Source organism: Mesitornis unicolor, unplaced genomic scaffold (assembly GCF_000695765.1).
Source record: "Mesitornis unicolor isolate BGI_N332 unplaced genomic scaffold, ASM69576v1 scaffold25655, whole genome shotgun sequence".
NCBI lineage: Eukaryota > Metazoa > Chordata > Aves > Mesitornithiformes > Mesitornithidae > Mesitornis > Mesitornis unicolor.
Window position 1 is genome coordinate 1 of NW_010183863.1, and position 52635 is coordinate 52635.

Below are 52635 nucleotides of genomic sequence, written 5' to 3' on the forward strand. Positions count from 1 at the left end.
GGCCTGGTCTCTCCGCGGGGCTCTGTCGGCCCCGCAGAGGCAGCCGGGGTTGGCCTCACCGCCCCGCGGTGCCAGCCCGCTGTCGGTTTCCTGCTTTGGTTCTGGTCCTTGTGAAAAAAAGTCACAGGCCGTAAGGCATGGGTGGTTAATGCAGGAGCCGCTTCTGGCCGAGAAATGTCAAGTTTCTGCTGGTAATTAGGAGCAGAAGGGCAGTGTCATGCCGTGTCTGCCGTCCTGTTAACACCCCTTTCCCTAAGCATGTGCTGCAGCCGCTGCTGGACCGGGTGCTGGGCGAGGTAGACCTTGGATCAGGTCCTGTCCTGCCATCTTTCCTGCTATTAACTGTGGTTTTGTTAACGGGAGTGTTGTATGCTGGGTGTTTTGCAGAAAAGCTGAAGAGTATCTGCGGCTGTCCCAGGTGAAATGCACAGGATTCATGGCTCAAATGACAGCAACAAGCAGCGCTGTGATGTGCCTGGACCTAGCAGCTAGTTACATGAAACAACCAGTTGACAAAGTAAGATACAGTGCATGGCTTGGCAGGCTGCTGCATTCTCCATAGGTCCACTAAAATCATTGTTCTGTGTGATGTTTGTTGGGAGGAGGAAGGGTATAAGAATAACTGACAGTACTATAGAGCCAGTGTGCTGCTAAACATGGAGTTAGAGCTTTCGCTGCTCAGAGTTTGAAACAGGGTAAATTGAGATCAGTGGCACAGTCACTTCACAAGTTGAGCTTGCTTTGCTATAATTTCAGCTCTTTTAGTAACAAATAAACTACCAGCAGGGATGTTGAATTTAAGATCTCCCTTTTTACTGTGGGAGAGAAGCAGTGGCTCTAAGGAATCCCTCTCTATAGTCTGTAGTGGTACCTGTAAACATACATCTATAGAGCTGCCTGGTAACTGGCTGCCAAAATAATATCTGATATAAAGTTGCATCCTGATTGTCCATTCACAGACAGGAGAATTTAGTTTTGTGAGTAACAGGAAAGTATTGCTCACCTGTTAAGGTTCCCCAGATCCTGGTTACCTTTGTTTTTATCCCTGTTGTGATAAAAGAGCCATGCCATATTATATGGAAAAGACAAACATGACTTCCAGTGAAATGGTCTACAAATTACACTGCTTTAAAATATGTGGTGTCACTAGGTGGTTAATCTTTCTGTGTGCAGTCAAAACCTATATCATTCATTGCACAAGTTTGTTTAATATAGCAATTGAACTTTAATTTAAAGTGTTGTCTAGTTTCTTCCTAATCTACTTGGGTAGCCTGAATAAGATGTTGGGAAGGAATCTTGCTGATTCTTGGGATTTGTCTTTGTCTTTGTCTTCTTGAAAGAGCTGTTTTATTAAACTCTCCGGTTTGAACAAGATGACCTACCAGAGCTCCATGAAATCTTTGGAGTGTTTGCTAGAGGTGAACCCCAGACTGGGAATGCGAGACTTGGCTGTGCAATTCTGCTGCACGGAGGCAGTGAACACTGCTTCAAAAATACTACAGAGGTAAGGAAGCTCTTGTGATCACACTGGTAACCCCTAGTAAGAGTCTCTGTTCATTAGGTGTGTAAAGAGTTTGATGGTTGGAAGGGCCAGGTATCTCCCACTAACTGGAGGGGTGAGGTGAGTTCTTAGCACTGAAAATCCAACCATTTATCCAGGCCTCTGTTTAGGATATGTGTTAGAAAGACTTAGCCTGTGAATCTCAGTAAGTCATTGTCCGAGTTCCTGTTCTTTAACTTTTAAAAAGATAGGACTCCCTGTATTTGTCCATAGCATCACACTGTTTAACTGCTGATCATGTCACAGTTGAGAAGTAGTGCTCAGTAGAAACAAATCCTCCCTTCTGGAGAAGTAGATCTCTTAAAATGCACATTACTTTACCTATAAAAACAATAGGTAGAGCACTTCAATGGAAATTCAACAGATTTCACTAAAATTGTGCACTCTGTAACATCTACTTTAACAAGAACGATCACTGAAGGGTTCTGTTCTGGAGTGCTGTCACCCTGATCGCACATGTTTAAATGCTGTTAGGGGTTTAGAGTATCCTGAGTTGCAGGTCAGTGAACAGAGGCTGTGTACGCTTATTGGTGCTTAATACAAACTAAAAAAAAAATAGCCTGGAGACGGGTGGACAATAAAAAATTGAATTATTTAGTGGTGCACATCTGTCATGTCATTTTCTATATTGAAGTCATTATCTATCTAATGTACGTATTAGAGGAATCAGAGAAACTATAATTCTATCCTCTATTATGGAATGGACTTACACAAAGCATCTCACTGTAGCTTTTAGATGTAATGTAGAGATAAAATTGTTGTGTGGGTGGGGAGCACAAGAGTTAGATTTTACTGTCATGCCGTGATCCAGATCCCTTATTTAAAATACCTTTAATTCAAAAAGAGGAGGTGATTTCTCCCTTGTCTTGCTTGCTCTTCTCAGCCAGTAGCAGCTGTTTCTGCTTGACTGGGTTGCAAAGGACCAAGGGATCCAACAGGAGACTTGATCAGCTGCCGAGTACCACGTGACAAATTAATTTCAACAGCTTCATTTGAGGCAAATGCACTATACAATAATGCCTCCTCTTGTTGTTCTTTAGGTATGAATCCAGCCTCTCTGAAGCACAGCAAATGGACCTTGATTTCTCAAAGCCACTTTTTATAACAGCTGCACTATTCACTGCATGCAGGTAAGTATAGCTTGAGGGATTGTTTACGGGCTTAAATGCCTAGTGAGACACCAAACTTCTGTACATCAAATACACAGAAAAGGATCTTGAGTTACTTATCCAAAAATAAATGAAATCTGTCTTCCCTGGTGTGTAACTGGATGCTGTGGGTAATTCCATTAAGACATATTCATAGCAGTGGCTGAAGAACTCCTGTTAGTGTTTTGTATTTCACCCTCCTTCCTCTCAGCCTACCCAGCCCTTAGTAACATTTTCAGATTTAGTGGGAATTTAGCTGGGCACAGAACAAAAAGTTGCATGTCTCAAGGTGCAAGAATGGCTGCTAATTTACTTTTGAGCACCGAAAAGCAGCCATTCCGAAGGGAGATAAAGCCCTAAGCCCTACGCCATCACATCCTAAGGGTGCTCTGACTTTTAGGAGATGGATCCAATAGCTGTGGGCATGCATCAGCTTGGAGGATGGGTGTCAGGAATACCTGACTCAGCCAACCCTTTGTAAGGCTTTGCTTGCGTGCAAGTATCTTCGTCTCTCAGTATTATGCCTTGTAACAATCTTATGAAGCAATTCAGGTGCTGTATAGTTGCAGAGCTCTGGACAAATTCTTGACACATGGGGGCCCATTCAGCTTTTTGCAGTAGTAAGATTTTTTTCCTGATTTCCTCAAAATCTGAAAAGTACTTTTTCCTAATAGAATTTCCTTACATAACTTGTCCTAACCCTGAGTTTCAATTCCTGAGCTGTATTGACTGAGTAGGGTAAGGGTCTAGTTTTTAAGCATATTTGTTTGAGTGAGACAAGGATTAGATAGGACAAAAACTGAGGCCTACCTTCTTCATTTTCACTGGCAGTGTAGGTACAGTAGATGTCACCTCACCTGAGTGATAGTTCCTGGAGTGTTGCTTTGTCGAGAGATAATTGAACTTTCTCTTGTAGGTGTTTAAAGCTAAAAGTGGACAAAACTAAAATGTTGGTTACATCTGGGGTGAAAAAGGCAATATTTGACCGTCTGTGCAACCAACTGGAGAAAATCAGTCAGCAACTCAGCAGTAAGTTTTTGGCTTTATACCTGTAAGACAGCATACCCATCACCACAGTGCCCCATCCATTTCCACTGGTGATTTCATTCTGATCACTTTCAGCTGTTCCCTTCCAGTCAAGCCTGCCCATCCATTCCAACACATTTCCTGCAGTCCAGTTCCCAGTCACAGTCATTGCTTCTGGGGAGGTCACAACAGCTTAGCACGTGGCAAGGCAAAAAAGATAAAATTTTCCTCTCTTCTCAAACGCTCACTGCTCCTTGCTGCAATTTATTCCCTCCTTCTCCCATACTACCTGGCCTGTCTTAGATTTCTCCTTGCTTGCTTTCTGCATCTTGTTAACATGGCAACAGGACACACAAATTAACATAAACATCTTGCTACCTCTCTCTCTTTGATTGACTCACTTCTGTGTTTTCCTTTCCCCCACTGCAGGATTAACAAGTGCTTTTCTGGTAGTAATTCAGCCATTACCTGACACCATCCCTTCACAGACAGTGGGCAGACATGAGGAATCTTTCTTGCCTGTTGTTGAACCTGCAGCTCTCTCCACTCCTTTGTGTGGAGGAGGAAGATTCAAATACAGTGCACACGTTTCTGTCCTTATATCTCTGCTCCTTCCTGCTTACCTCCTTTATCCTTTCATTCTTACTCTCCCAATGACAGTAGCCCTGGCTTCACCCTGCCTTCACATTTCGTATCCTGAAGTTTTCTGAAATGTGCTGCCCAACCCAAAATCTGCTGCTCTTCCCCTGGGTGTGAACCTTCCAGTAGAGCAGTGCCCTGTAAAAAAAACAAACCCAAAACCTTATCCCACCACTAAAGCAGCTAAAGGCAGCTGGGAGTTTATCAGTTCAGAGAAGCACATTCATCTGTATACATGGACAGTCTCCCACACATTGTGGGCATCTATAATAAAAGGCGTGGAAATGGGGTATAAGGGGCAGAAATAATTGGTAATCCTGTCTGAGTAATTAAGAAGAGTAGCAGTGTGGTTTTGGGTTATGAACATGGTGGAGCATTGTGGTTACAAATGCAGCAGCAGTGCTGGTTAAAGCAGCCAACCAGTCAGTGCAGCCCTCGAAATGTGCTGGCACATCTGCACGTACAGCTTGAGCATCAGCTGGACCAGGGAACTGCTCTGACACAGATGATACTTTTGGAAGGTGACATTGCTGTCAATGAATTGCGTGTAGAACACCACCCTTTGGGCCTCAAACACCATTCAGAAGTAAAGCAACTTTTTTTTTTATTTAGAAGAAGATGTTCCGCAGGCTGCAGAGACACCTGAAAGCTTGCAGACCGACCTGAAGCACTGTGAGAGGGAAGATGGTAAGCTGTGTTAGCTGTAAACTAAAATCACCTCACCAGAGCAGTCCTGAGCGTTACTGCTGCTTAATGCTATTTTATCATATACATTTTGTCAAGTTGGAAAGGATCCATAAGGATCATAAAGTCCCAACTCGCTCCTCGCAGGACTACCCAAAACTAAACCATATGACTAAAAATGTCATCCAGACACTCCTTGAACTGACAGGCTTCATGCTGTGACAACTTCCCTGGGGAACCTCTTCTTCCCTCTCAGTGAAGAGCCTTTTCCTAATGTCCTACCTGAACTTCTCCTGGCACAGCTTCATTCCATTTCTTCATGTCCTGTATTTTCATTGTATAATATGCCACAATATTCAGTTCACAGCAGCTTACTCTGTTCTGCAAACTACTGGCTAATGAAAGAACAAAGGGAACCTGGCAAGATACGGTGTTTATACTGAGTATTGCCAGTAGAATTAAGGACAACTCTTCCATTCAGACAGAGGGGAAGAGGTGACTGTTCTGGCTGGTGAGGGGAGCAGCAAACCACAGGATGAGAAAACACAGTGACAGACCCTGTGCTTGTGTCTACATTTGCTCACTGCCATAATTGTTCCCATAGTTATTACTCATGATGGCCTGTCATGGCCTTTCTTCTCTCGTAGGAGCTGAGGATGATGAGGAGGTGCCAAGTAAACGGGCAAAGGCTGAAACAAAGCAAGACTATGAGGAATGGAAAAAGAAAATCCTGGAAAAAGCTGCTAAGGCACAAGAAACGAGTAAGGGTACTGTCTCTGTAGTGCCACCTAGTAACATCACTGCTGCTTGCTCATAATTTTAACTGTCCCTCTGCTCTAACAAGAGTTCCAGTAGCAAGAGCTGCAGTAGCAGATGACTGCCTGGTAGCCAGCTAATTTTATTTATGAGCTAGTTTTAAAGTATTTAAGAATGTTATTTTTAGTAAATTGTAGGTGAGTTGAGGCAATTTTACAAGAGCCCTGTCTGACTACTTGCTAGGCTGGTACCTGAGTAGCAATGGCATCAGGTGGTAGAATAACTTCCTTTTTCCTGCTGCAAGAAGCAGGTAACATTCTAATGCTGTGTTAACTGTAAATAAGTTAAAGTTCCAGCCTGTAAGTAGTCAGTGAAAGAAGAGGGAGGGAACAAACAGTGCCTTGTTAAACCACAAAACCAGCAGAAGAATTATGACTAATAATTTTTTATAATTTTTTAATACTGTTGAAATGTTGTTTAGTCACTGCATTGGACTTATTTTTATGATCTATGTGGGACTGAAGTTTCTTGTGCTTGTAAGAGGTTCCAAATATTCCAAGAAACAATAAAGATATTGGAAGGAAAAGCTTTGTATTATGACATCAGGTTCTTGGCACTTGTCATGGGGAACAAGGATCTTGTCTGGGTAATACAGGTTTTTTGCATCTCGCAGCGATGAACTTCAGGAAAAGGAGAGTGCCCTCCCCTGTAGGTCTCAGAGGCAGCTTCTGTGGTCCTACACATCCCTCCCAGCTACTCAAACTACAATTTGTGTTAACTACTTTTTGAAGGAAAATCGCAACTTTGAGCAGTACAGGGCTGGTGCAACCACAGTAAAACCAACCCAAGTCTTCTGCCCATTTCTCGCATGTTTTCCGCTGGGGACATGCAAAGAAAAGTTAACTTTCATAAACCCTCATTTCAGAACCACCCAGAAAACCCCAAGTGTCCATGTGAAACAAGGTAAATTATCTCACATCTGAGCATTCAGATGTGAAACACTGCCCCCATCTGAGCTTCTCAACAGCATTGAGTGGCCAAATGCCTCACTGCTGTGCATACTCCCTGCTCATCTGGGTGATGCTGATGGCATCAGGACTACGGCAGTCGGTATCGTCATCTGCTTTAGAGATCGGTGTATGGGGCCCGTTCTTTTAGTCATACTGTTCCTTTTAGGTTTTTTTGAAGACCCCAAAGCAAAAGACACATGACAAGGTGAACCATCCCATAAGGCTGCAGAGGTGGATTTCACTGAACTGCAGAACCATGTGATGGCTGCTGAATCTAAAGGGATTTCTCTTAGGAAAGAAATGGTAATCCTGCTGGGCAGGTGCACTTTCTCTTTGTAGAAAATGGTAAGGAAACATGTGCATGACAGCACAGAGCATCTGTGTATTGCCCTCTTACAAAAACAGGAAGCAGCACACAGTAACGGGAAAATAAAAACTTTCCATTTTCCATTCACATCTCCATCTCCCAATGCATAAAAAAGGCAATCACTTGAAGCCAACTTTAATTAGCAAGAGCTAATTGCATTCCAGATGAGTTCTGAAATACAACAGTAGCTATTGGGGAATGGAATCTAAACAAATGCCTGATGTGCAGAGAAAATAATGGCTGTTTAACCCACATTGAGTAAGAGTTGTAAGAAAATGTCTGCCATTTAAAGTCTGATCTAATATGTAGCAGAGGGTCCTCAGGATGGGAGAGAATCCAATCCAGCCTTATACATTAGCATCTGTTAACACCTACTCAGATGCTTTCCAGTTTGTTTGGGGAAAGTGGGTGGGAAGGTTAAACCAAAACCAAGGAATAGGCTGTTCCACTCTACTGGAATTTATTAGTATGAATTCAGAAATATACAGACCAATGCACATAAGCACATTCAGCATGCAGAACCACTGTGGAAGGAAAACACGAACAAACGTGGGCCTTCACAGAAGGTGATACATTGTCAAGATTCTTTCACTTGATTTTAATAATTCCTCTGTCTCAATTCTGGAAATGCTGCACAAGTCCAGAATTCAGGACTACGCAAAGTGAGAAGCACTGGAGTGGAAAAGATAACTAGACTAGAGTGGACAGATAACTAACCAGTCTTACAAACCTCTTCATTAGCAAACAACACTTTTGCTAATTCGAGAGATGTGAAAGTCCATAAAGTTAAAAGGAACTTTACACTGGTTTGATGCCTTTGCTGAAAAGCCAGTTTTAGTAGTAGTAGTTTCTGTTTTTCCTAAAAGCCCATCCAGCTCACACCGAGTTTCACAGAATCTAGAACAAGAATGAAGGGTGACCACAGGTTTAATAAATAATGTTGTACTTTTAGCTGAGAGACTGTAAGTATCTCCAACTGTTTATACATCAAAAAAAGTTTTCAATCCAAAATAAGTTAGTATTGTGAAGAAAACATTTAATGTTCAAAAGCAAAGTGAGAGGGAAAGGGCTTCAATCTCCTAACTGGGCTAAAGGCAGAGTCTGACAATCCACCGTTTCCCTGCCACTGAACAGCAGTAAGGACCTATTTTGCATATCACATCGTATCAGCTGCTCAGACTTCATTAAAATTGTCAGAGAGAAAAAAAAAAATCCTCAAACTAAAACTTACAAAATTAAGGGCTGCAGTCGGATCCAATAAGTAGCACTTAGAAATTTTAAATACATATGAAACAACATCTGGAAATCTCTTCTGGACAACGTGAGATCTTTTTGCATTGACCCACAGTTGTTAGGTGATTTGTATTTGTGGCAGTTTCACCTACGTCCTTCCAAAAGTTCAATCAATTCAGCTCAATTCAACTCACCGTAAGAAAAAAGCAGCAATGGACCAACTGCTTAAGTTGCTTCAAACCAGGATTCCTCGTCTTTCCTGACTACGCAGTGACTACTTTTTAAAGGAGAGAATAGAATTTTAAAAAACAATGAACCAAAACCATTCAATTCTGAGCAGCTGCACTGAATCATCATCATGTATGGAAGAAAAAAAATTAATCTTTTTGGAAAAATTATAGAATAAAAATATGTCTGATAGCTTTTGCTCTAAGTAACAAACGCCCATGGGAAAAATTGTGCTGCTGTTGTGGCAGTGCTCTAAAATTGATGACACATCAGTTGTGAAGAAAGTCTTCAGAGAGCCCATGAGAAACCAGGTATGAGAAACCAGGAAACTGTCAAGCGTTTTCTGGTGTAAACACACCAACAATACTCTGCAGAATCAAGGCCTTCAGCAAGAAGTCAGCCCCAGTAACAGCCACGTTTTTCCATCACTACGTACAGTATAGAAAAACTTATAAAAACAAACAAGGTCGTTTCTGCTTTTAGAAAGTATTTCAGTGCCTCGGCCTTGAGGCACTTTGGAACCTTAGCTCTAACACACATAATATTTGAAGATAGACCCAAAAATTTATGTTATAAAACAAAGGGATAGAAATTATTGAAGATACTGAGTCCTTCCATGGCTTCATGTCCATCTCCAAGAGTGGCGGATGCTTCACACAAGTTCATGCAAGCTTGACAGACATACTCTGAAATCTCTTCAGCCTGTTGGCAGCAGCCACCACATAAAAATGTTTCTGTGAATAAAAGAGAACAGCCCAAGTGTGAGTGCAACTGAGGTAAAGGACCTTTTCTGTTGGTTTTTCTTCTTAGTAAATCCATTTACCTCTAGTGATCCCCACCCTGTGTGGAGTGCAGTGCAGAACAGCTTTGTACTGGGGAACCACTGATGAGTGCAGGACAGACTGCGGGTACTCTGAACTTCAGCATTATTATGAGTTGTGTAGTGATACATCTTAAGATTAAGTACTTTTTAAAATGCAAGTGCAGAACTCTGTGACCAAACAGCTGGAGTGCAGGAGTAGAAAGAGTGCAAGCCTCTGGTTTAACTCCTTGGCAATAAATTACAGCTCTCCAGTGACAAAAGAACAGGAAATGCTCCGCACAGTTCTCCTCACATTTCCACAGGCTTATTTGTAACAAGATCACCTTTCAAAATCAGCCTCTCGGGATTGATTATCTACAATCCAATAGAGACTCCAATAGAAATGCTTATCTAGCACTTCATATAAAATTTAGTTCTGAAGAAGCATGGGGTTATTAGAAAGGTCCTGAAGAGTTCTCTGGATGGGTTTAAGCCTCATTTTTTCTCTCTCCCAGACTTCTACTGTCTGCAACAGGAGGCACAAAACTGCCTTAGGTTGTATCCCTACTCCATAGTGGCAACAGAACAGTGCAACTGTTGTCAATGGAAAAAAAATCTCTCCAACGTGAAGAGAAAGAACATTTAATATAAGCTAAGAAGCACCTGAAGTCTCTTTACTTGTAAAGAAAAAAAAATTAGAACTTCTAAACAGCAATCAGAATAAGTAAAACTTGAAACCAAACTTGCTAAGACTAGAAGCAATATCATTCTGGAGCAGAAAAAACCCCTTAATTTACAACTGAAAATAGACTTCACAAATTCATAGTAACAAGAAAGAAGCCTGTGGGCAAAAGTGAGCCAATATATAAAGAAGGAGGGAATGGCTCTGCCTGTGTTGAGCTGATTTTCCCTTTGGAAGTAGATTTACCAGGCTTTGTCTATTTACCTTCCATTTTCTGTGAGCCATGTAACTCTGCAGCAACAGCTGGGACTTCAGGCGAAGCTTGAACTTCTTGGCTTTGGCAGGCAGATTGTTCAACCACTCATGCTTCAGACACTGTGTTGCGCTCATCCGGCAGCTGCGGGAGAGGAGATCTGTCAGGGAAATCCAGCTACACCACACTGCCATTTTCTCAGTGCCCTGTGCTCCTCAATATTATTGGTAAAGAAACGGCCTTAAATGAACAAACACAAGTGCACAGAGATGCTTCCCAAGATGCTGCTCAGGATCCCAGTGCACAGGATCCTAATGGCATCCTGCACTCCCCAGTGTAAGGGGTGAGTGGTGTGGAAAGTGGTGGGTCTGCAGTGGGTTGACTGAGCTGTGGTTAAATTCTGTACTTTGCTCTTCAGGTTTTGGCTGTGATTTGTTTTTTTTTCTCTGAAGCAGCAGCTGTACAGGTTCATCAGTTTATGCATCATTTTGTTAAGTGAATGCAGAACTTTGCTAAGAGAATTGGTGCATACAGAAAAATAATATTTGTGGTGTTAACTGTCTGTCCTGACAGTGCAGGCTTATTCTCTGCCTCATGCTTAAAAAGCACAATTATCTGTTCACCCTAAACTTGGATCAAGTTAAGCATATGGTATATCCTGACATTCAACAATGGGCCCAAATGTGCCTATCCAAAAAGCCTGGAGAAATATATGGTAATAGAGGAAATCTTGAGAGAGAGGCGATGAGAAAAAAAGTTTAATTTGCTTTTTTTCCAAAACAGAAGCCTGTGCCTAACTCCTGAGCTTTGTCTGAGCTGACACTGAGAAGATGATGAGAAGACTCCTGCCAGCTCACACCTGATTTCAGTGGTCAGGGGAGGTGGGTACAGGTCTTGCACAAGGCCAGAGCTGCTGTCCCAGCACGGCAAGGGTGCGTGGTCTGCAGGAGAGCAAAGGCTGTCCATAGACCTTGTGAACAACTGGGCCAACTGATCGCTGGTCTCTGCAGCTCACTGACAATGCTCTTCTCCTGCAGAGTCTTCTCATTCACATCTTCTAACCAGACTTTGCATGGTGCCCCTCTGGACCACCTATTCCCATTGCACAGAAAAACGGAAGACTCCAAAGCAAAGTTTACAGCCTCAGAGCAAATCATCATCACAGTCTGAGAAAAAGCCCCTTTGTTGTTTCCTGCTGGCAATATGCTAAAGTTCAGTTTATTCTTAGCTTTTCATATGACTATTGTTCAAAATGTAATTAGTACTAGAACTGATTTGTCTGATTTGGGTAATGATCTGGAAGTTGTTAATATTCTAAGCACTCCTTTGAATTCCCCTCGAACACACAATCTGTTTCACGGTATGCATCGTTTCCTGTTTTGATTAGTTCTGTATCACCACTCAGCAAGAGAAAAATTTTTACCCAACGCGATAGCCATGGTCTGACATCAATATCATCCTCATTCCCTCCTGTTGTTTCATACATGCCATCACATTTTAATTCAGTGGAGCCAAGACTGAGAAGCCACATGCAGAGTTAAGTCCCAAACACTCCTTAATATCTACCAAATGCACGTAGACCACTTTAGAAGAGAACAATGCACATTTGCACAGCTGCAGCTCCCATTTATCCTCCATGGCATTCAAGAGACATTTTTGCAATTTGTGTCAGGGCTTGTGAGAATCCAAAGTAACAACAGAAACAGCTTTTGCTCAGGGAAGGAATACTAAAGACAGATTCCTACACAGCAAATTCTTCCAGATTTCCTCTGTTCTGCCTGTATTGATGCTACTGTGAAAAGCAACTTTCTTCAGTCAAGGCACATAGACATTTTCCTTTTAAATAGGGACTTCTGAATCACTGAGCCCAGCAAGCACAGATACAGCATACAAAAATGTCACGTAGTAAGTTATCATCGTTGGCTGCAATCCAAACAGTTGGCTATGAGGAACTTAATGATATTAGGTGCTTCTGTCCTCACAATCAAAGATGTACCTTTTCTCCTTCACAAGCAATCTGGAAATAAAGTCTTTCGCTTCCTCCGATAGCTGTTCAAATGCTTCTGCATCAAAATCCCAGCTGCAATTGACCACATAATTCATTGTCTCTGCATCAGTTTCTCCCAGGAATGGGGACAGGCCACTAAGTCTTAAAAAAAAAAGAATAGGAAGATGAGTAGCTATTATATGTAAGTTGTGTTTTTCCTTCTACAAATCCTCTGCTTTATAACTGTAGATAAATTATGGAGAGGAAAGACTCTCAGCTATGAGGAGGCTGCACTTCTTAATCCCTGCCAAGGTAAGCCAGCAGTTTGGAGCAGTAAAGCACTGTACTGTTAGGGTTACTCTGCAGCAGTTCACTCAGCCACATCGGGGAGCACCGTTGATACCCAAGGAAATTAATCCAGTGGGGATCTAGGTACAGACTTCAGTGCTCTCCCTGCTAGCAAAGCTAGGGGGACTCAAGAGCTTTCCTAAATCAAGGCCCATATCCACATCTGGCTTGAATTAAACTGAATTGTGAACAATGGCACACTTTTTTCAACTAGTCTCTAAGCCCGGATTTATTGCTTCAGTCATTTATTACTTCATTCAGTTGGGTTTTGGCTAACATACAAATCTAAACCAGAAATGTATCCAGTTCACAGAAAGCATCTATGAAAGATTCTGGGATGCAAAGTCAGCTTACCAGAAGGCAGACTTTGGACAGACATGGCTGCGACCCAGATACCAGAGAAAAGTCTTACCCCTACTTGTGACATGACATTTTTTGTGGCCTGACAACCAACATCAATTCCTCGGTGCACACCAAGTCCGAGCTACTAAAATGATCAGAATGCAAATTTGAAAATTAATTCAAGTCTTCAAGAATGCAATCAAAATGAAAATTCTGACATGCTTTGGGCAACTTTTCAGAGTAAAAAAAAGGCCTGACCCATTTTACCTCGTTAAATGAGGCAGTAAGGGAGAACAACATTTAAATATTTATCAAAAGGATTATTTGTTTAGGAATTTCATATGCACAGTGAGGTGCCTTTGCATTAAAGGCTGAGGTTTTTAACAGAGTGAATTAGGAGGAGTCACAACCAGATGTTCCCAGGGGGTGCTGCACTCCCGGCTCTGCAGACACCCTCCACTGACGTGCTCCCGCAGAGCCTTTGGTGCCATGGCACGGGGTTACTCACAACATATACGTGATGACGCCTACACTCCACATGTCTGTTGGGAAGGAAACAAAGTCATAGTTCACCACTTCAGGAGCCAAGAACTCCGGAGTTCCAAAATTAACCTTCAGTTTCTCACGAGGTTTGTACCTGGACCAGAAAGAGAGAGACATCACTGCTGAGCGCAGGCTGGGGAACACATTTGTACAAACCAAGGCATTGTGAGCATGACAGAGCGAGCATATCGGACTTACTGGGCAATTAAGACAACACTAAAGTCTTCAAAACTCTTTAGCACAATTCTTCCCAATTAAAAAACATCTCAATGTATCCATTTCTGTTTTCATAAAACACTTCTAAAATAAAAAAGTCCTTGGACAGATATTTACATACACACATGTAGGTACATGTATACATGATCATACCAGATTTTGGCTTAACAAAAAGCCTCTAAAGGGTTTAGAAAAGAAACAGAGAAATGTTGGTGTTTTACTGCTATTCTAACAGGAGTCGTTCCTTTTTATTCTTGAGGAATTCACTCATGCTCCCACAGCTTTCCTTTAACAAACTCATGCGAGCAAAGTATAGAAATGGAGAAAAGTCCCTGTTTCTCTGAGGGTTTCCCATTTCACATGGGATGGCTCAGACATGTTTGTTCTTTCCCCCCCTCAATCACGTTATTTATGTAAAGAGTTTAGCAGATAATTTCCACAACTTGAACCTGCACAACAAAACCCAGCAGTAAGGAAGTCTCTGAGAGACTTCCTAGAGTCCCTAGAGTAACAGCTCTACTTGGGGAATAATTTTGCGATAATTAGAACAGCAGTATAGCTTTACCCAACAGAAACGTTATTTGGAAAAAGTAATTAGATAATTAATGCACACAGCAGAAAACTCATGTCTGCAGCAGCAAACTGCTTAGCTCATGCACGTAGCAGAATTACTTTAGAGCCAACAAAATACATTTAAAAAAGCCCAAGAACTACCAAAAATATGTCAGAGTGTTGTGGGTTTGTATTTTTTTATGTAAATTCATAACTGAACTCTCTTACCTCCTTGCTAATCCAAAGTCAATTATTTTAATCTGGTTTCCTGTGCGACTTACACATAGGATGTTTTCAGGCTACAGAAGAAAAGAGGGTATTTTGAGTTAAATGTATGACTGAGAGACAGATCTAGCAAAAGGGTATAAAAATCTCAGATTTTAATAATAATTTTTATAATACTTTTCCTTCTATTCCTATCATGGGAGAGAAGGATTTGACTGGCATACTGAGCTAGTGAAAGGTTTGGGTTTGGACCTCCCTTAAAGAAGTTTAACTTCTGTTCCTGTACAACAATATTCCTATATTTCACCACAGATGACAACGTGATTTTGAAATGGAAAGGCTCCCCTGTGTAAAACAGTAGTGTCAGTCTGATGTCAGTCAGACTTACCCACTGGTTTTACTCCTTAAGTATAAAAGTAACTCCACAAAAAGCCACAAGAAACATGTCAAATGGATCCTTTGGTTTGCCCACAGAGGTAAAGATTTGTTTTTTTCAATAAGAATATTTTTCAAGGTGGGGACAGAGCAGATGATGGTGTCCAAACTTATTATAACTGTAGAACTGTCTATAGGCCAACCAGGTCTAACATCATTTGTGTAAGGTGCTGTATAAACAAGCAGGAAAAAAAATCAGTTGGTTTTTCTGTTGAAAAAGATCAGTTATTAAGGTGCTGTTAGGAAAACATTGTCATTTTACTGCAGTTCAGTTCCAGGTAGAAAAAAGTACAAACAAGAGGAGGAAGACTGAATGGGTATTTGAACACAGTTACAAGGGGACAGGGGAATATGGAGGGGAGACTGCAGGCATTTCTAGCCAGAGAGGGGTTTTTTATTAATGACAAAAGGGCATTGCTTAATTCCACACAGAATGAAAAGCTTCTGATTTAAGAGAGGCAAAAGCACAGAATAATCCTGTTCATTTCACTCTTCTAAGCAAACTACCAAACAGACATTGAAAAAAGGTAATGAATCTCTAGAGCTCCATTCATGTGGCTGCTGAATTAAGTCTACTCCTTTATGAAGTAAGTCCATGAATTGAGAAATTACTCTTGTAATTAGAGACACTGTGGTGGTCCAACCCATAGCATCACTAAAGAGCAGAGAGTATGAACTACTGACCTTCAGATCTAAATGAAGAATATAATGCTGGTGCAAGTAGTGGACTCCTTCACAAATCTGTTTGGTAAATAGGATCGCATCCAACTCGGTTAGACTGTAGTTTTCATCTGTGATCCGGTCAAATAATTCACCACCATCAAGACTAAAAATTTTGACACAGAAAAATGTTAAAAACCCTAAATTTCATCATTAGTTCAATTTATTTGCAAGTTGGGAACTTAGGTTCTCTAAATTAGCAAGATCCTTTCCAACTCAAACCATCCTATAATCACATCCAATATAAAGCGTATCAGTAGTCTCAATAACATCAAGAGACTTATTTCTGAGTGTGAAATTAAGCATCAATCTAAACTCAAAAATGGAAGTTGTCACGAACATTTGAGGGAATATATGTCAAACCCGAATCCACATGACCTGGTGATCAATGGGGATGTGGAAAACTTACAGGGATTACCAAAGTATCTAATATTTGCTCATGTTACTAGTCTAGAGGTAAACACTTCAGGTATTAATTTCAATACATACATTTTTAATGTCTTATATTTATATATGCTATGTCATTTTGTATTTTTTTCCCTTCATGTTAACAATTAGTTCCGTAGCAGAAACTCAGTTTTTAGGTTTAGATTGGATACTAGGAAAATTTTTTCACCAGAATGGTTGTCAAGCACTGGAACAGGCTGCCCAGGGAAGTGGTGGAGTCACCATCCCTGGAGATACTTAAAAGATGTGCAGAAGTGGCACACAGGCACGTGGTTTAGTGCTGGACTTGGCAGTGCTTGGTCAACGGTTGGGCTCGATCTTAAAGGTCTTTCCAACTCAAGCGATTCCATGATTCCATTACAAAAGGTCATGTTTTTGTAAAGCAGTATGCCACTACACAGAAAAGGCAGCAGGTGTACATCATGAAATCTCCCTTTTGTGAATTCCATATTTGATCTAGATCAAAATTCTTATTTAGTTTCAAATATGAGATTTTATTTACCCACGCTTGTATGCAATTCGGTAGCTAGGGACAACGTTGGAGCATGTAAGTTAAACTTAAATGAAACATGAACTATAGTGAAGTTCTGTTCATTAACAACCTTGTCGTTTGGTTCATACTCTTGAAGACAACTGCCTTTCTTAACATTTGTTGAAACTGTAATCTTGCCAAATATATAATTTTGAACCTGAAGAAATTACCTTTAAAACATGCTTTTTTTTCCTTCTAAAAGTGAAATCAACTGTCTTTTAGGCTGGGAAACCACCCAAGTCTTCTTCACACCTCAGAGTTATCATTCCCTATTTCCTTTAGTGACCTGAGAAAACTCAAACAACTGACAATTCCTGAGATCATTTAAACTTACTATTCCATGATCAGAGTGATGTTATTTTTTGCTTCAAAAGCATCATAAAGCTGGATCAGATTCACATGATTTATATGGTTCATGACATTAATTTCATTTTTCACTTCCTCCTGAAAAAAACCAAATTAGCAAAAAATGAGGAATGTATAATTCCAATATATTCAAATACAATTCTTTGTAAAACCCAGTAACAGTTATACAACAGGTCTCATGTGGACAGAAGGTTTAATTACAAACACGGGAGATGACAAATAGTCATATAAAGTCCAAGCTGCTACTTACTAAGATAGATTTTACATATTAGATACTACTCAAGGACAAGTTGCCTCTATGGGCTGAGTCAGGGAAGTAGCGTTAAGGTGCTTGCAACAGGGCCAGGTTCAGAGCGTGCTCGCTTGGGTTCACAGCAACATAATTACCCGCTCTTTTGCTCCTTTCACTTTTATGATTTTGGCTGCCAGGTTGAGACCAGTTGATATTTCCGTGCACTTGTGAACTTGCCCAAAACGCCCCCTGTTGATACCAAACAAAAGATGGGAAACCGGCTTAACAGAGTTCACCACAACAGCTTTTCATACAACTATTCTTATCGTTGATTAAAAATAGCCCAGTACAAAATGAACAGAATCAGGTGGCCAGCAGCATGAATCTCCTCTTTCTCGCAGCTTATGAAGGATTAGTTTTATCTTTCCAGCCAGTTGTCCAATGCTTATGTTAAAATATTATGCCCCCTTCATATTACTACATTTCACTGCGGTATGATGACCTGCTGATATTCTTTTTTGGTTCTGTAACTGTACCCGCTTGCTGTCCTTCAGTGATGCCTTAGTGGGTATATTAACAAGGATATTTCTGTCCTGATCTCATAACTTTTTAAATGACTATAAGAACAGTAACCATAGCCACTCCACAGTCTGCATTTCTTGCATGTTGTAAATTCTCCCCCGTGTCGCCCAGATACATTAATGCCTCTTGGGATGACTTTTAAACACCATCTTCTCCGCTATTGCATCATCAGGCTTATACTTATTAAGCCGTATTTGTACTCGGCTCAACCTGTAAATCAAACCTTCTTGTCAGATAAGTAAGGATAGGAGAATACAAAGGCTGAAGCAGCTGCAGACTTCCTGTGAGTGAAAACTAAATGTAAGGTCAAAATAATTATAACTTCTCCTTTTGTTTTCTTTAATATGCAGTTCAGCACAGAAGAAGATTTTGGAAGCTGCCTGACCCAACGGGCTTTGCTGATTTTGCTGAATGCCCTGAATCTGTCTGTCTGAAAGTTACAGGTTTTTCTCATGACACCAGCCGTGGCCAGGATTATTAGAGCAAATGTAAAAACCAGTCATCCAAGCTCACAGTCAGGCATCTGAAAATGGAACTGGGGCAGAAACCAGTCACCTAAGGGACATTTTTCCCCACACACCCCAAAATCAACAGAAGGTTTATACAAAGAGCCCAGGAACTATGATAGCCCAAAAGGTCTCGAATGAACCTGCTCACTCTCGCTGCAGTGGGCTTGTATGGGCCTCACCCACACACACCTTGGAGTCATCTGAAGACATCTCTAGCTCTCCAGCTACCTGCACTTCTCCATGCCTCAGCCACCACCAGCACTACAGAATTAAGGACAGGGACACTTACCCCCCCAGTACTTCATGACGACACACGGAGTAGGATGTTGTCACCTCTGTTTGCTTGACACTCACCATGCGATGTTCGAAAGGAGCCGGAGGAGAAGGGCTGTCATCTGAAGAGGAGACAAGCTGGTCAGTGAGATGTTTCTGCACACATCACTCCCTCACACCAGTGATTTCAACCCACAGGACATGCACATCACCTTGTTGTGTTTGCTAAGTGTAATGAGAAGTCTCAACTGCCTTCCATGCTCCCAGTACCCACAGCTCCACAAAACCACACTGTGTGCACCTTCAGCATTGCTGCTCCTCAAGGGATGAACTCAGTTTTCTCAGACAGGCATTGCCAGGACCACAAACGCGCACACACAGCTTCTCCCATGCCACAGCCCTTCATGCTTCTGTGGCTGTGGGGCTCTAAGGGAGAAACACCGGGGGGCAACACAAACACCCAGACAAGCCAATCTCTTATTGATGCCAATAAACTGCTCACACAAATACTCAAAGCTCAAACACTGCCCTCTCTCCCATCTTTTCTCTTTGCTTCGTGTTCCTCTACCACGCCATCATTTTCTCCTCTACTGGAGTTCAGACAAGCACTGCAGTATCTGGATAACATTAAGCATGAGATTCCTTCGCTATTTTTAGGGTGGCATGCAAGTAAAATAGCCACTGCATCTGCAGCTAGCCATAAGAAGGGAGGTGCTGAAAATATCCAAAATCTCTCTGTTACTTCAAGTGAGGGACTTTTACTGTTAGCCCCCTTTTAAAGATGAGGAATAAAAGCCCAAAATTGAGACTAGGATCCCACCTCCTGAATCTCAACTCTATTTTTTAACATAGTAAACCCACTAGATACCTTTAGAAGATCAGCATCTTAGTTTATGCATTAACAGAAGAGGCCACCTGAGGAAACAGCTAGAAGTTTGAAAAGATTATACTTGATCTTCTTTTAGTCATTACATGGCAGCTGGAAAGACCAGCACAAATACACAGCACTGATAAATGATGACAGTTACTGGTAAAATCAGTTTCTCCTAGCAGCAAGACTTCTGCATATAATATTAAAGTGAAAGCTGCAAACATTAACATTACAACTTTTAAGTTTAATCAGTTCTTGAGAAGCTAAATCAGTTAACCATGATACACTTAATATCCAAGTTTTCCTAGGGTAAAGCTTCCGTAAACACAGTTTTGGTGTCCCCATTCAAAGCAGTTTCACAATCTCCAGATATCTTAGGCTGCAATTTAACATGCAATCAACTGTTCACATGGTAACCAAGAAGAGATCTATGGCAAATAACACAACAAAGACCACCACACGATACTTCAGTCCTGGAGTACAGCTGGTTTGCATACTCTCTCTTAAAGAATAAATGCTTAATCTAAAGAAAATGTACTTTTTTTTTCAAAATTACTAATACTTCTGATCACACATATACTTCACCCAGTTTTATTTTAAAGGAACTTTTTCCCCCAAAACACAATTTAAAAGTAAAATCACTACTAAAATAATTTGTACAAGTGTTAATTCATTTATTATTTACATAGTGAAAGGTAACCACCTGCTCTTGAATTGTAAGATGCAGGTGGTTTACTGAGCACTGATCCAACTGTTGTTGCATATAACGTATATATTATATATATATAGTGTATATTGTATGTAACACACACAGGCAGCAGAAAAAAACTCAGTGTAAAAGTTTCCAAGAGTACTTGTGAGCAACTTACCAATGATCATTTCATCCTGCGTGGGAAGCTCTTTGCTAGCACCCAGTGCCTTGGTCTTCTCTGGTGTCACTCCCGTACACTGACAGGCACCATTTTCACTTCCCCCTGAAGCTGCAGTCTCAGATGCTCTCCTCTCAGCACTGGTATCTGCTGGGGCTTCTTCTGCTTTTGCTGTTGCTCGATGGATTTTCACTTCTACTCCCAGATCTTTCGTAGGCTCCTTTGCAGAGGTGTTCTGGGAGGTTACAGGCTTGCATTTTAATTCTGATTTTGCTTCTGCCTTTTCACCTGGTTTGGGCTTGCTCAGCAATGGTTGTTGCTTCCCTGTTTGAGATGCAAGTTTATTTTGCTTATTGTCCCCTTTCACCTCTTGATTTGGCTCAGCATTGATGTTTTTAGTTTTAGGTTTTGATTTGTCAGGCAGTTGTTCAGATCCTTCCACTTCTGCTGGTGTGGAGGATGGGGGTTTTAGTTTGGGACTTTTATCCCTGTGATCATTTAAGTTTCCTTCCTTGGTCATCTCAATCTTTTCTTTCATTTCAGTCATATGTACATTGATAGATATCCTGCGGAGCAAACAAGGGACATTTCATGTAATGACTAGCCTTGCTTTTGTAACTTTGTGAGGGAAGGAAAATCTATAAACTTCTGAAACCACAGATTTCTACGATATTAAAGAAATCTAACCATATCAATCCTCTTAAGAAATACTCACAACGCTAGGGGAAGAGCACCAAACAGCACGCTGATGCTTTTTATGTGTCCTCACCTGTGTCTATGCTTATCTTCTGCTGAACACAAAATGCATCACGCTGCAAAGTGTTAATCCCACCATTTGAAAGCTCATCCACTTTTTACAATTATTACAGTTGGTCTAACAAAATACTGCTCATCTGCGCAGAGAGGGGATAGTGATTGCCTTCATAAATCACAGGCTGATTATCTAAATGCTCATACAGCTCTACAAATTCAAAGGTTTGCATCCATCCCAGTCCTCTTCCAGCTGGCTGACTCGCACACACAAACATCTGTGTTTGTCTTCTGATGGGATAGCATTCTTTCCACAGCTTTCTGTTAAAAATGTAACTTTCATAAACTCCCTCACTCTATTAATACTGTTTTCCTTGGCATTCTAGCTACTGGAAAAGTTAGTACATTTTCTTCCTCTTGTGTTGCCTAAAAAGAGTATGCATTAAAACTAATTCTTTATGTTCCTAAAATTCATCAAAGACATTTGCGTGACATTTTTTGAGTCAACTGTTACTGTTCCAACTGTCAGGAGCACACAGCCTGATTTCAGGAAGGCTGAATTGAAACTTGTAAAGTTGTAAAGTAGATTTTTATACAACAGCAAGTAAAGAAAATTTCCAATGTCTAACAGAGAGCGCACCTCATTTCCTCAGAAGTTACTGCCTCTTTCAGTGGAGCAACCTTATTACAAAAGATGTTATAAAAGAAATTGTTTCTGCTTTTGCATAACAAGAGTCTGACTTTTCTCATTTTCAGCCCCTTTAACACCCTTGTGTTGTGCTACAAATCTGAGCTGCACTGGGAGCGAGCTGTCAGGGTGCCTGAACACAGCCCTGAGCAAACACTTCCACTGCTATCTGGACTGGCCTGAGCTCAGCAGGACTCTTGGGCACTTCTCCAAGCAGGGGAACACAATGTTCTTCTGACACTTCTGCGTGGGCTTACAGACTTCAATAAAAGCTGCCTTCATTTTAGAGAGGCATTTGCCACCCTCGAGTAACTTCATACACAAAAGCGCAGTACGTACGCTGTGCAGGAAGGCTGCAGCTTCACCTGGGGTTTGCTCCACGTTCTGCTTTCCAGTTATCTGTTCTGATTTGTACACACAAGGAATGGGGAAATTGCACACACAGAGTCACATACACATATATATATGTTTGTGTGTGTCTGTCACCCATACATACACACATACGCGTATATAAACAACTTTATATCCACCAGCCCAGAAAGAGAAGGCACAGCAGTTAAAATTTGCCACAGAATTTCCATCCATTAGAGTTTGGTTGGCAGGGGTTATTTGAGTGTGGGTTTTTTGTTGTTTTTTTGTTGTTGTGTGGGCTTTTAAAAATGTAAATAAATGGAATTAAAATCAAATCCTAAATCCTAAAGGAAATGTATTATGAAAGACATATTACAAAACACCTACATGAGGAGAATATTAGGCTAACAGAGATTAATAAATTAATAATCTGGTCATGATCTTTAGGTGACCAAGGCATAAAAAAAACCCACAAAAACTACCAAGGACAGCAAAAAAAAGTTGTTTGGTTTTGTCATATACTAGTAAATACTTCAAATTCCTTTTACCCCTACAGTTATCAAAACAGAGGAGTTGGGAAAGAGCGAGTGGTACGTAAACGTCCAACTACTTGAGCTATAGGAGGGTGGTCACCTTTTTACCTCTAACGTACAGAAGCCCCAATTATATTAAAAAAAATCTCTGACACATCTAGCCCTCGAACTCCTTGGCTTCATAAAAATTTACACAGGGCCCTTGCTGCTTTGAGTGTTTTTCCTTCACCATTTGTAAGGTCTCACCACTCCTGCCCCAGCACGGCCATTTTCCCTGGCTCATGCCTCAGCCGGAGCTGCCTCCTTTAGTGACCTGGCTTTCCTTTTTTTCCTTCCAACACATGAAATGGTTTCAGATCACACAGAAAGCCACCAACAAGGCTGTTACCTGGTATGTGTCACTTCACACCCTGTGTCAGATATAGCCTGGGATGTGGTGGGCACAGCTTCCCAGGATGCCGCACTGCACGGTGGAGGTTTGTTTTCATTCTCTCTGGGTTTCTGATGAACAAGTTGCCTGTGGCACTCATCTAGGCGTGGGGCTCTCTCCGTATCATGTCCTTTAGCAGGAACATTTTGGTTGCCTGCATGATCTTGATTTACGAAGGGAAGACCGTTGTGTTGATTCAAAGCTTTGACACTGATGTCCTTCAGCTGTTGACAGCTCTTGGAGCTGTGTGTTTTGCCAGCACCTTCAACAGCTTGCTGCTGCACTGTCCTCCCTTTAACTTGGGGTTTGGAGTCAGCTTTGTGGGCTTCAGCACTAGAAGCATTCCCCTTCTCACACGCTCCCTTGTCTTCATCCAGTTTTTTCCCACTTTTTGTCTCTGAGTAAAATAAGCCATTAATAAACTATCCTTGACAAGTGACAGCAAAACAAAGAGGGAATAAAGTAATCCACCACTCAAAATAATCTATGCAGTTATAGAAAAGGTAGCACGAAATCCCCTGAAAGGCTTAAAATCCTTACACCAGCAGGCATAATACAGTCATTATTGAAGTTCATGGCTTAATCACAAGTTTAATGGCTTTGACTGGCTTCCCAGCAGTGTTACATAAAGCAGCAGACTTCCATAAAGCAAATAAAAAAACTTCAATGCTTAAGCTTAGTGCATCTAAAATGTGAAATCACTCTGTGGGCAAACGTAACAGGTACTTCAGGCACTGCAGACCCATCCAGACCCCTCCTGAACCTGATACACCCCCTACCTGATCAGAGGGGTGGAGATGCACGGAGCAAGACTCCAAGGGTTTGGGACAGTGCCTCTTGCATTTTCCATGAAAGGACAAGACGGTTCTTCTGCACTTTCTCATGACAGTGGTTGTGAATATTAACAGTGGAAATTTCTAGGATAACTGCTTTCAGGATTCAGCATGCACAGGTCCCTGGCAATCGAGGTTAGTTCACAACCCTGTGTAGCTTTTGAGTCAGAATTGTGACTGCTTTATATTTTTGTCACTTCCTAAACAACAAAGCTAAAACCATGATCGCCCATAACTTAAAGGATTCACTGACAATTTGTGAAAACAACAGCGTGACAGGGCCTGCTCAGCATCACCTTCACCTCTGTTGCAACTCCACAGGCATTAATAATGGATGCAACAGGGCAATGCTCTGACAGATGCATCCTAAATAGGAATCTAGTCCTGACATGGCAATGAAACTTGCTGATCAAAAAAACTATATTCCTGATGTCAACATGTTCCTTTTTCAGAGAGGCGGGGGAGGGAGGGCCAGTTCAGATGTGTTAAGGGAAAAGAATTTATTAAGTTTCCTCTCTGGTATTGGCACTACCCTTCGTGGTATCTCCAAGCAAGTACTGCTCTCTTAATTCAGTGCACTGTAATTGCAAAGAAAAAGAACTGTGGAGCCAAAGGTGCTGCTTTTAATTTCTTGATCTTCTAGTGTTTTGTGGGGTTTGACCCGGGGACAGATCATCTTGCAGAGGAGGTGAGAACAACTTTATTTTCCCAGTACTGGTGGGCTGAGCTACTCAGTTACATTTGAGTAATTCAGGTAGTGGGAAATGGCAGGCTATTAATTTCCAGTTTGTCTGCTGCACACTCTGGGGTCAAGGCTTGCAACATGCCTGGAGTGATACATACCTTCCAGAGCCTTCTTGCTTTCAGTTTGGGTTCCTCTGTTACTAAACACATGCTTAGGTTTCGCACCACTCTCCTCAGGCTTATCTTTGGCCTAAAAATGACAAGGGAACACAAAAATATCAGTTATGGCCAAGAGTGTTTATTTCCCACTAGGTTCCTCCAACTATGCAGGTATTCAGACTCGGTAAAATGGACACAAACACCTCTAAATCTTCTGAATTTTTAGTTACTGCTGTGTTCACTCCCTGCTTCCAATCTCTCCCCACAGGCATACTTCTAAACCAAGATGGCACAGGATAATACATTAGCCCACTGCTTTCCAAAATTCTGACTGTCCGATTTTTGCCTCCTGTCATCTTTATTCATATTGATTAAAAACCATGGCATGTGAAATATAAGAGAGTGATCAGAAAAAGAAGTGACAGTGTATTTCTGTTGGTTTTCTGGCTGGTGACTGAAAGATACGCAGTGTCTGTGAAGATATTGTAAACATATTTGTCTCAAGGCATGTAAGAATTCATGATTTGAGCTATGATAGAGGTGATAACAAAAAAAAGCCTCGAGCTTTATGGTAACTCATATGTATATACTGGACACTACGCATGTCACCTTTGGCATGGTTAAAAACAGACTTACTGTCTTTTAGAAGCAGATTTTTAAGCAAATTTCTTCCTCCAACTAAGAATGCACAGAGGAGGAGTATTTTGTAATAGCACCACTAAACACTTCACACAGCAATACATTTGAAATCAAATTAAAACTGAATTACTAATATTTAGCAAAAAGCATGACAAAAATAGGAAAAGGCATAACAAATTTCTTGGTTGATAGAGCTAAAATCCAGTATCAAGCAGCCTCCTATCCTTATTTGTACAAGCAAATAAGCAACATTTAAAATATTTCTGCAGATAACTCTGATTACAGGTTGGCTGTGAATCAGCCCCTTCACCTGTTAGTAAAAGCAGTTAAGGATTTCATGCTACAACCATACAGATTCCACAATGGAGGCACCCCCTCCCCAGAAAATAAAACACAAAGAGTTAAGAGTAGTAAGAAGTCATTACCATTTTTACTACAGCTCTAAGCAAACCTGCAACAATGACCAAGGGGAACATTATTCTTGCAAAATCCTATGTGCAAAGAAAGCCTTGGATAAGTGACAGTTTAATGCTGGCTGGTGTTTCCGTCTTTTTTAAATAAGAAGTTAGAGGTTTGGATCCTATGAATCTCAATTCATGGTCTTTTATTATTTTCACTCCAACCCTGCGAAACCTCTTCCATAAGCACTCCCATGGCATCCCTGGAATGCTGTCTCACCATCAAACAGCTTCACTCAAACAAAAACATGACCCCCCACTCCCGCCCCCTCACCGAGTAACCTTGCACTAGGCCAGCTCCGTGATAAGCAGCGCGCTGTTACAAAACACCAAAGGTTGGAAAGCAGAAATAAGAGGTAGCAAATTATTTTTGTGTAGCTCTTTGGAATTGTCTATACTGTTATCACAAGACAGGCTGCAAAAACCAGACCAAGGTTAACACATGGCTCAGCACAAGCCAATTTGGTATTAAATTCACTCATGTTTTGCTCCATGTTGCCTCAGCTAGGTCACGTACGCACGCTACTTCACTAATTCAAGCCTAGTTCAAATATCACTCAGCAGCCTGTGATCAAAGTATAGACATGTCTTAAGGTCTTACAACTGACCTCACACTCCAATTTCAAAAACTGTTCATGACTAGAAACAAAAAAGGAAAACAATGATGATCGCACTGCAAAACTGGACTTAGCCATAAAACTCTCTGCTTGCCCAATACACATTGTCTGCTCTACAGCCAAGGCAGTGGTTAGAGCCTGGGACAGAGAATTTGCCCCATCTTGGTCCATTGGGTCCCCAGCAGCAGGACATTTCACACCTCAGTCTTTACCCATCTAGATAGATCCATAAAACTCAGAGGAAGCTCCTCTTTTGCAAACCCCGATGAGGAGGCAGTGCATAGTGGCCAGTTGAGAACTAATCCTGACAGTATGCTGGAAGTCGGTGTGAAACATTCCTCTGGTATCCCTTGCATCACCTCCCTTCAATTACATCCCTCCCTACTTCTCTTTTCACTTAGAAACGGACAATCCGGAATTTAAATCAGCTGGTCATCTTTCCACTCATCTTCACCTGGCCATTTGCATACTGTGCACTGTTACTTCAAGGTGTAAATCCCACAGAGGACTGTATCACTTTGCAATGACTGCAGGCAGTGACTTGTAACGCTGCAGCTCTAACCAAAACATGTCAAACTTCTCCATTTCTCCAAAAGTCTCCAGAACTGAAATTGGAACTCCAAGCAAGTACAAGCTTCATCTCTATCCAGAATTAAGACTGATACCTAATGTATGATTTATTGTTCTCAACGCTAATGGAAACTCTTTATAAATTCTTCTGTCTCCTCACAGTCTAGCTCACTTGTCAGCTTTTGGCACTTAATAAAGGAGACCAGGAGAGCACTCAGAAAGCCTGAAAAGGTACACTAACTTCTAGCATTGCCCTGCTCTTGTAAAAGTTTAGGTGTACCTTCCACCAAAACATTTTACAGTTTTGGTGAAAAACATTTGGATTAAGATGCAAAAGGACATCTGCATTTCTGTTAAATTCTCCTTGCTGTAATCACACCTCTACAAACAAGGAGATTTATGGAATGAACAAACCTATTCCAACTGTTGCAGTTTTCCCCTCACCTCTTCCCCAGTGCAGGATACAAGCCATAGTGAAAACTGAAAAGTCCCATTTGCTAAAACTCATTTCAACTGCCTGTAACTTTTAAAAACAGGGTTAATTGGTTCCAAAGCACAATATCAGTTACATACCAGTCCTGCCTGTTCCTCTCTCACTGTCCTCAGTAATTAAGAAATGCATAGGAATTGATGTCTAGAAACTTGGAAACACCAGAACTATTTTATTTGAGGCTTGAACAATGTTGAAGTTGATAAGGTCACAGGTTGTTCGTAAAGCTGTAGCTAAAGGCAACTTAGATGTCTAAGGACATACCAATCTGCTTGGTAATATGACCATAAGTCAGCGCAGGTTTTAGTAACTGGCATTGTGTTCAAAATTCATGATCCATCAAGAAAATAGAAGCTTCTTCCAACAACAACAAGCTTCCAGCATGTTACTTATACTTTTCACTGGGGCCTCAATTCAGTCACTAATTTTAATGACATTGCTGATCACTGAGCACTGGTAGAAGCTGAATTTCCCTTTACAGTAGTAATCTATTCCTCATACTTGTTACGGGACTGCCTGGCACACTTTGGGAACCTTAGACATCAGACTCCAAGGCATGTTTTGAGCCTTGGTCTCTGCCTTAAGAGTCTTGGAAAGGTCACAGCAGCCACCTGTAACAGCAGCACTGAAAAGAAACCCTGAATCATTCCTATGCAAGAAATCAGCAGGAGGGCCTAAAGCCCTGCTACATCGTAAAGGAAAAGATGAAGAAGAATTGTAAAAGAAAACCAACCTCAGCAAGGATTTCCAGCAGACTCCCCTTCTTCCAGGGCACAATGCCTTTGAGAATAAAATCCACTACTTTAGAATTTTTTAATACTTCTCCCACAAATGTAATAACTTTATCCAGTGTATCAACCCTTTTCTCTATCTTTGCCAGCCTCTCCTTATGCTTAGAGGCATCCAGCTGGGCAGCTTTCACCAATTTCAGCACTTCTGAGCATATGCTCTGGATATCAGTCTGGTGAGCACTGTCCGATAGCTTTAGGCCTTTTTGCATCGCATCTGTCCCATCAGGAGCTGCTCGAGATACCGTCAGCTTGGTAATGCCTTTTTCTACATCATCAATGCCTTTGTTAACTCGCTGCAGTTTGTCTGTCAGATCTTCTTGAAAATGCAACAGTTTGTCCATCTTTTCATTCAAGACATTCAGTTTTTTGTCCATCATACTTAAATTGTTCACTTTAGTAGGCTGTAACTTGGTCAGGGCATTTCCCTCTGCACAGTCCAAGCTACCCGCAGACATTCTGTCCAGACAGCAGGATGTCAGATGGATTAGGCTGGCTTTTCATTAATCATAAATTAGAAAATGAGGGTCTGAAAGTTCATCTTCCTCAGCTACGCCAGACAACCTCACTTAATGGAGTTGCTAGAGCGTATCATGAGATAGCTACTGCACAAAAGATTTATTTCTGTGTTATCTATTTCTTACTGCGTACTTTCAATGATGGAGGTAATTTGGCACCAGACTCTATTTTCTTGGGCCTCCTTGACGTCACAAAACCATTTAAAATTCTTTCTCGAGTGGCTGTTGATAGGCAAGCATCTTGCCAATGCCTGAGCAGACCTCTGGAGAGAGGAAGATTGTTTTTATGACCAGTTTCAGTTCTGTGATAATGAAAAGAACTTGCCAGAGCATTTCTCTTCATTAAATCAGGAAAATATAAAAGCAAATTTGGTGGCCTTGTGCTAAGGCTTGGAAGAATTCAGCGTTGTAGTACGGATGCAGAGCACCCAGCATAGACCCAGGGTGTGCTCTTTAGGTTGGCTGGCACTTGAATTTAAAAATAGAGTACAATGACAAGGATCTGAAATAAGTATCTAGCACCAGCACATCTTTGTCAACTGAAACTTCTAAAATGAAATCTTTCTTCCAGACAATGAAAGTGAACTGCATTTAAAAAAAATCTTCATGAAGGCACAGCAGAATTAGTCCAATTATTAGCAACAAAACTATTAAATCATAAATTTTATTTAAAGGATTGGTTAGTGATTTGCTTTTATTTCTGAACCACAGCGTGCCTACTACAAAAATCAGTCAATCATTAGAGAATAAAACAGGAGTCAATTTATACTTGCACAGACCCCACTGCCACAGTTCTGAACATTTGGGAACATTAATGAACGTGTCCTTAGAGGACACACAGAACAAGTCGGTATCTTCCACAGAGGATGAACTGCAGCACCAAGAGATAACACAGCCTGTCCCATGCCAGCCATGCCACTGCATCAGTGACCGTGTCCAGTTCTCCCAGGTCCCTTCTCACCGCTGTATGTACATGGAGCAGGAGGGAGAAAGCTGTGGGGAAACCCTGCTGCTGCAGGAGTGACAGAACAACAGAGCCACATCAAAGCCCCAGGCCTTGGGATACTGAAACTTTTAAAGTGAATTTGCTGTATGAGATAGGATGTTCTAGAAATTAAAATCCTTCCTCTACACACAGCTGAGTAGTAGCGGCATTAAAATTACCCTCTCAAGAAGATGTTACGTGCTTACCACTTCTGTAAGACAAGATTTTTTTACCTTTACAATTAAAAAATATTTTATGTCTGCCAGGGCCACCAAATAATTACAGCCAACCTGGTGGTTCTGGGACATGCAGTGCAGTAAACTATAGAGCTCTATCTCGAACGTATAGGACATTGGCAATAAAAGCTTCCCAACTCTACTACTGCATTTAAAGAATAAGAGTTTCCAGCCAAATGTCTTTAGGTAATTCATTCTTTCAAGCCTACAAATGTGCTTGATGACAAATAATCAAAACAGCCAACATTTTTACTAGATCGAGAGTACCAGCTGAATGTTGTCCTCTTAGGGACAAGAAGAAAAAGGCAGAGTCATTTGATTGTTATATTTAAAGTCAGACAACTTGCAGGAAATATTTAAGCAAGGAAACCTAGCCACAGAAAGTCATCTGCAGTTGCATACTTAGAACTGAAGCTGCCACCAGCAGTGTGCTATTACAGGCACAGCACGCACGGCCGTGAAACAATGCAAGTACAATAAAACAGCACAACTGGCCTCCATGTGTGCTCGTGGGCAAACGGGAGTCTTCTGAAATCTCTTAATTACTTTAAAATTGAGAGCCAAAAGCACTAACACTGCCCCATTGTTATTTACTAGTGTTATTATTCATATAACCCTGATTATTTAGTAATCCTCCTCACATACAATGGACCCTAATGGTAGACACTGTGTAAAACAAAAATGGGGACTTAAAAAGAAAATAAAGAAGAAAATCTCTGAATTTATATTAGTTTACAAAAGCAACTTGTTTGACTGCAATTCAGGGGACACAAACCACCTCTTCCTCCCCCAGAGTCAGCCACATGCACCGTGTGTTCCAGCTACATGGAACAGATTTTACCACCTCGTACCTACTCAGTGCACTGCGAGATGTGTAGGATAATGCACTATGGAGAATTCTTGCTACATGCAGCAAATATTCCTTGCTAGTGTTGTTTGAGGTATGTACAGAGAAAATACAGTTAAAGCTGCCTCCTACTCAGATACAGCTGTTCAACTTACAACACTACTTACATTGTACTGTGCATCCATAAGCAACTGCAAAATGATGGGTAGGAAGAAGGATAAAGAAGAAGGAAACATCGTTTGGCCCACAGTGAGAAGTTTTAAACATCTGTCACAAAGCCACTATGGTCAGTTTTTCTTGTTTTCTTTTAATTTCCTTCTCCTCTCAAACTTCTGGTAAACACACAAAAAGAAAAAATGGCTCCAATGGATCTAACTGATTGTTTTGTCTTCAGGAAGATAAAATGCTCAAATTCTGGCAAAAGTATTTCATTCCTTTTGCTTTGAATTACAATAGAAGGCAATATTAGTTCAGAACATTGATTTAGTGCCCAATGTTTGCATTTTGCTTGAGCAGCCTGAAGAGAGCATTCAGGTCCATTGACAGTCTCAAGCCTTTCAATACTTAACAAAAAAAAAGAGAAGAATCCTAAATTGCCTGACTACATATTGCAGATCATAGCATAACCATCCTTAAGCATCCTCAAAAAGTACAGTTCTTGCAACAAATGTAGTAGCCTATTAAACTCACCTTTTTTGTGAGGAGCCATTGCTTAAATGACATTTTGCACTTACATACTACTACATGTTGTAAAATTACAAATGACATTTGAAGGACTTGAAGTTGTTGTTTGAGCAACAAATACCAGTGAATCTTGCAGGACCTCTGTAGACTGCAGAGCTGTGCTCAGTCACCCCATCTTGTCACTGGCAAAATGAACTGGTGAGCCACAGGACTCCATCATAGTCTGGATGTAACTTGAATAAAACTTCTGATGACAACTGGTTTCCTATGGATTTCTGCTTGTTTCTTCCAAGTAACAAAAAATGTGCACTGTGATCTGGAATGTGTAGGCAACTGCCTTCATTCCATTAAGAGCTGAACTGAAATGAACTTCCAGGATACATTTAAAATATCTCCAAGCTATCAAATATCTTGGGAGTACCAGAGAAAATGAACAGCAGTGTTGGAGAACCAGAACTGCAAGTGACCTTGAGCTGACGATGCCAAGCACACTTCTGTTCTCAAGGGGAAAATGAGTGTTTATTCCTCTTTGGCTTCAACCCCACACACACTCTCCCAGTTGTGAAAGAGAGATGTCAGAAAACAGGAGAAAAAATCACATTCAACACAAAGAATCTCTGATATGGCAGTTCAGTTATGATCCTCCCCTGGCTATCTCTGACCCAAAGAACGGAAAACACACAAAGATGGGATGAAGAGAAAAAAAATAGTAAAAAAAATATCTGTAGCACGTACTAAAGTGACAGTAGAGGCTTATGTCCCAAACAAGAAATGTCACAGAGGTTAAAACCAGCTGCTCAAACAGATCATCTCATTAGATTATTGCACTGCTTCCAACCACATAGTAAAACTGGAGATGGCTGAAAATATTTAGGTAAATGAAAAAAATAACCTTTTAAAAGGCTGAAACAAAGCCTAAGTTTTATAGAGAACTTGGGGGCTTTGGACAAAGTTTGCAATAGTTGCAATGCAACAAAGTTGTAAGGAGATGAAAAACCCAATGTGGTAAAACATCAGGAGCTCACAAAAGGAGAAGAAACAAATAGCAGATAAGGTCAAAACAATCTGGCTACATCTGCTAAACACTAATCCGGCAAAAAATACTAAAGAATATCCTTTACATATTCAGAAATCAGCTGTCAACTTTTTCAAGTTACACTTGCAAATCTACTTAATCTACAGGTAGTTGCTGCAGCTCATGAACAAACACTTCTTAGTTTTCCTTCCAGCAAACAAAAGGGTAACTAAATTTTTTTAGAGTACCTAAACTTTTGAAAAATTAAGCCCTACACCAGTGAGTAACTTCTCATGAACTACATGCTTCCCCAACACATGAAAGGTAATAAATCATGTCCACAGAGTAATGGTGCAGCAAGAGACCAATTCTCATGACAAATGGCCAGCACTGAAACGGGCAGCAGCTCTAATTTAGAGGAGTAACTTCCAAGGGCAAGATAACCATACAGTCTGGATAAGTCTATCGAGTTCAACAGTTGGGCAAAAAAAAAGACTGAAGTTGTCTATCTGCCATATTTGGTGGTGTACCAGGACCTGGCCTACACCCACTTCAGAAAGCCAAGATTCTGACATTTAACACATTACTAATGTCAGCTGTTGGTTGAAATCCACCTGCACAGTAAGAGAGTCTATAAAACACCATCCGTCTCCCCAGGTGACCCTGGCCCAATACAGTTCAATACTGCCTAACTCACAAAAGCACAGCATTACTGCAGTACAAAGTAAACTAAATCTTAAAAACCACTATATAAGCTCTTTTTTCTTTTTCTATACATTTAATAACAGAAATCTGTTAACACAATAGGTTATGAAACACTGTATTGCAAGTCCTGACTTCTTCCCCTGCTTCTATTTTAGTTTTTTCAAATAACTGAGCCAAAGTATAACACTCCCAGGCAGTGGCACAGTTAAGGTTGACGAATCTGAGATGATGTGTAGTATTGTAATGCATCTCTGTCAAGCAGCTGACAGCAGATAGCTGAATAGATCAATTATGACATTGCATTTACATCAAAGTGATGAGATTTCCAGATAACACTGTTTACCATTTGCCCACACGGCTTAAAGGCTCCTGTTAAGTCCTTCCTCCAGGTTACTTTGCCTCTCAGGAGGCCAAAAGAGCACCTGTTGCCCATCCGTATTCGCTCACTTGACCCTAGAGCTTATTCTCACCACCAAGTCTGTTATCTACAGAAACTACTTTAAGAAGCTGTCTCATTACTGTTCATTTTTATTCTTCCAAACGTTTTTTTCTTTTTTAAACCCACACAGCTACTAAACTATTTTACCCACTTGGACGAGAAGAGTGGCATCCAGTAATGTTTCACCAGTGTGGTGGTAAGGATTCACCCTCCCACTTCTCCACACTCTCCAAAGAGCTCTCCTCTGGAAAATGAACAGAAAAGTCACATTGTTTGTTCTGTGTTCCCCGAATTTCAATGCCATTGTATCTAATGCAGTCAGCTCCTCATAAAGCTTACTGGTTTCAATGGTCAGCCACAGAAATTACCCTAGGATTCAAGAAGCCTCTCATTTGCAAGATGCTCTCTCACTTACTACTAGGAGCTCAGCAGAGAACCCTAAGGCACCTTTTACACTTGCTTGTGTCTGTGGCAGTCTGCTCAGGTACAAGTAATTGTAAGTCAGCAGGGATCTGCCATAACATAAGAGTAGCCTTGGATGTGTGATAATGCCAACAGTAACTAATCCAGTAAAAGTAAATTCTTGTCACTGAAGTGATGTGATAGGCCTCTCAGTATAAATACATGGGGAACAGATCTGTTGCATAAGAAAGGCTTATTTCTAGACAGTCAGTTTCTCAGAAAAAAAAATGACACAATCCAGAATTCACTCCAAAACACACTGAAATCAGCACAGTTGTTCTTGCTGACTTGAAATTTCACTGGCTTCAAATCAAATCCCTCAGAAAAGTCTCTGCTTTGCCAGGAACACACTTTTGTTTGAGAAGATGAAAATCAGCAAATTGCACTGTGCTTTGTGTTGTCTTCTGTTCTCCTCCTACTTCAGATCTTCTCAGCCTCAAGTTTGAAAAATTACCACAAAAAGGCACACTCAGAGCTGTACTAACTTGCTAAGTTGTAACCGTAATTTTCACCTTCACCTTTCTCAACACGACTGACAATTGCTATAAGAATTTATCCAATTATTTCCTTAGCTCCTCCACTCATATTTCCAAAGTTAAAAGGCAATAATATCACTCCCCCAACTACCAGACTGCACTGGGATTAAGTGAACGAAGCGTTCATGGACGGCCACACGATGGGCAGCCTCCAGCCGCTCACAAACCATTGGACTGGACTTGAGTGCTCGTTGACTACTGACACACACTTTTGGAAACTTTTCCCAAGCAGTGGCCAAAGCAGTCAGTGCCATCGTGTCAGGCCTTGTGCAAGCTGGAGTCTCAGTTATTTTTTTCTCTCTCACATTTCCATCTGACAGTTACCACTGTGGTACAACAAATACCAAGTACTGTGCTCAGTGTTGCTTGCTAATAATGGTCTTTACAGGAACCTAACAATAGGGGATTTTTTATGTTTTTTAAGTAAGAACACTCCTTGACATTGCTATTCCCCACTAATAACCAGAACACTAGGTTAAGGAAATTCTAGATCAAGTAAATAGTCATCTGGCCTATAACAAAGTCAGTTATGTGCTACATTCACCCGCTGATTTAGATCTGACATTTTGCTTTGACACCATTCACAAACACAGGAATAACTTCATCAGTTCAGGCTTAGTCTCAACACAAACTCTGCTTTGAAAAGAGTTCAGAGCAAGAGAGTTTGGGTACAAAAACTGATGGTTTTGCAAACTCTTCTCAGTAATCAAATAATCACAGAGAAGCTATTCGCACTCCTTTAGGTGAATGCTTAAACATCTGGCAAAAAAAAAAACAAACAGAAAATGCTGCATCCATTTCAGATGTGCAAAAGATCTCCAGCTAAATTTATAATGGTTTTCATCAAGTTGGAAGAAAGATATAGGAAATAAACAAAAGAATGTCATATACAGAGGATCTTATCTAAAAGAAAATTATACCAGTAGAACTGCAGAAAGCAGCTAACATCAAGCTTTCCAGAGCAAGGAATGAGAAGGCAACTTTATCTCTCTAAAGCAGATAGTTTAAGAACAGTTGGGTGTGAATTAGAAGCCTTGAGTTAAGGCCCCAGTGATCCATTTTTCCATCTGAAGTTGTATTTCAGTGCAAATATCTAGTAAAACCAGAAATCCACAGCACACTTGGTGCAGCCATTTTCACCCCCAGAACAGTGAAGCACCCCTAGTGCTTCTATCGGAACTCTGGAAATTTTGCCTCTGAACCACCTTGCTACCTTCAACCAACAGCCAACAGAATCCAGAGCAGTAATTTTAAGCAACTACATACAAGGTTCTCTGCATTGCTAAGAAGCTCCTGAATTAAAACTACTAAATCATCAATTTTGCAATTCTGCTATTAGATCAGTGACAAATCCACCTCCAGATGCACTGCAGAGAGAGTAGCAGTGTAAACCCAGATACACTGATAAGCAGCGTTAGACTAAAAAACCAGCACTGAGTGTTGGCACCGTAAAACAAAATAAGTCACAGGAAAGCAAGCAAATAGCACTGTTGGTAAAAGATCCAGGATATAAAAGGTTTCGATTTCATATTAGTTGGTACCAGCAACAGCTGTCACTAAAGGACAGTAGGGCAGTGCCAGCCACACATCAAGTAACAGTACATCAAGATCTTCTCAGCGTGAGAAATTAGGAGAGTGGTTAAAATGCTGGGCAGGATGCTGGAAATTACAGCAGTAATATCCTGCAGAGGTGAGCATCGGGACAGCAAGTTATATCTGGCAAGAGTCTCTACATACAGTCCAGGAAAATGGTGGAATACAGAGCTCCCTGGCTCTTGTTCAGCCACAAAAGGAGGGACAGGAACATTTTGCAGAAGTTTCTCTGAACTGAATCTAGTGAAGAGCGGATCTTATCAAATTCTGCATTGACCATAACCCAGTGGAAAGTGCACTGAGTCAAACTCAGTGCCCCACAGCAACGGCCGACAGCTTTCTACCTGGCTTACCACGACAAACCACCACTGACAGCCATGTAAGAACTGTCTTGTTCTTACAGGAGAAGAGTGACCCAAATCAGCCATTTGATGACTTGTACCAATATTTTCTGATAATTTTGTATAAAGCAAACCCAAAACCAAGAAGGTCAGTCAGTCACAAAATTTGTAGCAAACTTATTTTCTTTCCATGATGAGAGAGGTCAAAGAAGTTGCAATTAAAGCTGTGTCAATTCCTAAAGGGGTGCTGAGAAATAACCAGGACCCTGAAGCTGAAGGTCCCCACAGTGGGCTTCTGGGGGACTTCAGCTGAAACTGGGAACAGAAACCCACCAAGAAAATATCCAGAGCAGACCTATTTATAGAAAAAGGGCATTTCTTTTTAACTCTAGCCAGCCTCATACAATACCCATGAGCATGCAACGACAGTGCTGGAAGGGATCAGGTCTCTGAACAGAAGCATTCAGGACAGTACATACCTCAAGGTAGAGGCATGTTTAAAAATTCTGGATAAGCCAGAAAGCACATGGACTGCTCAAGCCTGAACAGCAAAATGAGGACACAAATGAGACTGAAAGGTGAGCCACAAATATAGAAGACAAGAGGACCTGCTGGCTCCTGTTATTTCAATACAGCCATGGGAGAAGGTGAAAACAAACCTGTTTTGTAATGTCACAGACTATATATAGTTTACTACTCTAGTTTCTGGGATATGAACTGTCTGAAAGGATACTCAATAGAATATATTTAGACTGCAAACCACTATACACTGGTGCAAAATTAAAATTGCAACATATGACATCTTTATCTTGAGTTCCCATAGAGCCTGAGAAGACAGTGTTAACAACCGAGATGCTCAGTTGTTTTCCAACCATGTATTTTCTAAATGCTCCAAACCTTCAAAATGGCTTACTACTTCCATTTTTTACAGTCTGTCCACCTTTCTGCTGGCTCTCCACAGCAGTCTGCACACAGCCTGCCATGACTCTGGTCCCAAGGACTGTAGTTTAGGCCTCTGCAGACCGCCCAGAGCCTGGGATCCCAGATCTGCTCTGCTAAGCAGAGGAATCCCCAGGTAAACAGGAGCCTGAGCTGTAGCTGTCAAGGCTAGTCTCCATCAGGCTACCTCAGCTGCTCTGTAATCCAAGCATCAAATAACTACACAAAACAGGAGACAACTGTCCAAAGAGACATTAAAACAAAGGCAGTTGTTGTCCAGTGCAAGAAATTTGGAAACAAATACACAAAGGTCAAGATGTGAACCAAGAGCACCTGAGGAGTTTCAAATAACCCTACCCAGGACTCCCAGAAGAAATAATTTCTAGTAGCAAAATCTGCAAATTGTTACCCCCCAAAAAATGAAAGTGGAATGCACACTCCTTACCACAAACAAGAATTAGGAGAGGAGCATCAAGATTAGCTTCTGTAAAGGACTAGGTGATAGTCAGGTATTTCATTAAGTGGCCATGTCCTAAAATAAGATTCGGCTCCAGCAAGTCAGCAGAAGAAAGAGCAGCATGACCAGAGTCAAAAGGTTTGATGCAGCTGAACATAAAAGCTGTTCAGCTGAATGAACAAAAAGGCTTGAAGGAACTTGGTCTTCAGGCACATGTCAGAGCACTCCTATCACAGTCTCTCTTAATGAAGCATCTGATTAATCTCAGAAACACAAAATGCCTCATCCTATTGCTGTAGTATGAACTACACCCTCCACTGTGTATCTGAGCAATAACTCAAATTTCCAAGCAATCTGTAAACATGCTCAGGCCACTGCTTACAGAGCTGCCTCGTGTTATGAGTCCTTCCATAACACAGATCAGCTGAGCCAGCCACTTAGTTGAGTACAAGCAGGCAGGTCATCAAGTACTATGCCAGAGACTACAGTCAACACCACACAAACGGGATCCACCCTGCAACCACTGAAATCAGATGTGTACACACACTCATTGGGTCCTGCAGGCTCAAACCCAACTTACAGGCTGCCATTCTCCATGGGAGGAGAGAGCACTCACTGGGGTTAATATTAAGCTTACAGACGAAAGCAGTTCTCACCAGCTTCAGGAAGATCTGCACATGTGGTCCAAAACACTATTTATCCTTATATGCTTCTCTGCTGGTCATATCCTCCAAAAAGTAATCTGAGTGCTAGCTTTGTGAATAAAACAAAGAATGCTTTTCCAAGTGATAAACATAATGGGCTTGGTAAACTGGCCAGGGTGATGTAATCCAAATTGAGAGAGAGAGGGAGAGACAGATATCCAAAACAAAGTTAGTTTTGATTCTTAGCTGAGGACTAGGAAAATCAATAAATCAAATTAAATCTAAGATAGTCTTTACCAGTGGACCTTAACGTGTTTTCACAAGAGAACTATTATTATCACTAATTTTACAGAAAGCAAAATTGAAGCCATGAATATGAAAGAATTACTCAGTTACCCAATAGATCAATTACAGAAAAACAAGATATTCTGAATCCCATTATAGCCTTTGTATTATTGCAAAATACTAACTCTGCTCTGCACAGAGCCAAGCCACAGAATGGCATGTAGACAGAGAACTGCAGTACTGATGTTTTCCTAAGCCATGACCAGTCAAAAAAACCCTGCTCGTTTGCTTTGATGGTTCTAAACGCAGGTCGTACAGTCCTTTCTGAAATAGCTATCATTTGTCTTCCTCCGGCAACAGGCAAAAGAAAACTGCATTATTTCAAGCTGCTTAACAGCTTTCTTTAACAAAAAAAGTTGAACATCAACAATTTAAACACATCATTACCTTTCCAGCATGAAGAACAGTTGAGTAGCATATTCAATTAAATTAATAGTCAATTTTTGCCATAAACAGACAATAAATCACATGGCCAGAGAGGTATGAAATGTATCTAGTCTTCTGAACCATTCTGTTTCTTATGCAAGAAATTATATTCAGAAAATCATATTGTACTTTTGATTATATTAAATCCACTACATATTACATTACATTAATCTGAGGCTTTGGAACAAGATGTTACTTGTTGAAATTAGTAGAAATTACTTTATTTTCTTCAGATAGGCCAGAATTTCACAGAATCACAGAATATTAGGAGTTGGAAGGGACCTCGAAAGCTCCCCCAGTCCAACCCTTGCCAGAGCAGGATCACCCAGACCAGGTCACACAGGAACACGTCCAGGCGGGTTTTCAATGTCTCCAGAGAAGGAGACTCCACAACCTCTCTGGGCAGCCTGGGCCATGCTCTGGCACCCTCACACTGAGAAAGTTTGTTCTCATCTTCAGGTTGAACCTCCTATACTCCAACTTGCTCCCATTGCCCCTTGTCCTATCATTTGACATCACAGAGAAGAGCCTGACAGTCGCCCTTTACAAATTCATAAACGTTAATGAGGTCCCCCCTCAGTCTCCTCTTCTCCAAGCTAAAGAGCCCCAGCTCCCTCAGTCACTCCTCATAAGGGAGATTTGGTTTATCACCGTTGATTTAGTTAATTTACTCTATTGCCTCTTTAAAGAACTAAATGATTATAAATAAAAACACTTTAAGAAAGCCCATTAGCGCTACCAATGAGCAAAATACATGAGGAAATCCTGTCTTCAGATTTCTGAAAGAAAACAGCCCTGAAAAAATTTCCACATCAATCTGATCCATTCTCACTTAAAATGCAGCTCCTGTAGCTTCCTTTTTTTTAATTACTTGAACTGTATTATATGTACATGGCATTCTTTTTACAGTTGCTTAGGTCCATTTTCTGCTTCTGTCTGGATGGTAATGGTCTTTTCAGCAACTCAAAAAGTAGGCAAATGTAAACAAACTCAATAAAGCAGAAATAGTGTTTCCCTGGACTTCCTACCACAGTAGCAACTGAAACTTAACTCCACACATAGCATCAAAACACAGCATGGTTTGGTGAATAGCCAATAATGTCAGAAAAAGAGATTCCTATTCCCTCTTCCACCAGTGACATCTCCATGTCTGTCTCCTCTTGCAGAGTCTGTGGTCTGTCCATCGGTGGTTAAGCCTTCACAGGCAGAATCCCTTTCAGTTGTTTCCTCAGACCCTTGCACAACAGGGTTCCGATCTCACAGCTTTTAAATATTGCCACAGAGCACACAGTTGAGGTATTGCGCGCTTGGCATTCAAGTTGATTGCACTGCTTTTACCACAGGTTAATGCAGAATTTGGCTCCTCATTAAATTGGCTCAGTGTCAGCCTGCCAGACATATTCATTGTCATAAAACTCTCAGATACCTGACAACTAAAGCAAAAAGCTCTGATAACCAGCCTCCATATAATTTGAACAGCAGTGTGGCATCCTATAATACAAACATACCACTTAGGATAAAAGTTTGAATGTGCCAAGCCTCTTGCAAATAATAAACTTATTTACAACGGCAAAGCCTGCACTTACCATTTCAGAAGCACCTCCTTGACATCAGCAGGTGTTCTGCAAGCCAACAGAGCGCACAACCTGGCCAAGAATGTCCAACACATGGCACTTCACAAACGGCACAGAAACCAAAACTGCGCCATCTAGAAAGATTTTTACTTTCAAACTAAGCTCACAATAAAACACAAAGGAGCCCCTTACCGTAAACCTCTTTATGTAATCAGAAACACAAAATCCTCCCATGCTCAAACGAAGGGATCTGTGCAGGGAAGATTCCTGATACAAAGTCCCCATTCTGTTCGGCTTGGATGGTGGTCACCCTGGTCGCCTGAAGCCTTTTAGTGAATAAAGCTGCACAGCTTCCCTGGATCTTGCTAGAATTCTGCCCGTGAGATAAACAAGGCATTTTGTCTTATCTAACACTACACCAGGCATTTCAATCATTTCACTCCCTTATCAGCAGTACTAAGTTCTATCCGTAGCCCAGCAGCTCACTTCCTGAATTACTGATAACAGCTACTGTAAGGCACTGAAACAGAAGATGACAGCCAAATCTCTTGAGTCCCTTCTTTGTGTTTCTCTGTTCCTTAGCTTATTTTTGCCTAATTTAACTTTGCTTTAGCTGTAACTTAAGGACAGCACGTTTGCTACAGCAAAGCAGTGACAAGACTGCCATTTATCTGACTGCTGTTCTTTTTTTTCAGTAACACCTATTACTGCTGCAGGATATTTACTTAAAGGTAACATGATTATTATACATGTGGGAATTTCTTTTATATCTGATTTTCTAAGCAAAAACACAGGAACAGAGGAAACAAAAGAATGGAAAAAATGGACAAATAGTCATCCTCCATCAGTATTCACATACCTATTTATGCCTTCAAGCACTGTTTCTACAGTTTGATGCTATGCACACAGAGCCACTCACTTCAGTCTGTGAATGGTGAGCAGGTAAACAAAAGTACTCACACAAATGTTCGGTGCCATGAAGCCCATGTAGGTGTATTTGTGAATCCCTACATTTAGAATATTATTTTTTCCCTATCTACACATTTAGATTAGTAAGCAGCCATCATACACCCAAAAAATGTTCCTCCTCACACATTTGGTCCTCGACAAATGAATTCCTTTTTATTTTGCCCTGTGTAAAACACCTTTTTGATATTTTTTTTTAATTGAGTTCTTACCTATAAGATTTTGTCAGTGGAGTACAAATATAGAGACACCAAATATCAAGATGCTGGATGACCTAAGAAGAAAAGTAAGTTCTGTAGATACAGAAGCAAATCCACTTTCAGTTTTCAACTGCACTGTGCCTTCCTTTCCCACTCTGCCAGCAAGCTGCAGTAGAATGAGCTGTTTGATTTCCAGCTACAAGTGATCCAACATTAAGCTGAATCATGTCAAGTATGGATATAAAAAAAATGACAGCCACTCACTATGGACCAGTGGCCTTTGAGCAGCTGGGCAAGCATCTCAGACAGCAGTATCTGGGCTTAGCATGCACCACATTTTCACTGCTTAGATCAAAATAGAAGTGTGTGTTACTACAGGATGAGTGCAAAGGGACTTTCCCCTAAAATAATCAATCAAGCAATGGAGATAAGATACGGTACCTTTATCATTACGATCTAAGAGATGTCAGGTCCAGAAGTGTGGGTATAGATCTGGCTACTCCTCTCACAGCAAAAACAAGTGCTTCGTTCCCACTTGGGTTTGTACAGCAGGATAACCAATATGCTGTTAAAAAAACAAAATAAAACCAATGTGAGCACAGACAAAACTAGTGAATTAAGATGACTGTGGAACTTTCACAGGGCAAAAGCCAGGGAGGAGATGGCCATGCTTACTGTGCTGCAAGTACTTTTTTACTGTTGGGGAGGGAATGTTTTTCTGCCCATTCAAACAACTGTCAGACTCCTGTGTAATTTCTAATTCAATTTCTGTGCTTTGGCTTTTCCACCTGTAAAAGTGGGTTAAACTTTTCCTTGCTCAGGGAATATTTTCAGAGCTTTAGAATCTATAATTACTCTTCCCCTTTCAAAAGGCAAAACCAACCCATAAATCCTAGGCAAAAATTGTCCCAAAATTTTTAAGCTGCATCAGCGAGCTCCATATAAGTGGTACAGGAAAAGTGGTGCCTTCTGAGCAGCACACAGTGAGAGTGGTGCTGAGCCCTTTCGCCTGGACAGGATGAGACTGTTGCAGACTTTGCAGCAGCACCCAGAGCAGCATTCCTGGCATTCACACAAGTAGCATTATCCAGCCATTCTCGGTGGGAGAAAGGACTACACACATGGGCACCAAGCTCCTGAACATGGCCTTAAGGCTTTTTTTATTAACATATAACTGATTGTATGAATTTAAGACCCCTAATTCCAGATCCTAAGAAAACATGAAAAACTACAGCCATTCAAAAGGTGTAGTGCTTAACAGATGAGTGATTTGATTCCAATAGCACAAATAATCATGTTACTCCAGATTTAATAAAGAGATGCTATTACTTAATGTGGCAGCAGAGTCATGTACAGTATGTAAGTGCCACGCCACAGGGGGAAGCTTGCATGACAAAGAAAATCCTTTAGGAAATTTGGCAACCGGTCCGGAACAAGCAATGCTCAGCCTTCAACCTTCCATTAGCAGATCTAAATACAGAACTGCAGTGTAAAACAATGCCTTCCTGCAGTATTTTCATTAATAAATACTAAGAATATAATTATGATGATGATGAGCTTCACTGACTTTGCTTTTTCTCCATATTAGTTTCTGAAAAAAATAAATTTGGAGCTTTTCTCTCCCCATTTTTATTTCAGATCTTACGATGCCAATTCTGGACTCTTTTCAGAAGAGTATTAAAGGTAATTAATCAGTAGCAACTACATAACATCCAATCCACAACAAGGAAGCAGTCCACTTCTCACAAAGTTAAATGCATTGCTGTGGATAGAAAACAGGCAATGGACACAGGACATTTTCTTTAGTACTAGGGAAAAGTCTAGTGGATTTTACATACAAGGAAAAACAGGTTGGAGCCCTGCCGTACAATACTAAGCTAGAAAAAAGGAAAGTGTTCATTTGAGTGTAGGTATTCTAGTATAGGTTTCGTAGATGTCACAAGACATCATTTACTTATAGAATAAATGCAAAGCTTTTCCAAAAATAATGCAAGTAACACCCAACAAATGAAATCAAGATCGAGATTAGCCCTCTAGCTTTTAGAGCAGCTCTCTATATCTGCTATACTTAGACTCCAAAACTCCTCTTTCAAACCAAGAGAGGTGCTTGACGGCTAGAACAGTGCACTTGGAGCAAAGAGGAAGAGAAGGAAAAAGGTAACACTAAGAGGCTGTCATTACAGCTTCCCCAGCCAGCTGCTGACAGATATGCCAATTACCACACAAACTACAGAGTAAAATGAAGGAGCTCAACATTTTTGAGGTGACCTCTCATCTCCCAGCATCAGCCTCTGTGAATTAGGAGGTGCACTGCTGACACTGTTAACATGACAGTTAATATAGAGTATCTTCCTTCCTGAAAATAAGTAAGAAGCTTTAGTCCCTTGGCACATTTCTTTCACACACACTTATGAGTTACTAAATTACTCTAAATATTTTAGAGCCTTTTTTCATTAATAATCAGGGGCAGGGAGCTACTAGCACTGATGTTTTTCAGTTTCATTCATCATGACTATGCCCAAAACATCTAACTGAAGGGTCACAGTTCTCTTCCAAAAGGGATTTCCAAACTCTCTCAGTAACTTACCCTTTCATTACGCTTCCATCCATGCAACAAGCTAGAACTGAATGCCAGCATACAGGGGTGTTCCCAGGGAAACGACACAGAATCAGCAGGCAGAGTATTGATACCAGAAATGTTCGAGTCCCCCTGTGTATCTGATCAGGACGAGTATACAGGAGTCTGTGAAGACTTCGACTGATGAGGCATTTTCTAAGAGCAGTAAATTCCTGGTTGTCTCTGTGCCAGCATCAGCACATTTCTAGAGCTGCTCCACTCACAATGGATTAGTATTAAAGGCCAGGTCTGAAAGCCTCCCCACCTCATTAATATTCATTTTGTATTTTAAATCCTATTTACACAAGCATTCATCCCCAAGGCCAGAAGCCTCATAAATTATATTCCATTTTTAAACCTGCAGTATTCGCTCTCATTGTTACAGAAGGAAAACACCAGCAGAGACAGCTTTAGGCAGGCTGCTTTTGTTTAAAAGAATAGTATCTAAAGCCCAGCTGTAACTTCATTAGCCCACAAAGATCTGCACTACAACGGATCCTGCCTGCAACGCGCAAACACAACTGTCAGCAGATTTTCATTCTTTTGTTATTCTGCTTTTGTTCCAACTGCCAAAGCAGGTGGGTGTAAGGTCTGCAGCTGAATAAATACACAAAAGGCAGCTTACCTAGTGAACACTTCAGAAACAGCTACTATCATCATAAAAACAAATTAAAAGAGAAAAAATGACTCGTTATCTACTTTGTCTCCTGGCAAAGATGGGTGGACAATTTTGCATTCAAAGCATACCACATTACACAGCAAACCTGGCTTTAATGGTCAGAAAAAAGGTCCAAAGGAGAACAGATTCAAGCTTTCTCTGTAAAGATGGAGGACAATTTTTGGGTAGTAATCTTTCACTTCTGTATAGCACAGAACCTTGTTGCACAGGTCAACCCCTACAGGCAGAGACAAACAAATTTGGGATGCTGAGGCAGAGAGTGCCAGCATGCTTCTTGTCTCCACTAGTGAAGGAATGAACAGTGAAAGGATAAAGATGAATTGTTCTAGTTTTACCTTATTCCCCTTTACACATCACTTGTAATACAGATTTACTGTTCAACAGCCTGTTACTTTTCAATGGGGAGAAGTAACCTTTTGCAAAAACCTGAAACCAAAAGAATTTCACATAACTCCTCCACTTGCCTTCAAAAAACTCCCTAAAACAGTGAGAAGTGCAGACCAAGTTTCCCAGAAATAAGATGGGACGAGTAGCCTGTCACTTGTATTGAATGATGGGTTCTACCCAGCTGCTACTTTGCACAAGCACTATTCTGTGCTTTTTCTAAAGAATTAACTCAATTGACACAACTCTTACCACTCCGAGGCAGCCACAAAGCACAGCTGGTAATTATAGCTTCTCATTTCAGTGCTCCACTAGCTAGAGAACACGTAACTTCTGTCGCTAAGCCTCATAAAGTTCACATGCAGCACCAAAATTACATGTCAAATGAACATGTGTAGAAATCAGATTTACAGGATCCTTTACATTTGAGTTTGAAATTCAGAGCTAAGTATTTTAAATGTATTTTAACTCTGGCAGTATGGTTTGCTGAGTTTTTTCCCAACCCCTTTAAATCAGTGTGCATTAACTAGGTTCATTCCAGTCCTCAAAAACCATCTTTACAAGATGTTTCCTCATTTTGAATCAGACCTGAAAAACAAGGATTTGTTTTATCCTCTCAGCCCTGCTCCCAGTCATGGAGTGGGATCTTGTTCACCTTCCACATCAGGTCTGAATCAGGTTTCCCCACAAGAAGCCCAGTAAACTCACAACTAAGTGTACAGATGGTAAAGCCCAAGCAACACACAAAAAAAGAATATAGCCTCTGGAGAATTCATTTCTCAAACCACCCAATTTTTAGGTAAAACTGAACTGCTCAACTCTGAGAACAGCTTGAGTAGCAGTATCCTTATTCCTCCTACAAATGCAGCACCTCTCCAGTCACCTCCCCTTTGTTCTCCGAATTGCCAGGCTCCTCCTCACATCTCCAGAAATCTGAAACACACGCATTGCTTTCTCCACTGTCATATCCTACACAAGGTCTCCATGTCTCTCTCCCAGCAGCCTTAACCCATCTTTAATTCTTATCACTACACTCCTCTCCATTCTCTAGCTAAGTCTAGCTTCTATTTTTTCTACCATCACCATCCCCAGCTCAGTCATTCTGGTCCCTGCCTCCCTCTCAAGTCTGGAGTGAGCAGCAATTACCTTTCTCTCTTGGCTAAATAAGGAAACTCCACTGCAACCATACCCCTGGCTAATATTGAGAACTGCGTGCCTGAAATGGAGATTAATGCAATCATCATACAGTAACAGTCTGCCAGTGGCCTTTTAAGTCATCATGCATTTGAGTGTTACTGCAGTCATGAAGAGCACAAGCTGTCAGAAACCCTTTTGCTCGGTAGGCAAGGAAGCCTAGGATAGGCAAGGAGTAGTAAATCGACAAAGCAGCAAACAACAATCTCAAGTAATTTACCTATTATCTCAACCCATCTGCTAGTCTCACAAAATACATATTTAACATTTTTGTGACTCTCAGACGCCCCATGTTCAAATAATTAATCTTGTTTCCCAGAATGTATTTGTAAAGCAGGCATTCAAAACAGAACGTGTCCCCTCCTCTTTTCCATTTGCTGTATTTTTATTTTTGATCTTTCCATAGTTAGTAGGAGTAGAGTTTTACTCATTTGGTTTTCAAGTTCTTGTAAAACATTAACAATCTAATAAAGATTTTAAAAGACAAAACACTTGACATTTTCCTATGTACTATTGTCATCAGTCTCAAAAGCAAAATTGCTGAACAGTACAAATTGCCATAGTATCAGTTTCCTCTTTCAAACTGTACTCCTTTAACCTTTTTTTTTTCCAGAACCACATTTAGATGCACACGCATGAGCTGTACATAAACGTGAGCTTCACTGTTGCTAAGTGACCGTGTGCCAGCAGATAGCACTGCAAGTGTTGTAAGCAACCTCGTACAAGTTGCCAAGTTGTGGAGTCTCCTTCTCTGGAGACATTCAAAACCCGGCTGGACGCCTTCCTGTGTAACCTCATCTAGGTGTTCCTGCTCCGGCAGGGGGATTGGACTAGATGATCTTTTGAGGTCCCTTCCAATCCCTAACGTTCTGTGATTCTGTGATTCTGTGAAGTTTATAATTTGGCCGGTGCCAAGAAACGGGAGCGAAATATTTCAGATGAGACTCTCGGATCTTTTTAAAATGTGCGTGAGGAACAATGAAAGAGAGATACATTTAAAAGTGACTACTCATGAGTAATCCTACATGCTGCGGGACACTTCTTCCCTATGAGGTCAGTTAGGCTGTCCTTCAGAATGCAGCTATCAGTATTTACCTAAGCTAGGCTTCTTTCTCGGTTTCCATTCAACCCATTATTCACTGCTTTGAGGTACTAATTTCAAAACAGTCCTCCATGTAAGTGTTAGAAAGACATTGCATCATTTTAAACATTCAGTTAGACAGTTTGTTTTAAAAGTACCTTAAAAAGTTTTCATTGGCTGTCAAGATCTGTCACTGTAACAAAATCCTAAGAGTAAGTTCTAATGCTCATCTTCAAATCTTAGGATGAATTTGTCCCCTCAATCTGATAGGGCATTCTACTTGTAAAGTTGTTTTGTTGGTTTTTTTTAAGTTTTTAATTTAGTTTCTTCTTTTTCAACAGAATTAAGAGGTAAAACTACAGGATCAGGGTCTGAATCAGTATTTGGCTAAGACCTGACATATCTCAATGTCTTAAGTATCTTAATATCTTGTTTTCATTCTTTGGAATTGCTCTATCTTAAAGAACAGAGGGATTTGTTACTTTTGCAAGATGACAGGAAGTAATCATTATCCTCCACTGATTCAGAAAGCTACAGTAAAAAGCAATTATGCCTTAAGCCTCATTCTACAGTAACTTAGGTTCCTTAGTGAATTTAAAAAATTGAGCCCCATATTTCTAACTTCATAATTTGAAGTTACACATCAACATTTCACAGCTTTAATAAAGTCCCCCATGCAAAGTTAACAACTATCCTTCTCATGAGTTCCTTACACTCCTGCCTTTTCTCTGACTTCTGTCTGCACTACCTTCAGGACACCCTGTGGTTTCGTAAGATAGATGTAATACTTAGTGCACCTCTTATGCATGTTGTGACAACATTAGATCTAAAGATTCATGAACTATGCTGTTATTAAACTGCATCCCTTTACTTCAATAGAAGTGTCCTTTAATACGTCAGAATTAATTTCTTTGCCAGAGAAGTAAACTCCATCAACAAACATTACTTTCAAATGCACTGCAGACTACCACGCAGTGCCAGTAAAATCAGTGTTAGGACTCGGTATCATTTATTCATGTTACTGAAAACCAGAACTCCTGGGTTACGCGTTGCTCCAGCTAGTTCAGTCACCTCAGGTAGAACACTTCTCTGCTGTTGTTGAGGATCAGGACCTGGGGCCTAGACCCCATACACAGCAACTCCAACCACACATCTCATCATTACATGCGCTCACACGTGCATGTGTACACACATTCTGCTCCACAAGTTCTCCAAATAAAGCCACTCAGGTCACAATCTGAAGATTTTTCTTTATTAGCAAGATATTAATCAGTAAAATATTCAAAAGCTGTTTATTCCATGACAAAATGGAAACCACCAAGACTTGGAAAACTGCCAGACTGTAATGTTTGTACTCCTGGGATCTGGAACATTCACTGTTCTTAACAGCATTTTAGTGTCTTCAACATCATCCAGGATTAAAAGTAGTATTTATTTCTTAACCCTTATGACAAAATTAAAAACTCAGTTATGATTGAGAGAAATAACGCACAGTAGGGGACCAAAGGCAGTAAACCTTTATAAGGTGGAGTTCAGGGTCTATGTACAAACCTAAGAAGCACAAACACAGCAGTCTGTGGGCGGTGGGGGGAAGATGAGGGAAGGTACCTAACTTTTTCCTGCGGGATGTGCTGCACGATGTCACCGAATGATTCATGAGAATCATGGGCTGAGCTTGAAACTGAACAGCTTTGGTGAAAGCAGGTTTAGGTTTTCTTCTGGAGAAAAAAAGAAAGACAGAGTTATCCATTTCCACTGCCTTCTGCCTAATACATTACTTACTTTTTATTTACATTGAACAGCTATGGGCAGCCCTTTTTAAAGTAAGAGCAGAAAAAAACCCACTCCAGCACATCATTGTACAGATACCTTCAGATCATTATGAATCCACAGTATCTACTGAAATCATGCAATATACTTCTGTAGTGTCTGATCAACCACAAGGCAGCAAAATAGATAATCTTCATCTCAACAGAAAAACTGCTTAATCAGATATAACTTCGGGGCAGTCAGACTTTCTGTAACTACCAGTGCGATTTGAAAGTGACAGCCTAAAGGAGAGACAAAAAATATTCTACTACTTATTAGAGCTGTCCTACCATCACTGCTATCTAAGTGACAACCTCCAAAAAGGTGGACAGAACCCACAGTGAAACAAAAACATGGGAAGGCTACTATGAAACACTGATGATTTTTTTAATACTTTGAAGGACAACAACTCACCTGAAAGTGTTAACATTTGCTTTGTTGTATTTTCATACTAAGAGGTGAGGCACAACAGTAAATTTGTAGAGTGAAACAGTTGGTCCAGAAAGCCCAACATCTGCTACCGGCAGACCTGGTCCTGCAGACCAAGCACTCACAAACAGTTGGAGGACATCTTCAAGGTTAATTTTCTGTAAAAGAAATCAAATTCCTGCTCCCCAAGACCATTCCATGATGGAAACATACGCATTGGAAGTAGAGAATATCACAAGATTTGCTTCAAACACACACTCCTAATCCAAACAAAACCACTTGTACAGATGCACCTAGAGACACAAAACAGGTCGCCTGCAATACCTGCGCATGTTCATGCATGCAGAGGAATCATAGTCTGGAGAACAACAACTTACAAAGGCTTCAGCTAAACAGTGGTTTAAGACAGCTTTCTGGTTACACTGTTTAATCACCAGTTATCAGTATCTTAAAGGTTATCAGTGTCTTAAAAAAAAAAAAGAAAAAGTCAAGCACCATGTCCTGTTAGGCAATACGCTACTAGGCATCCTTGAAAGTACAGTCCAAGATACAAGGAAGACACAGTGCTGCTAGTGGCCTACACAAATCACCAATTCGCTAAAAAAAAACCTCACCCAAAAAAACCCTAGAAAAACCTCGAAACATTTTAAAGGCACTAAGAACCACCCAAAGAGCTTGTTTAGTACCTGATATTTTAAGCAAATAATTCTATTCTCCCTCTCTGTAAATCCTGCTGCCCAACCACAGGGTGATGATAATCTGCAAAGTATTCCCCAATACCTTGCTCAATTTTTAATCTTTTCATCCCAACAGTATCAGAGTGAAAGTGACAAGAAAACTAGAGATGTTTATAAAATTTGACCAAAGAAAACTTACACATATAGAACTTCGATGGGAGGTAAAGAGCTTCCTTAAACCATTTTTTTATTAAATTACCAACTGAAAGTTCAGAGTTCTTTGGTCTTGACAAATCATTAAAAACTCTACCAATTTTCACAGCTCAAGAGCCAACATCCCACAAAACTGATGGAGCCATCAACTTTCAGTGCAGACAGGCAGTAACACCCATTAGCAGGATTTTAAGCTCCTTAGATATGAGCGATGTTCTAAAGAAAAATGATCTTTCAGTGTACTTTCACCAAAAGTCGAGTACTATGCTATGCTATCTATAGTCAGAATGCCTGAATAGACAGTAACCCTCTTTAGAATAAGGCTGCCATCTAGTAGCAGAATAGAGTAAATGCAGAGAGATCTCAAGCCAGAATTTGAACTGTGGACCTGCTTGATGGTCTGACACACTATTTATTACACAGAGATATAAACATAGGAAACAAAGTTCTTCAGAAAAACAGGGGGGGAAAGTGGCAGAAAGCTGAGCTTGCTAGATGGTGGTTTATAAACAGGCAGTTCTCCAGCACAGTCACACTATTCAGTTCACACCATCAAGTTTATCTAGTCAACATGATAAGTCAACATGAAGAGGTGGTACAGAGGTGGAGTGGTATTACTGTGGTGGTGATAGACTCGGTCTTCTTTCAAGCTAATTAAAAAAACTGCAGTCTAATTAACTTTTTCTGAAAGATGATTACTGTTCTGTGTGAGGTCTCACACTACAAAACACAGTGAAAAAAATAAGTTAGACTGAACCATAAAGACATTCAGAGGCAAGGCCTAAAATCTTATACAGGAGCCAGAGAGTCACACCAAAAAATATTGCATAAGCAACTTCCTGAAGTGTTACATATTTATTCTTGCTTCTTGGAAATGATGCAGTTTCCAATTAAGTCAGAGCTGGAGTACACAGAATTTTACACTCTCATCATTTAGCTGTCACTGGCTTTTAGTTTTGTAGACTGAGATCCAGTACATTTTACAATTATAATGTACAATGATTTGCCACAGTGTTTCTCATCCATCTATCGTCTCTACCAAAGAAAGCATGGCATCTTGAGATGCCATTGCGTAGATGCCTATTTCATACAACGCAGACGCTTTCCAATCCAGTCACTGAATATGTTCCAAGAAATTTATGTCTTAGCACAACACAGTCACAGTTACCAGGGCTTTTGAAGATGCTGAAGTGTCCTGTCTACATAGGAAAG

At 40.7% G+C, this 52635-nt stretch overlaps 2 protein-coding genes across 2 annotated transcripts; one reads left to right on the plus strand and one right to left on the minus strand.

The window, feature by feature from the left end:
* Nucleotides 1-387: 387 nt before the first annotated feature.
* On the plus strand, nucleotides 388-6383 carry ORC6 (origin recognition complex, subunit 6; the record flags this gene model as incomplete). Its single annotated transcript, XM_010184297.1, has 7 exons — nucleotides 388-517; nucleotides 1341-1504; nucleotides 2602-2691; nucleotides 3626-3738; nucleotides 4987-5061; nucleotides 5709-5819; nucleotides 6325-6383. Coding segments are annotated over 7 exons (742 nt in total), but the record flags the coding sequence as incomplete, so codon positions are not given.
* Nucleotides 6384-9314: 2931 nt separating this feature from the next.
* MYLK3 (myosin light chain kinase 3) lies at nucleotides 9315-28886 on the minus strand. The gene is made up of 14 exons (XM_010184296.1): nucleotides 28374-28886; nucleotides 24867-24957; nucleotides 23453-23587; nucleotides 23149-23353; nucleotides 20439-21004; nucleotides 18715-18820; nucleotides 17490-17583; nucleotides 17071-17180; nucleotides 15722-15863; nucleotides 14606-14676; nucleotides 13575-13703; nucleotides 12386-12538; nucleotides 10401-10533; nucleotides 9315-9386 (listed from the first exon to the last, which is right to left on the minus strand). Exons 1-14 carry the CDS (start codon nucleotides 28884-28886, stop codon nucleotides 9315-9317), a joined length of 2520 nt encoding a protein of 839 aa, XP_010182598.1.
* Between the last annotated feature and the right edge of the window lie 23749 nt (nucleotides 28887-52635).

Coding starts and splice junctions, on each gene's coding strand:
- MYLK3 (XM_010184296.1), bottom strand. CDS start 28,886: ATGTCTGCGGGTAGCTTGGACTGTGCAGAGGGAAATGCCCTGACCAAG. Junction 23,354..23,452: donor GCAGCAGCAAGCTGTTGAAG/GTGCTGGCAAAA, acceptor TCGTAAATCAAG/ATCATGCAGGCAACCAAAAT. Junction 9,387..10,400: donor TGGCTCACAGAAAATGGAAG/GTAAATAGACAA, acceptor TTTTATTCACAG/AAACATTTTTATGTGGTGGC.